At 41.7% G+C, this 72,089-nt stretch overlaps 1 protein-coding gene across 1 annotated transcript; it reads left to right on the top strand.

The window, feature by feature from the left end:
- The first annotated feature begins 26,414 nt into the window (after positions 1–26,414).
- CRISPLD1 (cysteine rich secretory protein LCCL domain containing 1) lies at positions 26,415–62,578 on the top strand. Its single transcript, XM_035125455.1, has 15 exons — positions 26,415–26,513; positions 28,260–28,582; positions 42,935–43,053; positions 43,198–43,330; positions 43,793–43,908; positions 47,243–47,343; positions 48,373–48,525; positions 48,633–48,693; positions 48,797–48,863; positions 52,647–52,777; positions 53,825–53,868; positions 53,962–54,034; positions 54,735–54,810; positions 60,946–61,076; positions 62,527–62,578. The coding sequence occupies exons 1-15, from the start codon at positions 26,483–26,485 to the stop codon at positions 62,576–62,578; spliced, it is 1,611 nt and encodes a 536-aa protein (XP_034981346.1). The 5' UTR covers positions 26,415–26,482.
- The last annotated feature ends 9,511 nt before the right edge of the window (positions 62,579–72,089 follow it).

The raw sequence follows: 72,089 nt of genomic DNA, 5'->3' as shown, positions 1-72,089 counted from the left end.
TATTTGTAACTTCCAATAAGATGCTTAATGGCATGTGACTTAAGGTTTTTCTGTGGTCTAGTGAAAAGTGCATACTTTTTAATTTGGGCTTGTTGGTTTTGTTTTTGCTTTTTACAATGGTACTATTAAAAATAGAAGCATGCTTCAGATAAATCTAAGCTGACATGATAAACCATAATCACACTGTTTAGCACAGCTGATTACATAGATGCTTGCTTTTCCGAATGAGTTTTGACCCCAACAATCTCTTTAAACTGCTACTTATGTTCTTATGCTACAAGATAATGTATTATCTCAAAGAAAACCACAAAACTTTTGCAATAAGAGGCATATAAGAAATCCAAATGGTAAAAGTTAGGGTTTTTTTGGGGGGGGGAGGTGCCATATAGTAGCCAGTTTGTAAATGATTATGTGATTATCTCTGTTTTGTATAATGAACAATATGCTGCACAGTTGCTACTCAATTATTGCAATGCAATAAATATGGTCCTTTTTCTTGGTGGTGGTGGTAGAGATAGCCAGTCAACACTTAGGACTTTGTCAACTGCTTCTCATTTGCTTTATTATTTTTAAATGCTTCTCTTATTCCTGACTATAAAATACAAGCAATAATACTGTAATTCCTGGCATGAATCTATTTGGATCCTAAGATCATCTACTAAGGCTGTTCTCTGGACTTCCCCTCTGAAGAGGCTTGGGCGGCAGCAATATGGAAGAGGGACTTTTTGGTTGTGGGCCCCTGCCTGTGGAATGCTGTCCCCAGTGAGACCTGCCTGGTACCAACACTGACATCTTTGCATTGCCCAGTTAAGCCTTTCCTCTTCTCCCAGGCATTTGATTGAATAGAATCCAGCAGTGTCAAGGCTTTAGGAAAACGTAACTTTGAATTGTTGGTATGTCTTTGTTGTCAGTGGAGGTTGGTGTTTTATAAATTTTGGGGGCAGGTTCAAACAATTTAAGTTTTTTAATCTGCTTGTAGGTTGTCTAGAAGCTGCCTTGTGCTAAGTGATTTGGGGGGGGGGAACAATGACAAGAAGATAACCATAATAATATATATGTAATAGGATTAACAAAACAACTGTAATAGCACAATACTTCAGCTAATAAAATATAAACCCATACTTAAAAATGAAATCAAATTGCATCAAAGAAACCTTTATATGGTGTTGATTTGCATCATCTACATTTTTAAGGGAGTTTATTTCAATTTGAAGCCTTAAAATAATTGTTATTTTCTCTCTCAAAAAAACCCCCACACCTCTCTATGGTAGTGGTACCCAGTCTTTTTGGAACATGCACTACAAACCATGTACTGTACTAAGTATGTAGTTGAAGCCTTAAAAAAACACTCCAAATCATCTTTGGCCCACGGGGATGCTTACTCCAAAGTAAGCATGCATAGGATTGCAGCTCTAAAGAAACTTGGCAGCATCAGTTTCTGGCACAGCTTCAAAGTCTTGCCTTGTAAGAAACTGCTTTTAAGGAACTGCTTTTAAGGAACAAATCTTAGAAAGACTTCGATCCAATGCAGAGTTAAATGTGTTTTAAGTCCTCTGATTTCAGTGAACTTAGGCATACTTCATTCTTCACGGTATTTGCGGCTGGGAACGTTAAATGACTTAGACCTGAATCTTATAAAAGCCCTGTCCAAATGATAGATAAACTTCCTCTGTGTATCTAAATGCTGAAGCATTTAAAGTTGCTTTGGCCCTAAAGGACAGTAGGAGTGATTTTTCTGTTGCAAAATGCAATAATTACCAAAGACCGCGTCAGGAAAATGATAGTGTTTCACTGCCATCTAATGGATTTATAAGGAAAGGAAGTGGAATGGGGAGACTGACAGACCAGGCCCTTTTGATTGGACTAGGCCTAGAGATTTACCAGTACTCACTGCGGATGTTTAGGTCATTATTCTTCAGGTTAAGAATGGCAAGTCTTGGCAACCTGAAAATCTGCATGTTCTCACCAACAAATATTGATTTTTTTACATTAAAAAACTAACTTTATTTCTCTGTGTTTGCCTTTTATTCAATTCACATGAATTTCTAGGAGATTTCATGGCCTGATAAGAAATATTATTTTCCTAAGCAGATCGAGTGACAGCATATTGGAAGGCTTAGAGGTGACAGCAGTCAAGAAATGAGGCAAGAACTTTATTCAAACAAGAACAGCACAGCAATGGGGAATGCCTGTGTTCATAAAAACTATGTCCAGTGCCTCCTAGTGACTAAAATATATAATGACACTATCCACACAGGCAGAGAGAGAGAGAGAGAGAGAGAGAGAGAGAGAGAGAGAGAGAGAGAGAGAGAGAGAGATTGTTTATAGAGACCTCACTGGTAAAACATTACAGCTCACTCTGTTGTCCATTGCTATTGAAAGGATGTTATTTTTGGCATTCCCCCACCAAGCATAGTAGGTGACTATTAAACTCTGCAATATGAGTTAGGGTAATTGGAGATGTATAAGTGCATGCAGCTTTATCATATATCTCCATCCTTAACACATTAACAGTTCATTCCATCAGTCAACTATACAGAAGTAGTTGGAATGAAGCCAATTAAGTTCTACTTACATTTATTCACTTGGAAATTCAGTGAGCCTGAGATGGGAATAATTATACACATTAGTCTGGGTAAGCATGTATAGAAATGGGTAGTTAATAGGAATTGGATTCATATGGGTGTGGACTGCACCACTTCAGATGGCATCAGGGGCTCTCATAATTTAATGCCCTCCATACTGTGCTCACCTCAGTTCTCATACAGTGGTACCTCAGTTTACAAACACAACTGGTTCAGGAAGTCTGTACTTAACTTGAAGCGTACTTAACCTGAAGCGAACTTTCCCATTGAAAGTAATGGAAAGTGGATTAATCCGTTCCAGACGGGTCCGCAGAGTACTTAAACTGAAAATACTCAAACCGAGGCGTACTTAAACCGAGGTATGACTGTACTGTCAATGAGTGCCCATGCCTTAACTCGCAACTCCTGCCCATTGTTTGAGACTCTACTTCACCTTCAAAATTCATTTGTTCTATAACAGGTTGCTTGTCTTCCATTGATTTAAAAGCTGGCCAGGTTTTTATCCTTTTGTTTAAAGATGTAATAGAAAAATAAAATTGTTATGCAGTATTCATTTGGTTACATAACCCTAGATAACAGTATGCTATCAACTTGTTAGAGCTGCGGTGTGCGATTTGGCAGCAGCGCAGTGCAATGTGTCTTGATGTTAATGCAGTAGCAGGAGGGGCAGTGGCACTTACCTGACCCTCATTGTTGTGTACCCTCCAACATTTCTCTGATGGAAATAGGGACGTCCCATTCCATAATGATAATTTTTAAAATTACCTTGGCCTGACAACTCTGACTGCCAATTCAAAGTGCTGGTTTTGACCTATAAAGCTTTATATGGCTCAGGACTGCAATACCTCAAGGACTGCCTCTCCCTATGTAATCTGACCTAGATTCTGAAATCATCATCTTAGGGCTTGTTTCATGTGCTTCCCCATGAGAGGTGGCAACATGAGAATGGGTCTTTTCTGCAGTGGCTCCCCATTTGTGGAATGCTCTCTCCAGGGAGGCTTGCCCGGCATCATCATTACATATCTTTAGGCAAAAATATTCCTCTATAATCAGGAGTTTGGCTGGTTGAACATTCTATGGCCTTTTAAATGTGTTTGTGGTTTTGTTTTGTTCTTGTTTTATTATGTATTCTATTTCTATCATGGATCACACTGTGATGTTCAGATGAAGGGTGGTATAATTAATTAATTAGTTAATGGATGGATGGATGAGGTGAGGAGGCCATTTAATCAAATTTCTGCAGGGAAAAATAAATGGTTTAACAGTTACTTTTCCCCTGTGGCGTTTTCCTGCTCCTGCCACAGCTGGGCATAGCAGAAACTTTGTTGGTAGCCTAAACACTGTCTCACATCCTCCTTAAAGACCTAAGCCTAGTGATATTTGAGGGTATTGCTGGGAATGGTGGAAATAGCCATGAAAAAGTTGGAGAGTATCCAGCGATAATATTTTTTTCAGCAAGGGATGCAAAAAGAGAAAATATCTTAAATTTTTTCTGAAGGATGTCAACTGAGAAATTTTGGCTCACCAATACATAAAACATTTCAACATGGTGTCTCTTGCAAAGGTCAACCACCACCACCACCACTCAGGGTTAAAATAAAGAAAATCATTTACTAGAGACAAAGAGCAGAAAATAGGGAATATCTCTGGTAAATATGGAATGTTGGTGCATATGAAAGTAGAGATGCCAGAGAGAAAAAGATTCTGTCCTTAGCTTCTTCCTAGAATGGATGAAGCGGCTATTGTTCAGGGAACATTTTGAGCTAGGAAAAGCAATCAATCACGCCGAGGCTTCATCTGCAGTCTGAAGTCGTACAGTTTCGATGCAGGTTTGGTACTTCAATAAGAGTAAGGCCTGCACTATGGATAGATTGGAATGGATACTATGCCACAGATTATAACTTCAGAAACAAAGGGTAGTTGCACACCAACATGTAATGAGTGAGGAAGGACTTATCGCTTTAATCGGTACTGGCCCGAGTCCATTTCAAAATGAAACACCATCACAAAATGTCACTCGTATTGATTCACAGCACATAAAGCCCTTGAGACCACCTTCTTTCTCATATGCCATTGTGATTCATACAATCAGTCATGGCTGTCTCTTGATGATGTGTTCCATGTGGCAAGTCTGAAGGGTTTGGAATTGCAAAGGTTGAGTGTGAATCTCATCTATGAAGGGATGTTGTAAAACCGAGGCAAAAAAATTATGGTTCAGGATGAACAGAAACCTCTGTGAATGACAGGAAATTGTTTGTTTGTTTGTTTGTTTGTTTGTTTAAGAAACTGTGCTAATATTATCTTCCTGGAGCTGTGAGGAACAAGATGAGTTCATCATCCACATAAATATACTGTATACTAGCAGGACTTACTATAACAAAGCTCCTTTCATCTCATTCTCTCTCTGTCTTTGTCTTTGTCTTTGTCTTTGTCTTTGTCTTTGTCTTTGTCTTTGTCTTTGTCTTTGTCTTTGTCTCTCTCCCCACCACTGATCAGCATTATGTGCCCAATGAGCACGTCTGGTCCTCATTAGGCTATTTTAGGACACACACAGCTGATGCTCCTTACATTTCAGATAAATAGAAAGTCCAAATGGCTATTATTTGCCATGGTCCTCCAAATGACCTAAGGGAAGGGCTATTTATCCACTCTGCATAACAGAACAGCTTAATAATTTTAATAATAATAACTTTATTATTTATACCCTGCCCCATCTGGCTGGGTTGACCCAGCCACTCTGGGTGGCTTCCAAAAGTTTTCTCTTCTAAAAGTTGTGTAGTTCTTTATCCCCTTAACATCTGATGGGACGGTCAATTGGACTATATAGTACATACATTGGATGACAGAAAATGTTTTAATGTATGTGTGCTCCATGATTTTTTAGATTCAATTTTTTTAAGGCCATTAAAGCATTCAAAATCTGGGCTTTTACTCAGCACTTGGATTTTCATAGTTTCTGGCCTATGTAAAACACAGAGGCTACTGTCAATAGCAAAAGCAAATGGGGCTTTTTTGGCATAACATTGCCCATATCTTTTGTTAAATGCTAGGCGAAACTTGAAACAAATAAGTGGGCACGGAATAATGTGATACAAGTGCAGGGGATTTTGTAAAACTTAAGTCCAATACCTCTCATAATGTTTTTTTTATACGTGGGAGACATAATGGTTCTGCTTCAGCTCATAAGCTCCTCTAAGTATCATTTCTGGGAAAAGCACTAGATGTAGGCAACTGATTGAGCATTAGAAGTGTAGGTGTCTTTTCCTCTCTTGAACACTGTGCTGTATTTTGATCTCAGTTACAACTATTTAACCTGGCAATATGTTGTGGGCTCAGCACTGGTACTGCTTGTGTTTTGAAATCTCTGCCCAAAATTCCAGAAAAGAGCTTAGGGTCGAAAGGACAGTAAAGAGAGACAACATTCTGAGTACACTAAGAGATTCCCTATCACAATTGTTGTTGTTGTTTAGTCGTTTAGTCGTGTCCGACTCTTCGTGACCCCATGGACCAGAGCACGCCAGGCACTCCTGTCTTGCACTGCCTCCCGCAGTTTGGTCAAACTCATGTTCATAGCTTCGAGAACACTGTCCAACCATCTTGTCCTCTGACGTCCCCTTCTCCTAGTGCCCTCAATCTTTCCCAACATCAGGGTCTTTTCCAAGGATTCTTCTCTTCTCATGAGGTGGCCAAAGTATTGGAGCCTCAGCTTCACGATCTGTCCTTCCAGGGAGCACTCAGGGCTGATTTCCCTATCACAATAGGAGTGATTATTATTCACCCACTTCTCTTTAGTCGTCTGCGTAATGGCAGATTTCATATACAGTAAACTAAGGGCTAAGGGCCCCCAAACATTTGCACTGTTTTGATGCTGTTTTCCGGTGTGCTTCTTCTAGGACACAAATCCCTCTTCTTCTTTTCCTCATTGTCCTTGGACTCATTGGCCCACAGTGCCATTTACACTGAATGATTGTAGCAATCAACACCCTTATGCTCCAGAGTGTCCATCACATGTTTACATTAGACATGGCACTCTGGTGTTACTTTTCAAAATTCAAATTGTGTTTTTCAGCAGGGGGCCAGTCCACTGTCCCTCAGACCTTGTGGGGGGCTGGACTATATTTTGAAAAAAATATATGAACGAATTCCTATGCCCCACAAACAACCCAGAGATGCATTTGAAATAAAAGGACACATTCTACTCATGTAAAAACATGCTGATTCCCTTGACTGTCCACGGGCTGGATTTAGAAGGCGATTGGGCCGCATCCAGCTCCCGGGTCTGATCTAGTCCAAACTCCTACATTGCAGGAATCTTTCACTCAACATGGGGCTCAAACCCATGACCCTGAGATTAGGAGTCTCATTCTCTACCGACTGAGCCAAATGCTTTGATGCATCTGGGGCAGCACAACCAAATGACTTCATCTGCCCCAGCTGCAACAAAACATGTCTCTCCTGTATCGGTCTCTACCGCCACAGCAGGCTCTGCAACTGTCGAACAGTTTGACTTCACCCCCAAAGGCACACTCCTCCATTATCTCCCAAGAAAGGCAGATGCCAACCATTCAGTGCGCCCACGTACCTTTTACTATCCATAATACACACTTGGGTCTGGCTATTTCTGGGTTCTAACATACCAGTTCTAATTAAATTCTAAAATTCATTAAACCCAAGCATTTAGCACACACTGATCTATAACAATAGGATTAAATGGTGGTGTGAGCAAATACAAATGAAGAATGGGGGTACTTCCACACTAAGCATTCGTGTTTAGTAGCCTTTAGTGCTACTCTCTCATCTTTTTAAGAGGGTAGAATTTTGATATGGGCAGATGTGCACTATGAAAGTGAATGTATGACATGTGGTGGACACTGTTTTTTTACTCCAGTTATTTGCTAATCAATCTTATAAATAGAGATAAAATGTTTTTTCTAGCTATGTTTTTAAAAAGAAACAAAAACCTGAAGGATATGTTGGCAGTATTACTTAATGCTAATGTTCTCCCCCCCCCCCTTCTCGGCACACTTTAGTGATAGTTAAAAAGGGGAATGTATACAACATGGCAATGGGGTAGCAATATATATATAGCTGGTTAGCTAGGAAATTAGCTATAACACATTTGGGGTTCAATGAGCATTAAGCAGTAGCTGTAATCTTAGTAAGCAAGCCGAAAGGGAGTGTTCTTGCTGCAGGTAAAAATTATTGACACAGAAATGCAAATTATAATTAGACTTGGCTATTTTGTGTGCTCATATGTTTGTCTGCGTCAGATACTCCAGACACTGGATTCAATATTATCGTTTAGTCTGAATGAGAAGGACAGCAAGCAGTCAACATCTGGGATTTTCCCTCCTCCGCAAACTTGTTCTTCCCCCATTGCTTTCCTTTCTGGCAGGAGGAAATTGATTGCATCTTTTGCTCTCCCAACAGTGAGCTTTTTCAGAAAACCTGTCTTATAGATTCAATGAATAGGCAGCTGTTCCTTGTTTCTTGGAGGGATCTGGATATCTTTCTTCAAAGTAGTGGTTCTGTTGCAGCGATACTGCAGTCTCTTAACACACATATCACTAGACTGAATTACTGGGGAAATGGCTGTCTGTTGTGGCTGTCAGTTTTGGGAAAGCCTAAGTCTTATTCAGGCATTATTAGAATAGGGATTTAATAGCTTATCCGGGGACTGTGCACACCAACCCTGCTTGCCAATGTCGCCACCAGCTCTACTTCTGACCATCATGTGCTCAGAACAAAGACTGGAAGGGAGTTTCTAGCTGTATTGAGCTGAAAGCCCTTATTCACCATGATTGGGAATCCTGCACAGTCTGATTGTGGCGAGGCTACTAACTGCATCGGGACCACTAGGAAGGGGGTAGCATAGTGCATTACTGCTGGCCACAAAAAAAGCAGTACAGTAATTTGATTGCTCTGTCACACGTCACAATCAGTTTTTACCATGTGATGAGGTCAGTAATTTTTCCCACACCTAAAATGGCTACAAGACAAGTGGTCTGTGAGGATATTGCACCCGAGAGCTAAATGAGATGTCCATTGAACTCTGTGTGCATAAAGAACTGATATTTAGGGCCAAACCACATATGATATTAGTGGGGGGTAGGGGAGAAATTCAATTCAGTCCACATTTAAAGGCAAACCTACCTATTGAGCCCATTCCAAAACAATGTGCAAGCCCAAAGCACAGCCATCCATCATTTTTTTTACTTAGCTGAATTTCACAATACAGTTATGCAGCAGAGTAAGGAACAGAGAAATGCACATATGTGCATTAAAATGCATACATGAGCATAAAAAAATTGCTTTGCAAAAAGTGTATATTAGGGGAAATGTGCACTGAGATGATAGTATGGAAATGTGGAGGACTGAGCTGAAGAATTGGAAAAATGAGAAACAGAGAAATAAAAATGGTCAGTTTTGTATACCCTTAGATATTAATCATGTGTTTTAACAAGCATACGTATGCTGGCTGCTTTTATTTAGAACATGCTCCTGATCTGTATTGGGGCTCTGCATCACTTTTCTACATAAAATTGGTCCCTCCTGAGTGCCTTTTGCCCCTTAAAATGCTGTTTACTACAAACAACACCTTTCAGGGCAAATAGCCAGGTTGGGCAAGTTTCAGCAGAAAACCAATGTAGATATCCAATCTGGGCAGTGAGTATGGCCCAGTGACTGTATTTTCTCAAAAATACAAGTAGTCAACTTTAGCTTACTTTTCTGACCTTTAGTCATGTAAAATGTTCCTCAAGGTGCCATTGGACTGAAATTCTTTAAATGGATAATATATTCTCAAACTCAGTTTGTGAACCAAGAAGCAAATGTAACCATCTCTCTCTCTCTCTCTCTCTCTCTCTCTCTCTCTCTCTCTCTCTCTCTCTCTCTCTGTGTGTGTGTGTGTGTGTGTCTGTGTGTCTGTGTGTCTGTGTTTTAGCATTGTATCTGTTTATTGCTGGGAACATTACCCCCCTCCCCCTGCTACTTGAAATCACACGGAGCCCAGAAGAAATACAAATGTATCATATGTACATAGATACATCTACAAAGCCAAACAAATTTAAGCCTGGGAATAAATATTGCCTTTGGATGAGCTACGCTCAAGATATCCAAGGAATACTTCAAAAAATTTATTGCTCACACAACATTTGTGGCTGGGGGAAAAGGACTTTCAACTATTTACATTTTAGATCCAAAACAGAAGCAAGCAGTCTATGATAATAGAGACATGAAATTCACCCCACCTTCCCCATCTAAAATTACCAGTATTGCTACCCAATGAGGAAGAAGCTTTTAACATTCTTTTAACTACAACTTGGCTTGTGTTAAATGGGTTATTCAAAAGGGATTAAACATCACAGTTTGTATTGCCTACATTCTCCCTAGCAGCAAGGCTATGCCTATTTACCTCTTCAGGAACCTGGAATACATTCAACACAGCTCTTTCAAAGGTTACCCTTCTTTCAATTCCTTTTCAGCTGCATTCAGTTTGTTGTGTTGTCAGCCCAGCTTTTCAGCCTCGGATACTCAGGACATGATTCCATCAACGTGAAGCACTTCCAAGTCTCAAAGCTTTCAATGGGAGAAACTGAAGCAGGTATAGGAGCCAACTCCTAAGGGCTAAAGTCCCTTCAGCCCCATAAAGTATTTGAGGGGGCTACCATCCCAAAGTTAATATATATTGCCATTCAAATGGTATATGATTGATTGTGTGGGGTGGGGCTTACGTGGGCCATCCCAATATTTTACTCAAGTTGGCACCCTTGGGAGCAGGTATTTCCCTCTTCTTTTGCAAGCAATGAGACTTGCAAGCACCTCATTTTGACTGGGTTGTTGTGCCATATTATTTTGCAGGGGGAAATCAATCCAAATTTTAGGTGCAGAGCCAAGTCCTGTCCTGTGTTAGCAGCACCGAAGTGACCTCCCCAGGGCACAAGCATGGGCAGTGTGTAAGGAGGTGTTGGGATACCCAGACAACAAGACCCCACTTTCAGCCTCACTAATAAATTATTATTATTATTATTACCCTGCCCATCTGGCTGGGTTTCCCCAGCCGCTCTGGGCGGCTTCCAACAGAAAATGAAATAAAATAATCTATTAAACATTAAAAGCCTCCCTAAACAGGGCTGCCTTCAGATGTCTTCTAAAAATCTGGTAGCTGATTTTCTCTTCGACATCTGATGGGAGGGCGTTCCACAGGGCGGGCGCCACCACCGAGAAGGCCCTCTGCCTGGTTCCCTGCAACTTGGCTTCTCGCAACGAGGGAACCACCAGAAGGCCCTCGGTACTGGACCTCAGTGTCCGGGCAGAACAATGGGGGTGGAGACGCTCCTTCAGGTTTACTGGACCGAGGCCATTTAGGGCTTTAAAGGTCAGCACCAACACTTTGAACTGTGCTCGGAAACGTACTGGGAGCCAATGTAGATGTGGTCTAAAGGAAAGCAGAACAATGCATTTGGCACTATCTTGGCTGCAGGAGTTGCTGGAAAGAGGCATACAAATCACCACCCAACCATCTTAGGGACTCCACTGCAGATTTGTGTAGGGTTTGTTCCTTATCTCCTCCAGAAGATATCCTGCAAGGCTGCAGAGGTTTTGGATCAGAGTTTTCCTTTTCTTAAATGGGCTTCCTTCCCATGTTGATGAGTCCCATCGGCCTCCTACTTCCATCTGCAACACGTGCAGAAACCACCTTCTTGACCATTGGACTCACTATTGGTCTTGTCAGCTGAATCCTCTGGACCCTGTCTTCGCATGCGGGTGAAGTTCCTAACTCACTGGGGGTTTGAGACCCATTGGCTACTTTCATCTGGTTTAACTGGCCAGTTGAAGCTGTTCCCAGAGTGTGGCTGTTGTCTCCTGCTGACAGCTTCTAGGACCCACTGGTAAGAGGTGGGTGCAGGGTGGGGTGAGAACCAAAGGTGGACAAAATACATCAGAAGGCACATATCATCCACCAGAAATACTACCCTCCCCTAATGCCCCATACACCCCACATCATCTACAACCAGGTGTTTTAAGGGGAGATGCTGAGGACTGAACCTGGGTCTTTTTCTGCATGCAAAATAGGAAGTCTTAACTATTGATTATTCCTATGACCAACCTTGCCTGACTGGAAGGCTTTTGTAAATAGAGACCAGGGAGTTCCACCTTTGATACAAAGAGGATTCCAGGCTTTACATAAGGTCTTGCTGCAGCTATTCTGCTTTTCTGGAGCAGGGTGGTGGTGCCCAGACTGAATCTGCATCTGATATCCTCTAGGTTGCCAGTTTATAGCCCACTGTGGGCTGCTTAACTGCTGCGGTACGTTTCTGCGCAGAGTCTGCCTGGATGATTCATTTATAAGAGCATTCATGTCCTGCCTTATTTCAAGGTAAGTAGCATTTTTTTAAAAAAATTGTTTAAAAAATCAGGAAATTTTTAAAACGGAAAAATGAGTTCATGTTCAAAACAGACAGGAACAGCAGACCAAAAAAACACACCACCAGGCATAATCAATCTTTCCTGAGTGCCTGTTGGAACAAAACTATCTTCAAACAGGCCTGGAAATTGTCACATTCTCATGGTTAAGGAACAAGCTGCTGTGAATATTTCAGAAGATGTACAGTAATCACGAACAGGAGCCTGATGTCATAGCAAACCAGTGTTATGCCTTGATTTTCCAGGAGAGGGAGTGAGGCACCAACGGACTACTTTTCTGCCAGTGATGGCTCATAGTCAGTTTCCAATTCTTGCTTTTCACTAGGAAAGAGCAAAGATCCGGCTGTTGATAAAGTATGCCTAAAGTATGCCTAAAGTATGCCTAATGCTTAGATAATATAGTTTAGTCACATCACTGAGATGTATTCTTTTAACATCAGACACTAGAAATAAATGAGAAAGAACTAGGGGAAGTGTGTTAAAAGCAGAAAATTTCCGCAGATTATGTTTGAAGTGACTAAGAAAGGAAACGAATTGTTTGACAATGAGAAGCAGAGGGTGAACAGAACTCCTCACCCGACCTATGTTTAAGGATATATTTTTTAGTGCATATAGATTGCTCAAAAGTCAGGATCAGCTGATGTACAAAGTAATCCTATGTGTTAAGTGGAATTGACTCTCTATCACATGCCATAATGGCCAGTGAAGGTTGGATCCACTGCAGTTGCCTATGCTGTGCTGAGCTCTTCACTGCCTTGCTGCCATCCCTCTCCCTCTTGATAACTGGAACTGATGTCCATCAAACACATTGCCTTCACTTGAAAGTTTTTGAACTGATGTCATCCCCAGTTGGGACAAGCCACCAGGGGGTGGGGGGGGTGGAGGCCTTAGATTATTGATGGAACATCTTCTTTGCATGCAGAAAGTCCCAGGTTCAATTCACATCATCTGCAGGAAGGGTTGGGAGAGACCCCTGTGTGAAACCCTAAAAGAACCACTGCCAATATCTAGAGGGCTATCACATGGAGGATGTAGCAAGCTCATTTTCTCCTGCTCCAGAGAGTAGGACCTAAACCCAATGGATTCAAGTTACAAGAATGGAGATTCTGACTAATAATTTTCTGACAGTAAGAGCTACAGTGGTACCTCAAGTTACAAACGCTTCAGGGTACAAACTCTGCTAACCTGGAAGAGTTACCTCGAGTAACTTTGCCCCAGAATGAGAATGGAAATTGTGTGCCGGTGGCACAGTGGCAGCAAGAGGCCACATGAGCGAAAGCACGCCTCTAGTTAAGAACAGTTTCAGGTTAAGAATGGACCTCCGGAATGAATTAAATTCGTAACTAGAGGTACCACTGTATTTGACAGTGGAACAGACTGCCTCAGAAGATGGTGGACTCTCCTTCCTTGGAGATTTTAAAGCAGAGGTTGCATGGCCATCTGTCATGGAAGCTTTAGATTCCTGCATTGCTGGGGGATCCTCAAGCTTTGGGGGACCCTCAAGCTCTACAATTCCACCATTCAATCAGCAGATGGACCTATGGTCTGACTTAGAGAGCCAGTGTGGTGTATTGGTTAAGTGCGGTAGACTTGTAATCTGGTGAACCGGGTTCGCGTCTCCGCTTCTCCATATGCAGCTGCTGGGTGACCTTGGGCTAGTCACACTTCTTTGAAGTCTCTCAGCCCCACTCACCTCACAGAGTGTTGTGGGGGAGAAAGGGAAAGGAGAATGTTAGCTGGTTTGAGAAATCCAAACTCTTCTTCTTCTTCTTCTTCTTCTTCTTCTTCTTCTTCTTCTTCTTCTTCTTCTTCTTCGTATATGGAAGCTTCCTACATTCCACTACTGTTGCATGGGGTTCCGATTGCATCCATCCATCAAGCCAAAACCAAGAATTTTCTCCAAACAAGTTACTCAAAAAGACATTAAAAACCAGATACGTATCCTTGTATTTTTACACAGGGACAGATTCAGATAACATGCCAGCACAGATGAAGTCATTCTGGAAAGCTGTGTTCACCACATGTGGCACTGTGTGAAGAAGAACTACTGGACAGGTGCACTGATGCTTCTGGAGGAACATGCACAGATACAATGTCACATCAGAATAAGTGCATGTTCAAATCCACTCATGATATTGTTGGATTCAATGGGTCTCACACATACTTGAGAGCTGGTGTGGTTAGTTAGAGTGCTAGACTTGGGGTTGGAGAGACCTAGATTTGAATCCACACTCACATCTTCAGACTACTGTCTCTCAGCCTGAACTATCTCATGGGGTTGTTGTAAGACATGATTGGGCAACAGCCTCAGCTCCTTAGAGGCTTACACACATAGATGTGAGTAGCAGTGCTTATCAGAGATGCTTTGCAATCCTTGTGGAAACCCTTTGGGAGCAGCTAACTATGATTCCTAGTGTCAGGTGTGGAGAACAACATTTGCCCTCTACTACTCTGGTGACTCCAAGTGCAACATGCGGAAAGAGGGCCTATATATTGCAGGCACCCATAGAGGGACCCCTGTGCATCGTTGCTCTGTCTCATAGAGATTTGCAGTCAAGAGAAGTATGATAAAGAAGGAGGAGATCTGGATTTGGATCTTAAAGACAGAGAGGGGGGTTATTGAAGACATGGAATATTACTATTTCTCTGTCAGGGAACAGGATTTATTTCTTTTCCCTACATTATTTTCCATGAACAGGATGGGAAAAAACTGTTTATGTACGCAACAACAGCTGCATGGACATTGATAGCCCAACACTGCAAAGAAGAACAAGTCCCAACTAAAGACAATTGGCAACTTAATGGATTATGCTGAAATGGCTAAATTAACTGGAAGACTAAGAAATCAAGAAGACAACAAATATAATAAAGAATGGAAAATGTTTATTGCATATATACAAAAGCATTGTAAAGAAGTTAATACAATAACAGGTTTTTTAAAAACAACAACACATGTAATATAAAGGACAATGTTCAAAATTGGAAATAATTAAGGATAAGGAAATTATAGACATGTATGATATAAGATAATATAAAAGAACCAGGGGAGAGAATGGAGGGAAGTGAAGGGATTTGAGTAATCCCAAAATACTGATTTAATAAGGTGTGAAAATGTTTTTATTTCTATTTTCTATTTTTATTTTAATTGTATTTGTTTGTTATGGTGTATATGCTGATAATGTTTAAATGTGAAAATTAATTAAAAATAAAATAAAAAACACAATAGTTTCCATGGAGGGCCATAATTTTCATGTTTGAAGCCATTGCTTTAAAAGGGCAGGCCTGTATATTGCCTTGAGTGGCCTCTATAACAGGTTGATATTCAAACTGTGGAAAAAATTTCCAGCACAAAAGGGCACTCTTTCATCAACTGCACTACTTGGCAGGCTGAATATTAGTCCAATTTTAAAAATAATTTCTTTCGCAATACTTGCCCTCTCTTCACTGTTCATTGTTTTGATGATAAATAAAATAATCCACACACCACTTGGGCTGGCATATCAGCCCAATTCAGGCATTCATTATGCACATCATTACAAATCCATGAGCAGGAGAGCGGGGCCATTTCTGCTGGCCCTCATCCTGCCATCTGTGGCTCACTGTCCCTCTGAAAGTTGGGAGGAAGATTTGAAGTGGGGAGCCTGCTCTGTGTCCCTGTAATTCAGAAGACTGCACATGTGATATAGAACCCTATAGAGCAGGCTCCGTACTTTTGAAGGTCAGGCAGTGGGGATGTTAGAGAATTAGAATGGAAGACACATGCAGGCTGTGGGCAAGAGATGGAAGATATGATCCAGCTCCATTTTCCATGCATACAGTATATGCTTGGAGAACCAGCATGTAAATAGTTTTTAATATTACACTTGTTTTCATCCTCATATCTTAAACCCTACAACCTCATCCTAATTCTGTATAGGAGAGAGAGAACCAGGCTTTCTTTCATCTGGAACTGTCCAGAACTCAGTTCCAGCACCTCTCAGGTAGGCGCAATTGCCATGCTAAGAGAATGAGGGAGGTTTTCATGGTTAGTTCCAGCATCTTTTTCGAGAAAAATAGCACCAGAGAGAACATATCCATCAAGCGGTGTGATGGTAAATTCTCAAGTGCAGACTTCTTTCATTGCAACCCATACAACCACAACCTTCCTAAGATAATGCAACAAAAGCTTCATTGTGTGCTATTTTGTGACATTTTGGCGGTCGTCATAAATACATTTTGCCCCTTTTTTCCAAAATGAAAGCGATAGTTTTTAACCCTTAGCCATGTGTGGTAACTACTTTCTCTCCCCCTCTTGGCAAGATTCTGAGAAAAGCTTATTTATTTGACATACAGAGGATTTGCAAATAGCACCCCAGGAGATGACATCACCACCCCTGCTGTGAAATAAGTAGTGTTGCTTCAGCTCTGCCCATCCTCACCACGGGATGAACCACATCATCTTGTGTATGCTGTTTAGTGAGGTCTGACAAATTTTAAGATGGTTTGGTACAGGCTTCTTGGTATGATAATTTTCTCCTAGTTCTCACATGTATGTTTAATAGGCCACATGTCTGACAAAGGAAAAGTCAAATCACCTTTAAGTGAACAGCCAGCTGTTACTGACTCAAACTTGAAAACTCTCTCTGACACAGTTAAGCACAAGCACTTTCCAAAGTGTAAATTTTTGAAAGAATTTGGATAAATGAATGTGACAAGTACTATCAGGTAGTTAGGGTGAACTGCAATTTGAGAACTTCTTCGTCACTTACTTGAAACCTATTTTTCTAATGTCCAAAGCTGCTTTAAGATAATCTTAAAAGTTTATTCATGAGTCTGATCAGCAAAGTGTTCTCAACTTTCCTTAAATGTAATGCATTTAGTATTTTGGAGTAGCATGTTTTTCAGTGTGGGAGTTCTCATGAGGAAAGCAAATGTTTTATGTACGCTAGTTTTGTGGTTGTGCCACTGTGGGACTGTGGTTTCAGTGGTGATTACTAGTTCTCTTCACTGCCTGGCAAGCCTCCTTTACCACTTAAACAAGCAGGCTGATGTTGTGGTAGGGCTAGCAGCCAAAGGATAATGAGTCAAGTCCAATCAATATACAGAAAGCAATTCTGTGTAATTTCTTCTTACCATATTGAGCTATAATTAGCCAGTACACTGGTGAAAGGGATACCTTGCAACAACAACAACAACAAAAAATTATGACGACAAGGACAGTACATTTACATGAATATCCTCATTTAACAGCAATAACTTCAGCTTTTATTTAACTTTTTCATTTTCTATTGACTCAGGTATTTTATCATTCCAATTTCTTCTTTTTTGTTACACTCTCTTCTTTGTATTTATATTTACAATGGTGGTCACTGATGTATATTTATTTCCCCCCTTGTACTAATTGATTTGTTTCAGCTTTGTTCGGTTGTATAGACATGAATATAACATCGGCTACACAATGAGACCAAAAACTTATGTTCAAGGTACCTGAGGGAGGGCTTGAACCCCTATATTCCAGCTTGATGGACATGGGATGAATAAGTGAACATCAGCAATTTCTGTCTCCGTTTCTGTTTCCATCAGCATTCTCAGACATCCCTACCCTCAGCCTCTTTCAATGATAACCTCAAAACCCTCACCTACCAAAATTCTTAGGGAAAGTGCCCTCAGATCAAGGCAGAAAAATGGAAGCCTCTTTCTCAGGAGAAGAAAACTTGCGACTAATTGAAGGACAGATTTTGACATAGCTCTTTCCAGCTTTAAAACTCTGGAACTTATTTTGACATGATAGTTTAATTTTCCTGGTTCACACACCTTCACCTTTTCTTCTGCTACCTACTCATTGGATTAACATCATTTGCTTCATGCAGTTTTATCATACACCTTTTGACTACGAGCTGGAAGAAACTGCTTTTCTAGCATTTTAAAATGAAATGGGGAAAGTATGAAACATCTGGAATTAATGCATTCTGCTACATTTTAAAAGACCCCCCCTCACAGATTTGGGAAGGGGAGGGGGAAATGTCAGACACTTTCATCCAGATTACTAAAATATATATTATGTCTTGCTGACAGGTCATTTTTTGAGAACGTTATCATCCTAAGTCAGTGGGTGGGTGGTCCCTTCAGGATTTGAAGGGAGGAAGCACATAGCATTCATAGATTTGTACAGTATAAAGTGGGTTACCACACAGTTCCTGTGGGTACATGGCATGCTAGCTTTTACTGTGTGTGTAACATTTAATAATCCACTCAACATGCACTACATGGCAAAACCAAGGAGGCATTAGTTATTCACCAACTATTCCCTCCCCTCCCCATGTTATACTTCTGTATAGCAGGGAGCTTTACCAGGGATGGCGATAATGGTTCAAGTAGAACTGTAGAACAGATAAAAATGCACTACACCCACAGAGCCAATTTTGGTGCTTCTGTCAATGCTTCGCACAACACTAATCTCCCCACCACCTACCACCTCCCCCTGGGAAGCCACAGTAGCCCTCCCCCCCCCCATGAAGTGAGTGTTGCAGCTCCGCCACACTTGATGAACTTCTTCTGACCACAGATGATTCCTTACTAGGTCAACTAGAGGGATGAGCATGCCGGCTTTGTTCTCTGCCACTGTCCCTGTAAGCCCTCAAGGTTATGGAAGCAGAATTTTCTAAAGTGCAGATCCCTTTCTAGCCAGGCAGGCTCCCTATGCAATTTTGAGCTCTAAATTGTTCATGGAGCTGCAGATGTTTGTGTCCACCTCATGAAGGGTGAGAAGAACAGTGTTGGGGGAAGGAGAGCTAGTGTGCTCTTTCCTCCTCTCCCGCAATTGATTCTAACCGTATGGGTGACTAGAATGCCTATGCAGGACTTGTGTTCTACACCTATGGTGGCTTTGTTTAGGATTTCATCATTTCCTTTGAACAAGGCGCTTAAACTAGTGGATTGGAACAGCATCTTGGATTATCAGCAAACAGTGGGCACATGATGGCCAGAGTTAAGCAGTGTGAAATCCATCAGATTTCAATGGGATAAAGTGCACTTTTAATTTCCCCTGCATTGTGCCATGTCATTTTTAATACAGTGCATTTTATTAGCTGACCACATTCTCCTGAGCATGATGTTTGTGTAAATTATGCCAATTTAGCATTTGATCCACTATTGGGTAATGTGGTGCATTACTGAGAAGCCTGGTTCAGCTGCAAACCTGTGTATGCCCCAGGACTAAAGGTGGATGCAACCATTAAAGTCCAGTCTGTCCCATTTCTGAACAGGGAATTTTAAAAATTCATGCTTAAAACCTTCAGGCTCTCACTCTGACCTACAGCAGACCAGCCACTAAAGGAACTCATGCTTAGGCTTTGCTAAAGTCCAGGTATACTCTGCACTCCCAGGCTACTGTGGAACTCAGGGAACCATCTCCTTCATTTCCATTTTCTAAATGTCTTTCTACACATGTATTGTCCAAACCCCAGTCATTGCTACTGCCAGTATCTTAGTGCATGTCCCACTTCAAATATGATGCGTCTGGCAAGCAAAACCTTTTGGCTGATAGAATGATAATACAGTACTGTGATGTTGAAATCCACTCTTTCTCTGCAATTATCTGCATTTAATCTGTATCTGCTTGAAATTTGCTAATTCCCCCAACTGTATATTGGCATTGATGAATTCCAAGTAATACAGTTATACAGCGCAGTGACTGAAAACCATGCTTCTGTGAATACACATATATGTGTTCACTTGTATGTGTAAATAGAAACATAGGCAAGCCTGGTAACATGGTGCAGTATATCAAATGGTATGTTTGGCTTGGAATTGATTGCATGTATTCCACAAGGCCCTGCATAGACAACCATAGCTTATATATGTTATGGAGGTTATTGTGCCGTCACCATCTGCAAAATGTTAGCTATGACATGGTCCTACTGAAAGCAACGGGGTGTAGATGGGCCTGTTCCTCTGCTTTCAGTGGACAATTACTCGTGACTAATTTTTGTTCAATTGTGTCCCAAGCAATGGAAAAGGCGAAAAGGAAATATACTTCATACCATATATCCAGAACATGGTCTATCACAAGTACAGATAAGGTACCCTGCAAAGTAGATACGTTTGCTCTGCCAATGCTACTTGTAACTCAATACTTGTCTTATTATTCACATAATGATTATTCAGAGAATCCGTAAAAAGTCAGAAATGGAGGGGGGAACCTGGCCTAACATTATAAAGCAATTTGCCCAGTACAAGGAAACACTGTTTAGCCAGGTTAGCACTCTTGCCCGTAAGCTGAATTGCAAATGACTAGCAAATAAGCTATTAATTAAAATGGAAATTGAATCCATCTTATGGGATTTATGGGAGAAATCTGATTTTCATGAGGTCTCTTCTGAGTGCTCCTTGAGTATAGCTGGAAACAGTGCTTTAATCTTTATATAATCCAACTCAATAATTAAAATATTTTTTCCCATAAACTTTAAAATATTAATAAAAACTTAACAAGTCTAGCCAAACTGCTGCTGGGCAATACTAAGGAGCTACTAATGATCATACATAATATATGTTTGCATTTTTGGCTCACTGGCCATTGCAAATTTTTATTCAGAAGTGCATACAATTACTGAAATTGAGCAATATTCACATGGCATTTCCCATCATTTTGTTAAATGCAATCTGCTGGTTGTGAGGATTTAAATGAGACTTTGAGGGTCATTCAAAAGGAATGTGAATAGCATGCTACCAAATAGGCAAGGAGCTGGGCAATAGATGTTGAATCTAATAGCCAGTATGGTAAGATGCCTTGGGTGCCAGAGTTCCAGGCACTGGGTGCATGAAATCCTTGAATGGGAGCACAGTCTCCTTGGGGGAAGGGTTCCTGATTATAGCATTTCCCCCCAGAAATCCATGCCAATCAATGGAGCAAAAATCACTTCCTGCCTTTCTTCATGAGTATGGAAAAGAGGCTGCAATATATATGGAAAAATATTTGGGGTGGAATATCCTATTCCTTGTGGCAGAGAACGAGAAGTGTGGATATTACTTTCTCAGAAAGATTGCCTGAATTAGGTCTTGTACTAAGCCTACCCCACTGTCCTAATAGGGCCATGCAGTGTATGGCCTCGAAGAAGCCATGGCTGCTTGAAAGAGGGCAGTTCTATGAATACAAGATTCCAGGTGGGGGAGTAATGAATGGCCTGGTTGCCAAGGATCCTTATCAGAGATTTTTTTGCCCCAGACTTTCAAACTATTCTATGCACTGAGGGTTTCCTAGATTATTGGAAAAGAACTGTGCTACTTATAAAGTGTGCTACTCATAGGCTGCCTTCTCTCCTAGAGGTGTCCAAGTGGGATCCATAAGCTGCTGCCTCCTTCTGCAATACAACCATAGCACCGTCTTCTTGGATGTTGGAAATGGGCAATGGGCCTGACCTGCTATGCAGCGGTGTGAAGCAACCCAGTTCAAAGGGATGGGTTATATGATGGTCGGAAATGATGCCTTAAGGATGCAGCAAGACTTTTAAAAATATTGACGCTAGAAATTATGTGTGGAAGGGAACATTTGGGCTCCTATTCAGGTAGCAAAATGTCTTGGGCCAGCGCCAATAGTTAACAATCCCCATTGTCACACACAAAAGCCAATTGAGTGTTTATAGGTCAAGGAACTGGTGGGGAAGAGGGCCATGGTGTTGTGCCCTGACTCTGACCTACACACATCCAGATTGTGTGCATTTATGCACTTAAGACTGTATGGATCTTAAGATACAGGGGCTGCAATAAATCTGCACAGTCTGCACACATAGAGTTTGCATGCACATAGTCTGTTCACACAATTTACTTAAGATACATTGATTGGAGGCACAGCCTGCCATCAAGATCCTGCTCCGTCCCTCCATGCTCACATGAATCCATCAGGGATGAGGAACCTGTGGCCATCCAGATGTTGTTGGACTCCAGTTCCCCTAGTCTGTGAACAATGGTAAATTCCATAATTTTACTTTGTGTTGTATGAAGAAGTACCGGTACTTATTTTTTAATTTCGTTTTGCTTTTAACTTGTCCCTCCCCCCCCCTTTTATGGTGTTATTGTTTGGTTCTAAGTTTTCACATTAATGTAAACCACTGTGATGTATTTTTTAATGATACATCAGGATATAAATATTTTTATAAATAAATAAAAGTCTTCTGAGATTCAGCTTCTTTGGATGTCTATGAATTTGAGTGTTATGGAGGACAGAGAAAAACTTTTTTCTGTCCATTTTCTCCATGTCATGCATACTGTAATTTTATAAATGCCTATCATGTCACGTATAACTCTGCTTTACTCCAAATGACAAAGTCCCCAATGCTGCAAGTTTTCCTCCACCCACTTTATAATTTTGGTTGTCCTTTTCTGAAGTTGCTAGTGAGCGACGTGCGCTGCCCTTGCATGGGTAAGTGAAAGAACAAATCCATAATCTGTGAGAGAAGTCTTGAGACCTGTATAAAATAGTGTCTTCTTACAATGTTAAGTGACACTGGCTATTATTGGTTGCCTTGCAGAAGGCTAGGCAGATTGTCAGCTCAGTTCACCACAGGGTCTGACTGCATTCTTGTCACCAGTTCAGCTAGGGCATTTCCCCCCGACTGCAGTTCATCTATATGATGTAAACTGATGAAGCAGGAAAGTGGTCTGATTAATCGTTCTTCTGTAGAACCACAGAGCAATGAAGGGCACCTGCCCTTTCTATCTGAACATCCATCCATACAAAATCCCCCTGGAATTCATTTGTGAAAGAGTGTGACAGCAGTGTGGTCCTTCCCAGCCATATAATTATGCTAAACCACGATTGCAGAAAAAATGTGCTGGTTTCCCACAATGCTATATTTCATGTTATTCTCTTAGGTCACCATTGCCACCAGTAGGGGAAAAGAAATCAGCTGAGAATAGCTTAGGAAAAAACAAAATCATTCTGGTGGCACAACCAAATCCTCCGAAGAAGTGGTTGTGAGCTCATCCAGTACATCTCCATCTAAAGTCAAGTGTTTGTCAGAAGGTCTCAGTATTTGGGCTTTGGACAGATCACCAATGTTTCTTAACATCAAGGATGGGTTATCACATATCACATGTCCACTCTGTCTATTTTTGTAATGCAGAGAGATGGAGACCCAATGGCCCTCCAGATGTTGTTGGACTATAACTCGCCTCAACCAGAGCCAGCTTGGCCAATAGTCAGGGACGATGCCCAGCATCATCTAGAGGGCCACAGGTCTCCCCTACTAGATTTAAGAATATGTGTGTGCCCACAAATTTATAGTAAAACATATTCATGGAAACCACAGACTTGTAGCATGTATTTATGAAATACTTTCATATGAATGCTTTTCAAATATTATTCATGGTGCAAATAACCTGCAGTGTAGACAGTAGGCCCCATTTTGTTGTGATCTGTGAAGTGGTCCTAAGCATAACATGTAAATCCGTACAATAACAACTCCCTCTTTGTCGCCTGAAATTTCACAAGAAGGTTTTTACTTTAAACATCTAAAGTCTTAAGCAATACATGTAAGTGGTTTTTTTTGGGGGGGGGATTTTAATATCTGTCAGGATAAGAGTTTCACCCAATAAATAAAGTGTGTGTGTGTGTTCTTAATAAGATCAGTTGCAAACTTACTAGTTAGAGATAATCTAATGCAAAGTAAATTCTTATCTACCTTCCATGTAAGTAATTCACTTTGAATCTAATATCTGTATGGAGACTGATTCTAGCCTCGGTCAAACCCACATTTGTCAAGGTTGCAAAAATGTTATGTTCCCACAAATCAAACAAATGCAGTCAGAGCACAGTCATAAAGTTTAAGTGCTTATTTACTTTCTGATAATTTAACAGCCCAAACTGAAATTGTAATCATCTTAAGATCTATCGTTTCTGTTATATTTTCCTGAACATAAAAACTGCAATAAATTTTTAAGAGCAGATACAAAATCAGTATATCAGATCATAAGAAGAGCCTGGCTGGATCAGACCAGAGTAAAGTGAAATAATCTATTTCATTTAAATTCTGATGGCGTAGGTGTATGCAAGGTTGCATGTCACCCCAAGCAGACACCACTGAAACACAAACACAACACTTTTGGCTACAGGTTACTGTAGCAAAAAAAGATTAAAAACAGTGAACTAGATAATATTGATGGAAGTTGTTATGGAGATTCTGAGGCTTAATCAGAAGTTGAGTTTGCTGGTGGCACTTCTGTTTTTCTTTTATATTGTTGATGTTTGTTATGTTGTTATTATGTTTGTATTAGGTATATTATTATGTGATTGCCATGGCCTTTGGCTAGCACAATAAACTTACCAAATGAGAATAAGGTTACTCATGACCAGGTTATCCTAGTTATTGCTAGACTCTGATTTATATGATATGGCAAAGTGCCACTGGTAAAAGAAATGACCTCAGTTGAAATGATGCTACACTTACACTCTACCACTGCTGTTTCTCTAGTACACCACAACTGGACCACTGAAATATTTCTTTTGTATTCAAGTGCAGGGATGAGTTTTCATTAGCATCAACCTGCCTTCCTATGTCACAACCAAAACACGCTCAGTGGCACCAGCTTACTTAAAAGTGGTGTGACATGATGTAAACATACATCAAATGTTACCTGTGTCACAGCTGGCTGCCACTTCTCTGTGGCCTAATCAGCACCAAGGTGTGAGCCATGTGGGCTGGGTGGTGGCATGTTGGTCCTGACTACCAACTAGGATTTCCTGCCTTCATTTCTGGGTGGATCTCCACTCTGTCCATAGGGTAATCAGTTTATTTATTTCAGGTCAGGGGTGTCAACTTGAATAAAATATTGGGGGTGTGGCAGGGACAGGTAAGCCCCACCCTACATAATATATCACAATGAAAGGCACAAATACAGGATGTGTGACACCTGGCTTGAGAGCAGTACATGTGAAAAGGATCTAGGAGTCTTGGTAGACCACAAACTTGACATGAGTCAGCAGTGTGATGCAGCAGCTAAAAAAGCCAATGCAATTCTGGGCTTCATCAATAGGAGTATAGCATCTAGATCAAGGGAAGTAATAGTACCACTGTATTCTGCTCTGGTCAGACCTCACCTGGAGTACTGTGTCCAGTTCTGGGCACCACAGTTCAAGAAGGATACTGACAAGCTGGAACGTGTCCAGAAGAGGGCAACGAAAATGGTCAAAGGCCTGGAAACGATGCCTTATGAGGAACTGCTTAGGGAGCTGGGTATGTTTAGCCTGGAGAAGAGAAGGTTAAGGGGTGATATGATAGCCATGTCCAAATATATAAAAGGATGTCATATAGAGAAGGGAGAAAGGTTGTTTTCTGCTGCTCCAGAGAAGTGGACACGGAGCAATGGATTCAAACTACAAGAAAGAAGATTCCACCTAAACATTAGGAAGAACTTCCTGACAGTAAGAGCTGTTCAGCAGTGGAATTTGCTACCAAGGAGTGTGGTGGAGTCTCCTTCTTTGGAGGTCTTTAAGCAGAGGCTTGACAGACATATGTCAAGAATGCTTTGATGGTGTTTCCTGCTCGGCAGGGGGTTGGACTGGATGGCCCTTGTGGTCTCTTCCAACTCTATGATTCTATGATTCTAAACATGGCACACTCACTATTTGAATCAACTATGTGACCCATCAGCTGGGGGGGTTCTTAGCCCCCTCGAATATTTTATAGGAGAGGCGAAGGCACCTTGTCCCCCCCCCCCCGCCCAGTTGGCTCCTATGTTTCAGGTGCAAAACTGTCTCTACCTGGCACGGGTGGAGCTGAGCACACTTTTTAACCTTTTGAGTTCACCCTAGGGCTACAATTCTACCTCTTCCGGAAGGCTTCCCCCTCCCTGCATCTCCATGGCAGAAGGTCCCAGTGGGTTCTCTTGAAGAGCAAGACAGGCCTCCTTTGCCTTCCATCCATGGACAGCCCGGCAAATCCGCGCCCCGCCCCTTTCCCACACGAGCTCGGCTAATTGTCCACTGACCCGCCCTCGAGCAGGTCTTTGAGTGACATCATGCGCAGCGTCTCACCGGAGCCCCTGACGTGGGCTGCTGCGGCATCCAGTCACCCAAAACGGGGTCAGGCCGGAGGTGGCTCTGGCCGGCGGGCGCGCGGGCGGGAGCGGTGAACCAGCAGGGCGGGAGCGTCCTGGTGGGTGTGGGCGCCCTCCGAGCTCAGGATAAAGGGCTGGTGGTGGCCAAGGAGGCGAAACAGAGCAGCGCCTCAGCTCCTCGGGCTCACCAGCGGCTGCCACTTGGAGGCGGGAGACCGTGCTCCGTCCGTGCCGCTGAGGGGGGGAAAGGCGGGAGGGAGAAGCAGGGAAGTGGCCGCACTGAGGGGATAAGAAAAAAAAAGGAGGAGGCGAGAAACTTGGACGAGCCAAAGTTTGCAGCGGGCGCCTGCTCGCTTCTCACAGGCCCCGAACCCGCCTTTCACCTCCGTGGGATAGGAGCTGAGGGGAGAAGGCGCGCTCGGCTCTCTCCTGAGCCGCGTATGCACAAGCGAGACCCCAGAGAGGCCCGAGGTAAGAGCTTTGCTTCACTCCGGCGAACTGCCGCGGGCTCTCTCGGCATCCCTGCCGGGAAATGAGCTGCACTTCTGCCGAAACGCAACGGGGGGAGACGTGAAGGAACGAGCCGGCGACGCTTCTGCCTCTCTCTCTCTCCTCTCTCTCTCCCCTCACAGTCCCTCCTCACTCCCGCCCTCCTCGATAGAGATCAAGGTAGCCAGCGGGAAAGTCATGCTCGCAGGCAGGCTGCTTGGCTCTCGGGAGAACAGCACCGACGCGGCAAAGGGAACATTGGGGGCGGGGGGGGGGGCGACGTGCAAAGGGTGGACTTCATCAAAGCTCATGGACCGTTGAACATCTCAAGGATGAAGACCAAACGTGGCGTCTTGCAGGATTCCGAACTGTGATTGTTTAGGGCAACTAAAGTTTTCTTGTTAAAAGTTTCTGAGATAAAGCGCTCTCCCTCCCCACCCCCCTTCATGTGACAGAAACGCAGGAAGACCAGGGAGCCGGTCTGAATGGTTCGTAGTGGGCAAAACCCCACACTGTCTAAGATGGCAATATAGGTGGGAGGTAGCAAATTACAGCCGGTCCTGACATTTTCTTCAATAATAAACGCGCTCTGTTTCTTGCCCGCCTCCCCCCCGCCTCCGATCATTTGGTTCACAGCTTTGAATGCAGGGGATGCTGAAACGTTTATATGGTTGTGGCCCCTTTCCAATCTAAGCAATCCTGTGTTGATATAAATTAAATGATGTGCGCTCCATTCATTTCTGTGAGAACTGCCCTCTCTGTTCAGGACATCTACTAGAATAATTTTTAAGAGTGTCAGCAATACTCCAAGGTGACTATTGATTGTAAAGTAAAGTAAACTTAGGCTGCAGCTTATAGATTTTGAAAACCTTATTATAATTTGTTGTTATGCTGGACGTTGAAAAGATTTTTAAAATGTGTGGCAAAGCCTTTTCACCAGACTTGTGGCATGATTGAGCCAACATTAAGTACTTTTACATTTTGGTGGGAGAGTTAAGCACACTGATTTCAGTGAGAATCAATGGGATATGCAGCACAGCCCTGTGCACATTTACTCACTAGCAAGTACTTCAGTATTTACTGGGGCTTCATCCGGAATAAGTGAATTTAGGACAGGCATCCCCAAACTGTGGCCCTCCAGATGTTTTGGCCTACAACTCCCATGATCCCTAGCTAACAGGACCAGTGGTCAGGGAAGATGGGAATTGTAGTCCAAAACATCTGGAGGGCCGAAGTTTGGGGATGCCTGATTTAGGACATTTGGTTAGATTGTGCCTTTATTTTATTTTATTTTTTAAAAAAATCTGACTCAGAAAGCTAGCTTTCTGCAGGGTCTCTTGGATATCTTCTTATGTTTATTTTAGGCTCATCATACATCTTGAAGTTACAACAATATTTTTAGATGAGTTTATGAGGGCAGAATTAATCTGTTAATTCTATGACTGCCTGTGCTTTCATGGAGAGAATGAGTTTCTTTCATGCAGGCTTGCAACTGTGCCTTCAAATAGATTCGTACAGCATCCTTCAGTTCATGAGAATGAAGATAAATTATCATCTCATACATACAGTATAATTGTTGGGTGTCTGCATTGGTTGGCTTCTTAGACAGTCCCCTAGCTACCACACTAGAACTCTCTTAAAAACACAGTTTCACTTTTGTTGTTCACCAAATTAATTCCTAACTGTACCTTAGCTTCAGAATAACCTCACTCTCTTTTGCTTTTGCAGCAAGTCAACTTGGAAGAAAGCTTTATCTTGGAGTTAACCCAGAGGAGTTTTTGAAATCATTCATCATGAAGGGTGTAGTGGAAGACTGCTTCAGAGTAACTGCTTTGCTATTCATAGCTCAAGCAGTTTCTGCTATGGTACTCCCCAATGCAACACTATTTGAGGAGATGCTAGAAAAATACATGGATGAGGATGGTGAATGGTGGATCGCCAAGCAAAGAGGAAAAAGAGCTATCACTGACAGTGATATGCAGAGTATCTTGGATCTTCATAATAAATTACGGGGTCAGGTGTATCCACAAGCTTCCAATATGGAATATATGGTAAGGATGTATTGCTGCTGGTTTGAGAAAGAAAGAAATAACATAATAGTTTGCATCACTGAACAACAAAGAAATATTAACTATGGTACTTGGCATTTGTATGTTTTTCAAAACTTGCTTCCTATTTAACTGTTTGTTTGTGATGTTATGATATTAATGAAGTAGGGGTTTTTTTTGGTGGACCCAAAACTTTGTTCCAAAAAGATTGAAAGGCTTCATCAATTCCAATTTTTAAAACTATTTCAGTTATTTTTTAAGGAATGTCTTAAACTAAGGGCATAACTCAGCAGTTTTAAGTCATATTGAACTGCACGGAGAAGACGTCTAGTAGGAAGTTAACTCTCCCATTGAAATCACGGGGACTTTGAACTGCTTAATTTTGGCTGACACACATAATGTTGGACAGTTCCTGAAAATTGCTGTGGGAGCCACGTGTGTCATACCTAAGATTACTTTGCAGTCATCTGGAAAAGCAAGGGTTTGCAGTCTTTTCCTTTTCAGAATGGCTTTCCCCTAAGAAGGAAGTACTACTATTTTCAATGGGCTTTACTTCTGTTGTACTGTAGCCCCTAGCAATGAACATGTTTTTCCCAGGTCTTTTATAATGAGTTTATTTTTTCAGAGCCTTTTTCTGTGAAAGCTTTAAAAACTATTCTACCAACATGAACACTTATTTTTCCTCAGGGTGGCTGGAGACAGGAATGAAACCTGATTCTCCCAATCATACCAAAAGACATACTGTTAGGATACATGGAAGTTGTAGTTTCCTATTCCACCCAACTCAGTTTATGGAAGTGGTGAAACCAGTATGTAAGTGGTTACCCAAGTGCACCATTACTTTTCTGGTGAAAAGGTTTGGGTGCATAGGTGTGCTTTAAGGAAGCATCAAGGTCTCATCAGAGCTCCAAGGAGAGTCAATTCCATAGTAAGGGGACTGCCAATGAGAAGGCCCTCCCACAGGTGGCCATTAACTGAGATGGGGCACAACCAAGAGGGCCTCCAAAGCTGAGTTCAAAGCTTGGGCAAGGCAGTAGGGGGAGAGAGGTATCCTGGTTCCAAGTTCTTCAGAGCTCTATGTTAAAACAGTCTGGAACTTGGCCTGGTAGCTGACTGGCTGCCAGTAACCCTCATTCACCTTGGTGGAAAGTGCTGCTAGCCAACATAGCCACTTGGGCTTCCAAGATCAAAGATGAATTACTCCCCAACTGAATACCTGTTCCTTTAGGGGGAGTACAATTCCATCCAGAAGTAGGACATTGCTGAACAACTTCCCTTTTGCCAGGATTCTATTTCAGTTCACTGGCCTTCATCCAACCTGTTACTGCATCTTGATTCTGCTTCAGCACCTACATGGCCTCATCTGATTCAAATGTAACAGAGAAACAAAGTTGAGTGTCATCAGCATATTGTGCACACTGTGCTTCAAACATTTTAATGACCACTCTCAATGGCTTCAGATGATAAATAACATTGGAAACAGGACAGTCCCCAGTGGCACCCTATAACACAAGGGTCAGGGGGCTGAGGTGCAGTCATCTAATGCTTTTAAAATACCAGTTCTTCAGATAGGATTCAAACTACCACACTGTGCCTCAACTCCCATCTCACAGAGTAGGTCCAGGAGGATAACATGGCCAAGGGTATTCAAAGTCACTGATAGGTCCAGCAAGAGTAACAAAGTTGTACTGTCCCATTTCCTGGTAAAGAATAACTATCAAAGTGACCAAGTGTGATTTAAGACCAGGATAAACCTGTGTTGAAATGGGTCTAGATAATCAATTTCTTCCAAGTATTCCTGAAGCTTGCCTGTCACCGCCCTCTCAAGCCTAGGAAGGGAGAATCTGTGACCAGGCAGTAGTTATCAAAAGCCTCAGGGTTCAAGGCATGGGTTTTTTGTTTTTGTTTAAATTCACATTAGCTGATTTATATAGGCTATGATACTGATGTGATATCAATAGTGGTGAGAACAGTTGGCATGGTGAGCTCCCCTGCTGCCAAGCTAAGGCATGAGTGTCGCTGTTCCAATTTTCATATCATTGACATTTGGAAGAGTCGTATGTTACTAGAGTGGCATGGAAGTGGTTTCCTTCTCTCCTAACCTCATGCTGCTCTGGGAAAGTGTGTGGCTTGGCTGAGTGGAAAAAAAGAAATTGCCTTGCCTTGCCAGAGGGTCTTGGGCAGAGGTCTCTCATATCATCTGCTATCTGATACTTTTAAACTGGGCATGCCTGGGATTGAATTTCTTTCCAGTAGAGCAGGCATGTCCAACAGGTAGATTGTGGTGATCTACTGGTAGATCACGGGGTGTTCCTGGTAGATCCTGGTTGATCTCTGGCCCCTCAGCCCCTAAAAAATCTCCACAACTTCAGGTAGATCACTGTCAGTCTTTTTATGACAATGAGTAGATCACTGCCAGTTTTTTTTATACTGTGAGTAGATCACAGTCTATTGAGAGTTGGGCGTCCCTGCAGTGGAGCATCTTTCTTTGATTTCCATGCCAGCTTAAATAAGATTGGCTTGGATGGAGTTGTGAAAGAGGAAGAGGTGGCTGATTGTGTTTAGTCAGGGCTCTTCTGAGGCTCTGTAATAGAATGGGGATTGAGACATTCAGCTAAAAATCCATAGATCAGGCACCAAGTGCTATCATGCAGGGTTTTTTTAGTGGGCATATACTGTATATCAGCCTATGAAACAATTTGAAAGGCACTTTACATGTTTTAGGCATTCAGATTTTAAGGGTATGCACAGGTTTTGTGGTGAATGACTTCACATCATGTTTAAGTTTCAGAAACTGTTATTGCTTTTTTATAGTCAAGTTTAATGTATTGTTAATATATATGTGTTACCATTCCCACACCAAATGGGAAAGCATTATAAATTGAAGAAGACAGAGAGCTTCCAGACAATGTCTATTTTCTTCAGTGATCATAGTGCTCTGCATGTGACTTGAATATCGAAATGCTGGTTTGTTGTGTACTCTTGTTATAGATACTGAAAGTGCTGATTGTTACTACTCAAAATATAATATTAGACAGCATAGGGAACAGCAGTTGTGTGAAGCAATGTCTCTTCCGTAAGGTATTTCCTGATATTGTAAACCACCCTGTGATCCTCAGATTGAAGGGCAGTATATAAATTTAATAAATAATTACAATAATTTGCTTCTTTGTTGGGACTACCTTCATTGAAGAAGCTACCTAACACATGGAAGTACTCTGTTATTCAAGCAGTATGATCAGTCATATTTGCTAATATTTCGTTGGGGTTCTTTTATGCAGCCAAAGGTAGAGATGACACAAGTAGCAGAAAAGGGGAACTTGTAAAAGTGAACTTCCCTTGTTTGATCACTTGCAATGAGTTGTAGATTGAGCAGCTATCAATAGGTCCCCCTTGATTTGCACATTGAGTGTTCACTTCAGTAATTGTCACCTTCTTCTCTTACTTCGCAAAGAGTCATTTCAATGTATTTGAGGCAAAATAAGGGGTGCCAGCTCCCAGCATCCCCAGTGACAATTTCTTCTTACAAAAGGTGATACCAAGAAAGCATGCTCAGCTGGGGAGTTGGAGCTGCCACTCTTTCTTCTGCCCCAGGTTAGATGGAACAGGAGAAGAAGGAGGCGGCAGAGGTGGGAACAATTCATAAGCACCCATGAATGATTTGTGTGCCCTCACTTGGAACATGCACAAAGGATTTAGCACCTTCAGGGTTAAATGAAGGTACACTTATGCACCTATATTCAGTGGGTTAGAGGGTTGCAGGTGCTGTCAAAAGATTCATATAAAGTCTACAAAAACATTTATTTTTGAATGAATGAGAAAATTATTACTGAACACAGAAATTTACACAATCACTTATAACATTGTAACTCACCAGGATTACATTTGTAAACAGGATCACAGTCCCATTGTTTTATGCTGTAAGCAACAAACTTTAATTTGATTCAGATAGAGCCTTTCTAGCTACAGTGTTGCCACGGATGTGGGTGGAACTGCAACTTGTCAAAATGTGACAATATGTCAGTGCTGAATTTATGCGCTTTTTCTCTAAGCTTGCTCCTTTTATGTATCTCTTAATTTGCAGAAAGTGGATGTACTTTCCAAAGGATAAATAGAATAAATAGACTAATTAGAGCCCCCAGTTTATTAGAGTGCCACAATTCTACTTGTTCTCAGTTCTGTTCAACATAAGTGCCATTGCTTTCTTGATGCAACTAAGAATTCCCTGGCTCCTGGCCATGTGCTACTGAGCACAATGTTTTGCACAATGTTTACTGGAGGGTAACAGTAATGCATGGTTTTTACAAATTGCATAGTGATCTGGTTTTCTCTAGGATGAAGGAAGAGAAGCAACTGTAGCATCAAGTTACTTCCTAAAAAATGCAGTGGTGAAGTAACTAAATCAAACAATTAAAAAAACAGAAGTTGGAAACTTTTGACTTCAGTTGAGAATTTATTGCAGCAAGGAAGTAATGGTCAAGTAGAAACATTGAGTCAACATATTAGCATCTAGTAGAGTGGTTGAGACTATCCTTTACCTGCTGCAACATGCTACACACAGGCTGCAACACATCTTTATGGTTGTAGTTTTGTTCACATTTTCATTATTTGAAAATGAAAATAAAGTCCTGTAGCTGGAAAGGATTGAACGGGAAAGGCATCAGGGGCTTAAGGTGAATCTTATAAAATGTAACAGAGAAGGTATGAAAAGGACCTCAGAGAAGGATGAGAAAGGTAACTGACAGAAGAAGTCATTGAAGAAACATGGAAGAAGACAAGAAAGTAACAAAGATCAAGCAAGAAGAAAGTAGGTAGGATCAGCTGTGAGACTAGCAGAAATAAGGAAGAAAGGGAAGGATGTGGGGAAGCCACAGGGGCTTAAGGAAAAGAAACAGATGAAGAAGTGCCTATTGAGAAAGGAGGCAAGGAAAAGTGAAAGAAGGAGGAGAGCTGGAGAAAGCAAGAGGTCATTGGAGATAAGTAGGGTGGTCAAGTGTCCCATGAGACCAGTCTTCCATTTGAAGGGGTGTCAAAGATAGTAATCTGTTTGAAAGTCTTGTCCAGTCCAAGAACTCAGCTACATTTGTAAAGTTAAAACACTTTATATGTGTCCCTTCATGGATCAATGCCTTGTCGTGGTGAAGGGGCTTGAATAACTCAGAGAAGCTATGAGCTATGCCATGCATGGCCACCCAAGATGGACAGGTCATAGTGGAGAGTTTTGACTAAATGTGATCCACCTGGAGAAGGAACTGGCAAGCCACTCCAGTATCCCTGCCAAGAAAACTCCATGGACAAAGACAACAGGCATATAAAAGTTATGACGCTGGAAGATGGGCCCCTCAGGTCGGAAGGCATCCAACATGCTACTGAGGAAGAGCGGAGGATAAGTACAAGTAGATTCAGAGCTGATGAAGCGGCTGGGCCAAAGCCGAAAGGTCGCCCGGTTGCGGATATGCCTGGAAGCGAAAGGAAAGTCCAATGCTGTAAAGAAAAATATTGCATAGGAACCTAGAATGTAAGAACCATGGATGTAGGTAAGTTGGATGTGGTCAAAAATGAGATGGCAAGAATTAATATTGACATCCTGGGCATCAGTGAACTAAAATGGAAGGGAATGGGCGAATTCAGTTCAGATGACTATCATATCTACTACTGTGGGCAAGAATCCCGTAGAAGAAATGGAGTGGCCCTCATAGTCAACAAAAGAGTGGCAAAAGCTGTAATGGGATGCAATCTCAAAAATGACAGAATGATCTCGATACGAATCCAAGGCAGACCTTTTAACATCACAGTAATCCAAGTTTATGCACCAACTACCGAAGTAGTTGAAGAAACTGAAAATAACCAATTCTATGAAGACTTACAACACCTTCTAGAAATGACACCAAAGAAGGATGTTCTTCTCATTACAGGGGATTGAAATGCTAAAGTAGGGAATCAAGAGATAAAAGGAACAACTGGCAAGTTTGGCCTTGGAGTTCAAAACGAAGCAGGGCAAAGGCTAATAGAGTTCTGTCAAGAGAACAAGCTGGTCATCACAAACACTCTTTCCCAACAACTCAAGAGACGACTCTACATATGGATATCACCAAATGGGCAGCATCGAAATCAGATTGATTATATTCTCTGCAGCCAAAGATGGAGAAGCTCTATACAGTCAGCAAAAACAAGACCTGGAGCTGACTGTGGCTCAGATCATCAGCTTCTTATAGCAAAATTCCAGTTTAAACTGAAGAAAGCAGGAAAAACCACTGGGCCAGTAAGATACAATCTAAATCAAATCCCTTATGAATACACAGTGGAAGTGAGGAACAGGTTTAAGGATTTAGATTTGGTGAACAGAGTGCCTGAAGAACTATGGATGGAGGCTCATAACATTATACAGGAGGCAGCAACGAAAACCATCCCAAGGAAAAGGAAATGCAAGAAAGCAAAATGGCTGTCCAACGAGGCCTTACAAATAGCGGGGGAGAGGAGGCAAGCAAAATGCGAGGGAGATAGTGAAAGATACAGGAAACTGAATGCAGATTTCAAAAAAAAAATAGCAAGGAGAGACAAGAGGGTCTTCTTAAATGAGCAATGCAAAGAAATAGAGGAAAACAATAGAACGGGGGAAACCAGAGATCTGTTCAAGAAAATTGGAGATATGAAAGGAACATTTCGTACAAAGATTACCATAATAAAGGACAAAAGTGGTAAGGACCTAACAGAAGCAGAAGACATCAAGAAGAGGTGGCAAGAATACACACAGGAATTATACCAGAAAGATATGGAGGTCTCGTACACCCCAGGTAGTGTGGTTACTGACCTTGAGCCAGACATCTTGGAGAGTGAAGTCAAATGGGCCTTAGAAAGCACTGCTAATAACAAGGCCAGTGGAAGTGATGATATTCCAGTTGAACTATTTAAAATTTTAAAAGATGATGCTGTTAAGGTGCTACACCCAATATGCCAGCAAGTTTGGAAAACTCAGCAATGGCCAGAGGATTGGAAAAGATCAGTCTACATCCCAATCCCAAAAAAGGGCAGTGCCAAAGAATGCTCCAACTACCGCACAATTGTGCTCATTTCACACGCTAGCAAGGTTATGCTTAAAATTCTACAAGGCAGGCTTAAGCAGTATGTGGACCGAGAACTCCCAGAAGTGCAAGCTGGATTTCGAAGGGGCAGAGGAACCAGAGACCAAATAGCAAACATGCGCTGGATTATGGAGAAAGCTAGAGAGTTCCAGAAAAACATCTACTTCTGCTTCATTGACTATGCAAAAGCCTTTGACTGTGTTGACCACAGCAAACTATGGCAAGTTCTTAAAGAAATGGGAGTGCCTGATCACCTCATCTGTCTCCTGAGAAATCTCTATGTGGGACAAGAAGCTACAGTTAGAACTGGATATGGAACAACTGATTGGTTCAAAATTGGGAAAGGGGTACGACAAGGTTGTATATTGTCTCCCTGCTTATTTAACTTATATGCAGAATTCATCATGCGAAAGGCTGGACTAGATGAATCCCAAACCGGAATTAAGATTGCCAGAAGAAATATCAACAACCTCAGATATGCAGATGACACAACCTTGATGACAGAAAGTGAGGAGGAATTAAAGAACCTTTTAATGGGGGTGAAAGAGGAGAGCGCAAAATATGGTCTGAAGCTCAACATCAAAAAAACCAAGATCATGGCCACTGGTCCCATCACCTCCTGGCAAATAGAAGGGGAAGAAATTGAAGCAGTGAGAGATTTTACTTTCTTGGGCTCCTTGATCACTGCAGATGGTGACAGCAGTCACGAAATTAAAAGACGCCTGCTTCTTGGGAGAAAAGCAATGTCAAACCTAGACAGCATCTTAAAAAGCAGAGACATCACCTTGCCGACAAAGGTCCATATAGTTAAAGCTATGGTTTTCCCAGTAGTGACGTATGGAAGTGAGAGCTGGACCATAAAGAACGCTGATCGCCGAAGAATTGATGCTTTTGAATTATGGTGCTGGAGGAGACTCTTGAGATTCCCATGGACTGCAAGAAGATCAAACCTATCCATTCTGAAGGAAATCAGCCCTGAGTGCTCACTGGAAGGACAGATCCTGAAGCTGAGGCTCCAATACTTTGGCTACCTCATGAGAAGAGAAGACTCCCTGGAAAAGACCCTGATATTAGGAAAGATGGTGGGCACTAGGAGAAGGGGATGACAGAGGACAAGATGGTTGGACAGTGTTCTTGAAGCTACGAACATGAGTTTGACCAAACTGCGGAAGGCAGTGGAAGACAGGAGTGCCTGGCGTGCTATGGTCCATGGGGTCACGAAGAGTCGGACACGACTAAACGACTAAACAACAACAACAACAATATGTGTTATAACAATATGTGTGACACCAGATGGAGCTGTGGAATCCCGTCTTTCGCCAACGGAAACTCTCTGTATGGCGTTTACAACACGTTTAACTGAATCACTTCTTTGATGTATCTAGATCCAGCCCAAGACAGTCACTAGTTCAGTTCAGATGGATGCTGATGTGGCCTCACATGTTTCAGTAGGGAGTAATTACTAAATATTATAGTAATTATGGGATGCGGGTGGCGCTGTGGTCTAAACCACTGAGCCTAGGGTTTGCCGATCAGAAGGTCGGCAGTTCGAATCCCTGCGACGGGGTGAGCTCCCGTTGTTTGGTCCCAGCTCCTGCTCACCTAGCAGTTCAAAAGCATGTCAAAGTGCAAGTAGATAAATAGATACCACTCCGGCAGGAAGGTAAACGGCATTTCCGTGTGCTGCTCTGGTTTGCCAGAAGCAGCTTTGTCATGCTGGCCACATGACCCGGAAGCTGTCTGAGGACAAACGCCGGCTCCCTCGGCCTATAAAGTGGGATGAGCACCGCAACCCCTGAGTCATCCGCGACTGGACCTAACGGTCAGGGGTACCTTTACCTTTTATAGTAATGATAAATTAGCATGGTCACACATTATGCAAATTTGTGTCCTTTCACCCTCTTTTTTGCTAACATATTTCCTGTTTTTTGGTGATGTGTTAGTGACAAAAGCTACTGAGTTGGTTCTAGCACTATTTACTTAGTGATGCCTCATCTTTCTATACATACAGTATTTACATTACTTGTCAGATATAAGGTTTATAGCTGAGAGAAGTTGAAGGAAAAAACAAAAAAATGCCTGTTCTAAGGTTAACAATACAGTATTATATGAGTATACTTAGAAGTAAGTCCTATTAATTTGGATTTACTGCCAGGCAAACTGATTTAGGATTGCAGTCTTAGTAATCCTATACTTACTTCTGAGTAGGCTTGTATAGGATTGAACTGGAAAAAATGGTTTCCAATGTGCCTTCTTACTTATTTAAAATACTTTTCATATTTTTCTGCTTTCTTTCCTTTTCTCTGTATATTTATTTCATTTCATTTTTTATTTACAGCATCTGTACCCTGCTGTTCAGCCAGAGCAGCTAACATAAAATCATTAGTTTCAGAGATACCTAATGAACACAATTCCCACTTTCAGGAACAGAGTACTATAGCCTGTGGGGTGTTTTAAGTGGTTGGTTTTCGTAAGTAGAGCACTTAACCAAGTTTTCAAAGTGAAAATGCTTCCTCTCCAGCTTTCCACTTTCCTGCTTTACTTCAAAGCTTGGCGGAAGTGCTCCAGATTCCATGCCTTCACCCAGAGGCTATTGACATGGCATCAAAGGGCTGAGCAATGTCAACTTATCCTCTTATTCTTATCTGGAACTTTTCATCAGTCGATTCTGCCTTGTGATAGTGGTCAAGAGGGCATGTAGGTAAATCTCTGCTGTGATACCCAAGGATGTATACTGGTAGTCTTGATGTAAAGTTTATCAAAGTGACAACAACATTTTTAAAACACAGAACAGAAGCATTCTTTTATTTATCTTTCATTTTGTGCATTTATTTTCTGTTAAATTCATTTTAGCAGTATTGAGGGCTGCAGGCTTTAAGTACATGTAATCAGTACACTAACCGAAATAAAAGATCAAATCAAATCAAATGCACACACATAACATAGTTTAGCGCAATCACCTGATGCATGTATACCAGATCAAATCAATGTTTCACCTCTAAATTTAATTAAATTAATTAAAGTGACATTTTTAAACTGATGGCACTGAGATTGTTTTCTAGCCATTACAGTTACAAAATTAGACTTGAAAGTGTGTGAACCATGCCATGCCTGGTGGGATTGCTGGAGGGGTGGAGTTTCAGTGCCCTTCATAGTTCCTGCCCCCTCCCCATGATTTTAGTGGCATAAATTACACAAAATAGTAAAAAATGGGCATAGTTCCAAAATGTGTATAATTCATGCAGCTTTCAACTTCTTTTTGGCACTCAGTTTGGGTCATCATTATTTTACTTCCATCAGTATAATGCAGATATGTTTTGGACAGTGTGTAATTTACTCAAAGTGGTAATTAGTACTTTGTGTTGGGCCCAGAATTAAGTGCCTAGGATAGTGCTGGTGAAAGCTGACTTCCCTGCCCAGTCCGATGCCATATGTAGCATGGGGGGTTGGGTGGGGTGGGACTGGTGAGAAAGGAGGAATCCCTGCAAAAAGGATGGAGACAACTTCAGCTAGTGGAACCAGGAGCTTTGAATATTTTTTTTAAAAAAAACATCCCAACTATTGGCATTTAGTTTGCAGCATTGTATGAGAAGTTCAGGTAATATATTTTTGAATAAGGAAGCTTCACATTGTTGTTTTTAAATAAAGTGAGAATGCCTCCGTATGTCAGTGGTATGTGCTCATGTGTGTATATATCTTTTCTAGCAAATGCACACAAAATTTAAGCCCATGACTCCAGGTTCAGCAAGAGATGTTCATGGAGACCTGCTTCTCTACCTACATCTCTTTAGCTGGATCTGGGCATCTAATAAAATGTCCTGTTTTGCTATGATATTTCCTATCCAGTTTTTGTATCCTTCTTTCACTTATTCATTGTGATTTGGCTTAAAGAATATAGTGGATTTTATTTTAAAAGTAAAAAGCACCATACTGTACAGTGATATTTACTCTACGAGTCTATTCCTTATATTTAGAATGAATACTGCATTGAGGCTTTCTTTCATGCCACAGTAAATGTTTACTTTTGTTGGTGCCAACTGTATGCATTACTGTCTTTACCAAGTCTGAATCTTAGCTCTTTTTAATTTACTTTACAGGTTTTCACATATTGCTTTGGAAAGGTTTTCTTTGTGTTCTGTATGCCATTCCAAAAGATTCTGTGATTCTTTGGCCCAGTTGAGATTTCACATTAAACCATGGATTAAAATAAACTATGGTTAAATCATGCAAATGCACAGTGTATTGGTGCTCATTGCTCAAATGTTTCTGGGGTGCTCTTTCTCCACAGATGACACAAGCTTGCCATGCCATGTGAACTGGGCTTGTGGTATGTCAGGGTTCATTTTAGTGAAAGAAGCACTGAGCTTGGATTCTGATGATACAAAAAGCTGCATTTTAACTGTTCTGTCTGTGAAGTGAGGGAGGAGTGTAATGGGAACTTTTGAGCAGTGTGCATTACTAGCATGCTGCTTGTTCACATTTAACCATAGTTTGTTTTAAATTATGGTTTAATGTGATGTGCACGCCAAGCCTTTGTCTGAGTCAGGATACTGATTAGAAGTTGCTTGTAGAAGCATTTCAGAGTACAATTATGAAACCAAAATCAGTGACATTTCTGGTAAATTGTTTGAAGATTATTTGATAAGATAGTTGCATGTTTCTCAGGGTGAGGCATCTGTCTTGGGGATTGGTCCGAAGGCAGCTGGACATATCCTTTTTTCACCTTTTAATTCATATTCAAATCTGAGGTACATATTCAAATCCCTGTGTAACTTTGTGTCTGTGTCATACTGATTTTTTTGTGAAAATGAGTGAAAATTCACAAACATGAAGCTGGTTGTATGTGAACTTTAGCAAACTGAACAGAGCTTGGGGGTTTAGTATGGAAACGTGTATCTACTGATAACTATCAGTTATTGTACAATCATACTAATATAATTGCTTTGGATATTTGCCTGAAATTAGGCTATAATGGAGAACATCAATGATATATTAGAAACCTTTGCATGGCAGAATACTGTTTTGCAGCTAGTTCAATCTTTCCTTGCTACATTGGAATCATTTAATCACTGTAAATGGATTACAAATTAATTGTAACTTTGTAACTGTGATTATTTCTACACCAACAACGACCCAGGTCAATATCTTGTGCAGAGATAAAGATTCCCATTCCATATCATTTTAGGTGCTATTTAATTGCATGGTTAATGTTAAGTGGTATTTAACTTCAAAGATTAAGAGGTCTGTATTTCCTTCCTTTTATAGAGACTACAGTCCCATAACATTTGTGCCCACCTTAACCTCCTTAACATTAATTGCAGAGTTAGCTAGTGGAAATGCACTGAGCAACTGTGCATGGATCAGTACTCAGTGAACAAATACAGTGGTACCTCGAGTTAAAAATGCCTCAGATTACAAACTCCGCTAACCTGGAAGAGTTACCTCGAGTTGAGAACTTTGCTCCAGGATGAGAACGGAAATCGTGTGCCGGTGGTGCAGTGGCAGCGAGAGGCCCCATTAGCAAAAGCACGCCTCTAGTTAAGAATGGTTTCAGGTTAAGAACAGACCTCTGGAACGAATTAAGTTTGTAACTAGTACCACTGTACCTTATGTGCACCAAGGTCGCATGCAATGTATACATTTCAACTACAGTAATGTAGTTAAAGAAAATATACATTATTCTGCCTGCATTGAAACATACACATTATTCTGCCTGCATTGAAACATACAAAAGTAAGGTGGATATTTTGCCATGTGGGCAATGTAGAAAACAGAATATTATTTTAATTATTTTAAAAAGTATAAATCTTTCAGGATGATTTTGAATAATCTATCTAACCTCAACAGTTTCTAAGCATGTATGTGTTCATCTTCATGAGTGAACACAATAAATTAAATGCTTCAGCAAAGGCAGCTTTTGCAGTGCTTTGGGCAGTTGTACTTCATCATTCACTGCAGAAAATGGATTCCCGCTAAAAATTCAGTTGATCACAAACATTGCCTTACTTGCTTGAATAACTATAGATAGATTAACAGTGTGATTCTCTCTATATGTCCACTCAGACATACCGTATGCCCCTTTAAGTCCAATGGGGCTTTCTGCCAGGTGGTTGCTATAAGATACCATTAATTATTACCAAAGTAGAAACATCTCCAAAAAAAGTATGTAGAACAGTGAAGGGGGATCTGTAGCTCATCAGATGTTGAAAGACTACAACTCCCATCACTCCTGATAATGAATTGTGCTTGGTGGAACAGAAGGGAGTTGGAGTCCAGCAGTATCTGGAGGGTCACAGATTCCGAATCTCTGCTTTAGAGCAGCATTGTACTATTTGTTGAAGCGTCAAATTTCTTGAATTTGTAAAAATCACTAGTTTAATTACAAAAAAAACCCTTATCATTTCACTGGGTCAAAGTCAGTCTCATTATACAGATGGGAGTTATGAACAGATTTGATTTGACATATGGACTGACTAATTATGAATTCTGGTGATACCACTAATTCCAGTTCAATCTGCTTCTCAGGTTAGCAATGGGCACAAAAGCTAATGGCAACAAATGTGGTATCAACAATTTAGATGCTTGATAGTTGAAATAATCTTTATGATATAAGTAAACTAGCCTCCTTGCAATTTGGAATCTGGCAACCAATTCATGAGTCCAAACACAGATTATTGTGAAAATATAGAATCTTCAGGGGATCCAAGATATATCTGGAAAAATGTATGAAGGATATCTTGTGGCTTTCCATTTAAGTGTCTCAGTTTAGGCCTTGATTACAAGAACGAACTTTTTCACTCCAAAGTCTTGCTTGTAGGGTTGCTAGACTAAATAGAGGACAGGACTTCTGTGACTTTAATTGCCCTGCTCTCTTTTGAGTCTGGAAACCTTAAAGAGAAACTAGCAGACCCTTTGTTTAATTTCCAAGGAAAGGGTCTGCTGGTTTCTCTTTAAAGTTTCCAGACGCAAAAGAGAGCAGGGCAATTAAAGGCACAGAAGTCCTGTCCTCTATTGAATCTGGCAACCCTACTTGCTTGTTTCCTTCTTCTTTGTAGGATGAATACGATTAAGGACTCTTTTGTGTGTGTGCTATTTTTGACACATAATGTTCTAGATTGTGCAACTTTAATTGCCAAATGAAGTCCTATTTCACTGGGATAAGTGGTGTCATAGGTAGTTTGTTCATGTGAATCACAAAATGTCCCCTTTCATGAGCTAAAAACACTTTCAAACAATTGCAATTTTCCTTCCCTCCCCACCTCCTCAAATATAGACATGGGATGTAGAGCTGGAGAGATCAGCACAATCCTGGGCTGAGACATGTCTTTGGGAACATGGTCCTGCAAGCCTTCTTCCATCCATTGGACAGAACTTGGGAGCACACTGGGGAAGGTATAAATAAATATATTTTACGAATGATTTCAAATAGTGTAAAAAAAGGTTCTCCTTAAAAATGTCATATAAACATTGTCTCTGTTGATAACTGCAGTGGCTGTTTGAATTATTATTGAGTTTTGTTTGGTTCCTTTTTTGTAGATATAGACCTCTAACATTTCATGTCCAAGCATGGTATGATGAAGTGAGAGACTTCAGCTATCCTTATCCTCAAGAATGCAACCCTTATTGCCCTTATAGATGTTCTGGTCCTGTATGTACCCATTATACACAGGTGGGTATGCATTATTCTTCCCAATGTCAACACTGATGTAATCAATTTGAGTAGTTTTTGCTTCGGATATAACACTAAGCCAGGGATTGTGTTTCTTTTCTTCCATTCACAACTGGTTTTATATCTATCTATCTATCTATCTATCTATCCACCCATTCTGGTTTTAAGAGCAAAATAATTGCATTTTTATGCATAATCAAAGACCATAACTGTTTTATTTTATTGAGATCAACAGATGATGTAAATAAGTGGAATCCCATCAGAATCCACTCATGTTGGCAAGAGATCTGCAGTATATATACTTTCCTCGACTATTCAGTGTGTTAATTTTTCTTCTCTCTCTATGACTGCAGTACTGCCCGTATGTTTTTTTTAAAAAAGTTTTCTGGATAGTATTATAATACTCATTTGTTTTGATTTGAGTCAGGCATTTAACTGTCTTTCTTTTGTTTTGTCCAATAGGTGGTATGGGCCACAAGTAGCAGAATAGGTTGTGCAGTTAATTTGTGCCATAACATGAATGTCTGGGGACAGATATGGCCAAAAGCCATTTACCTGGTGTGCAATTATTCTCCCAAGTAAGTATATATGACAGATTAAGAAGTTAGCTGTGGTACATTGGTACACAGAGATAGGTATAAAAGAACCCCAGTGCCATTTTTAAAAAAAAAAAAAAAAAAAAACAGAAAAGCTATTGGGAGGGTTACTTTGGGAGCATTGGAACCCATGGCCCACCAGATGTTTTTGGACCAGATGTTCAGCCCCAGATTTGCCCCAGCCAAAGGCCAAATGTTTAGGAATGATGGGTGTTATAATCTAACAACTGCGGGACCAAAGATTAGTACCCGGTAGTCACCCCTGGTCTACAGAAATGGTGAGGGTGTGGGTGCTTTATTATTTTCCCACACAAGCTGCTTTTTAATCTCATAAGGTACACATGGGTTTGTGACAATTTAACACCCTATTCCATATTCCCAATCCCTAAGGTTTCTTTTAGCATTGGGGGGGGGGGGTTCCTGTTACATTTATAAATATATCAGCCATTCCCCATGTGGCTGGGTCATTAAAGTATTACCCCAGCCACATGGAAGCTGGTCACAGAAAATGCGCCTGTTATACATAATTAAACTTTGACACCTGTGTTTATTTTGAAAGGACAAAGAAACTTTTAAAATTTTACATTTTAAAAAAACATTTTACAAACTTTAAAATATCCAGTGACTTCCCTTCTTCTCCTTCCATGGTTCATTTTATGTATCATATATTCCTGCATATTTTGCTATAACCATTCACATCAGTTTTCCACTTTTACATCCATCAAAAATTATTTACTCTGTTGAATTTATCTTAGTGCTGTCAGTGTTTTCAGCTGTATAGAGTTATTTTCAATAAATGTTTTGCACTCTTCTTTAAATATATGTTCTTCGTGCTCTCTTATTCTCTGTGTTAAATGTGCAAGTTCTGCACTTATCAATTTAAGTTGCCAATCCTCTTTAGTTGAGAGCTCATTCACTTTCCAGTTTGGGGCTAACAAAACACAGGCTGCAGTTGTTGCATACATAAATAACCTTTTGCATGCCCAGTCACAGACCCCTCATCCCCGGAATTCAGGCCTGGATAAATAAGAAACAACACAGCATAGTTATGGGATTAAAATTAGGTCACAACTAATCAGATATAGGAAACCTTGGCTTAGGCATTGGACATGTATCCCTCTCAGCCCCCAATTGGGGTCTGAGGCTAAGCAGGGACAGACAGGAATTATGGGGAACACTGCAAAACATGCGTTTACGCAGCTGCCCCCCCTCCAGTTCTGGGAGTTTGACCATACACTGAACACTCATGGTCAGTGACTCCCAGCATAAACCCCTCTAACAGGGCCCTGCTAACAATCATTTTCAAATAATTCTCTTTCAATGAATAACATGCAGTAAATTTCAGGTCGCTTTTCCAAAGCTTCTCCCAGAGGTTAAGTTCTATATTGTGTCCTATATCTATTTCCCAGTGCATCATTGGAGCTTTACGTTGCTCGTCTTTTGTTTCCCATTCTAATAAAAAATTAAGAATTTTAGACAGAAGTTTATTCTTATTTGGTAAGAGTTCTTTTTCAAATTGTGAGCTTTTGTCCAGAAATCCATTCTTTCTATCTAATTTAAACATGTCATATATCTGGTGATATTGCAACCAATCCGTAACTTGACTCCTTAAGTATTCCATTGATTTCAGTTTGGGTTCTCTCTTCCCACCCCCGGTAAAATCCAGCAGTTCCCTGTAAGTCACCAATTGTCTGTCTACGGACAAAGGAACTTTTAATCCATTAGATAACAGAGAAAAATCAGACTGAATTTTCTGTTTTGAGTTTCTGTAAAGTGTTGCTTTGTTTCTAGTGGAGCTTTGACCCAGTGCAATGGTAACACGTTTTGAATTTTGCAAGCTCCAACCTAAATCTGTTTTCGTCCAAAATTACAACATTCCAAGCATTCTCGAAAATCTGCCAGCTCCATTTATATACACAATCTGCTCATTTTACAACAGATGATTAAAGGGGATTTGATTGGCAGCAGTTCACCTGCATTATGGTAATTTTGCATGGTGTTAAATAAGGCTGCACTCGGCTACATTCCTCCTTGGCTTTGAAACAGCATGGGCATAGTGGACCTATACTCCAAATTTTTGAGGTTGGGGAGCGGAGGGAGATATGCCGCTACTGTGCTGGCAGAATGATAGTCACATACTGTACCCAAAGGAGTGGAGGAACAACCATAAAGCTCCCATATGGAGAAAAATAGCAAACACCACTTCTCCCTCCCAGATACCTCCATGGAAACACCACCAAAATATGCTAATGAGGGGTTGTGCCAGACAGGTGCATGCATGACAGACTTGGAGGGAGCCAATGAATTCAGATCCTAGGAGCAGACCCACAGCACACTCCCCTGCATTGCTGCACAACATGGAAAATGATACCCCAATGCCCCCTTTCCACAAGGGCCATTGGCACTCGCATAGGCAGAATCAACCCCACTATTGTGAGTCCCCAAGGATCCTTCCAAGCAAGGGTTTGAGTCCCCCTTGTGTGGCTCATGATCAGCATTTCAGAGCACAGCACACACAAAGAGAAGAAAAAAAAATACAACACCTTCTAGAAATGACACCAAAGAAGGATGTTCTTCTCATTACAGGGGATTGGAATGCTAAAGTAGGGAATCAAGAGATAAAAGGAACAACTGGCAAGTTTAGCATTGGAGTTCAAAACGAAGCAGGGCAAAATCCCATACAACACTGTACCCACATAGCTTTCTGAGCAGGAAGCCTGCATAAAACACATACAAAGAGTATGCACCCCAATGTATCCTGTCTTCTGTTCTCATTAGAAAAAATAAAAATACCCCTCAGTTTGGCCAGTTAGCAACCTCAGCCCTCATTTGTGAAACCAAGCAATTTCTTCTGTACCTTTGGATCTACCAGCAGGAAAGATAATCTTCTGAGTATGTTTCTGGGGATTAGCTATATATGTTGCAACTATAGATTACGTTGTCCTACTTACCAAATGCATTAATTGTGTCTGTAGCGCAATAAAATACTATATCAAAAGCTTATTAAGGCCTGAGAATACATGTCTCTGCCCTCCCTGCCCCCAGAGCATTTTAGGGTAATGCTTTGGAAGCAAATCTACCATTCATGGCATGTCGCCATAGCTACAGCTGTGCCACTCTTAAAGCACCATCTAGGAGGTATGACTTGTGCCCCCTAAAAAGCTGTCCAGGTGAACCAGCCACCCCAGTTGGGTGAGAGGAAGTTTCACAGTCACAAGTGCCTGTGTCCTTATTAGGTCAGTGATAAACCTTTTAAACTGTGCAAAACAAAATATTTATCATGAATATATTTCACTAAATAGCATTTCTCCCCTAGGGGTAATTGGTGGGGGCATGCACCATACAAGCATGGTCGCCCATGTTCTGCATGTCCACCTAGTTTTGGAGGAGGCTGTAGAGAAAATCTTTGTTATAAAGGTGTGTATTTAGCAAATTAAATTGTATCTGCTGCCACTTTTCTTGGTATCCAAGGGAAAGGGAAGGGATCATTTGATTCCATGGGAATTCTATGTGTTGGTCAAAGGCTTATTCGTATTTTTTACTCCACATGAAGTGACTTTGATGGTCAGAAAAACATAATGAATATTTGGCTTTAACAATTGGTACAAAAAAAAAATCTTTTGTAAATTGACACCTATATCATTCCATCTTCTAAGAAAGACCAAAAATCATTCAATGAATTCACTAACAGTGCAATCATTTTGCTTTTGATATGGCTGGGGATAAAATGTAGCATAACTGGAGTGCTGACCAACATGTACTTATTAGAATATGAGTAAAGAACTTCCCTGCATACAACTGTACTTGAATAGGGTTTTCTCTGTGTAATCTGGAATGTTGTCTTTGTACGCTTCCTGAGTGCATAGAGCAGGCATGGGGAAGCTATAGCCCTCCAGATGTATTTGGACAACAATTCCCATCATACCTGGTCATTGGCCGGGGACAATGGAAGCTGGAGTCCAACAACATCTAAAGGGCCATAGGCTCTCCACCCCTCACTACTATAAACTGGCTCTCTACAGACATTATAATGAACCATGTATATTGAGGAAAAGCCTCTAATGCATCTTCATTATCTCCAGATTGAAGAGGATAATCTCTCATTGTGTCAGTAGCTTTGCATCCTAATACATTTACTTTTGTTTATAACCTTCACTAAGTGACATGATAGTAAAAGCAATTATCACAAGCCAGCCAGTATTAAACATTTTCAAGTCCCATTAATTGTAGTGAGAGATATTTACTCCCAGCAGGGCCTGGAGGTACTAAGTACTACATTTGTACCCAAGCTCCATACAGTGGGACTTACTTCCAAGTAGACCTCCATCGGATTGCTTTGGCTTCCTCGTGGATAGTTACAAGACATACTCGCTATTCCATTTCTGATTCACAGGAATTGACTATTGTTTAAAAAATGGCATTTGTTCCATTTGTTTGCTATAACAGAAGGTTCAGAAAGACGTTACTCTCCAGAGATGGAAACCAATGAGATTGAACGGCAGCAGTCACATGTTCAGGATTCATCACAAAATCGATTAAGGTCACATGCAGCATCTGATGATGGTGACAGAAATGAAGTCATAAGCAAACTACAAATGTGTAAGTCAATTTAATTTCATTTTTATCATCGGCTTTATTTTGTTGTTGGGGTTTTTTTTTCTAACGCTGTGGGACACTGCAATAATAATGGGCACTTTCTCCCCCAGCTCAAATTGTTTCCTGTGAAGTACGGCTAAGGGACCAGTGCAAAGGAACAACTTGTAATAGGTAGGGCATCCTTCCAGTTTATCCAGAATCCCTGGGATTACATGCATTTTTAAATTTTATTGTTTTTGCCATTATTCTCAGATCAAACTATTTTCCCTCCTAGGTATGAATGTCCTGCTGGCTGTTTGGACAGCAGTGCCAAAGTAGTTGGAAGTGTACATTATGACATGGTAAAAATATTATGATTAACACTCACTGTTGTTGTTGTTGTTTAGTCGTTTAGTCGTGTCCGACTCTTCGTGACCCCATGGACCATAGCACGCCAGGCACTCCTGTCTTGCACTGCCTCCCGCAGTTTGGTCAAACTCATGGTCGTAGCTTCGAGAACACTGTCCAACCATCTTGTCCTCTGTCGTCCCCTTCTCCTAGTGCCCTCAATCTTTCCCAACATCAGGGTCTTTTCCAAGGATTCTTCTCTTCTCATGAGGTGGCCAAAGTATTGGAGCCTCAGCTTCACGATCTGTCCTTCCAGGGAGCACTCAGGGCTGATTTCCTTAAGAATGGATAGGTTTGATCTTCTAGCAGTCCATGGGACTCTCAAGAGTCTCCTCCAGCACCATAATTCAAAAGCATCAATTCTTCGACGATCAGCCTTCTTTATGGTCCAGCTCTCACTTCCATACATCACTACTGGGAAAACCATAGCTTTAACTATACGGACCTTTGTCGGCAAAGTGATGTCTCTGCTTTTTAAGATGCTGTCTAGGTTTGTCATTGCTTTTCTCCCAAGAAGCAGGCGTCTTTTAATTTCGTGACTGCTGTCACCATCTGCAGTGATCAAGGAGCCCAAGAAAGTAAAATCTCTCACTGCCTCCATTTCTTCCCCTTCTATTTGCCAGGAGGTGATGGGACCAGTGGCCATGATCTTGGTTTTTTTGATGTTGAGCTTCAGACCATATTTTGCGCTCTCCTCTTTCACCCTCATTAAAAGGTTCTTTAATTCCTCCTCGCTTTCTGCCATCAAGGTTGTGTCATCTGCATATCTGAGGTTGTTGATATTTCTTCCGGCAATCTTAATTCCGGCTTGGGATTCATCTAGTCCAGCCTTTCGCATGATGAATTCTGCATATAAGTTAAATAAGCAGGGAGACAATATACAACCTTGTCGTACTCCTTTCCCAATTTTGAACCACTCAGTTGTTCCATATCCAGTTCTAACTGTAGCTTCTTGTCCCACATAGAGATTTCTCAGGAGACAGATGAGGTGATCAGGCACTCCCATTTCTTTAAGAACTTGCCATAGTTTGCTGTGGTCGACACAGTCAAAGGCTTTGGCATAGTCAATGAAGCAGAAGTAGACGTTTTTCTGGAACTCTCTAGCTTTCTCCATAATCCAGCGCATGTTTGCTATTTGGTCTCTGGTTCCTCTGCCCTTTCGAAATCCAGCTTGCACTTCTGGGAGTTCTCGGTCCACATACTGCCTAAGCCTGCCTTGTAGAATTTTAAGCATAACCTTGCTAGCGTGTGAAATGAGCGCAATTGTGCGGTAGTTGGAGCATTCTTTGGCACTGCCCTTCTTTGGAATTGGGATGTAGACTGATCTTCTCCAATCCTCTGGCCATTGCTGAGTTTTCCAAACTTGCTGGCATATTGGGTGTAGCACCTTAACAGCATCATCTTTTAAAATTTTAAATAGTTCAGCTGGAATATCATCACTTCCACTGGCCTTGTTATTAGCAATGCTTTCTAAGGCCCATTTGACTTCACTCTCCAAGATGTCTGGCTCAAGGTCAGCAACCACACTACCTGGGGTGTATGAGACCTCCATATCTTTCTGGTATAATTCCTCTGTGTATTCTTGCCACCTCTTCTTGATGTCTTCTGCTTCTGTTAGGTCCTTACCACTTTTGTCCTTGATTATGGTAATCTTTGTACGAAATGTTCCTTTCATATCTCCAATTTTCTTGAACAGATCTCTGGTTTTCCCCATTCTATTGTTTTCCTCTATTTCTTTGCATTGCTCATTTAAGAAGACCCTCTTGTCTCTCCTTGCTGTTTTTTGGAAATCTGCATTCAGTTTCCTGTATCTTTCCCTATCTCCCTTGCATTTTGCTTGCCTCCTCTCCTCCGCTATTTGTAAGGCCTCGTTGGATAGCCATTTTGCTTTCTTGCATTTCCTTTTCCTTGGGATGGTTTTCGTTGCTGCCTCCTGTATAATGTTACGAGCCTCCATCCATAGTTCTTCAGGCACTCTGTCCACCAAATCTAAATCCTTAAACCTGTTCCTCACTTCCACTGTGTATTCATAAGGGATTTGATTCAGATTGTATCTTACTGGCCCAGTGGTTTTTCCTACTTTCTTCAGTTTAAGCTGGAATTTTGCTATAAGAAGCTGATGATCTGAGTTACAGTCAGCTCCAGGTCTTGTTTTTGCTGACTGTATAGAGCTTCTCCATCTTTGGCTGCAGAGAATATAATCAATCTGATTTCGATGCTGCCCATTTGGTGATATCCATGTGTAGAGTCGTCTCTTGTGTTGTTGGAAGAGAGTGTTTGTGATGACCAGCTTGTTCTCTTGACAGAACTCTATTAGCCTTTGCCCTGCTTCATTTTGAACTCCAAGGCCAAATTTGCCAGTTGTTCCTTTTATCTCTTGATTCCCTACTTTAGCATTCCAATCCCCTGTAATGAGAAGAACATCCTTCTTTGGTGTCATTTCTAGAAGTTGTTGTAGGTCTTCATAGAATTGGTCAATTTCACTTTCTTCAGCACCGGTAGTTGGTGCATAAACTTGGATTACTGTGATGTTAAAAGGTCTGCCTTGGATTCGTATCGAGATCATTCTGTCATTTTTGAGATTGCATCCCATTACAGCTTTTGCCACTCTTTTGTTGACTATGAGGGCCACTCCATTTCTGCTACAGGATTCTTGCCCACAGTAGTAGATATGATAGTCACCTGAACTGAATTCGCCCATTCCCTTCCATTTTAGTTCACTGATGCCCAGGATGTCGATATTTATTCTTGTCATCTCATTTTTGACCACATCCAGCTTACCTCCACTCATTGTTCTTACATTCCAGGTTCCTATGCAATATTTTTCTTTACAGCATCGGACTTTCCTTTCGCTTCCAGGCATATCCGCAACTGAGCGTCCTTTCGGCTTTGGCCCAGCCGCTTCATCAGCTCTGAATCTACTTTTACTTGTCCTCCGCTCTTCCTCAGTAGCATGTTGGACGCCTTCCGACCTGAGGGGCTCATCTTCCAGCGTCATAACTTTTATATGCCTGTTGTCTTTGTCCATGGAGTTTTCTTGGCAGGGATACTGGAGTGGCTTGCCAGTTCCTTCTCCAGGTGGATCACGTTTAGTCAAAACTCTCCACTATGACCTGTCCATCTTGGGTGGCCCTGCATGGCATAGCTCATAGCTTCTCTGAGTTATTCAAGCCCCTTCGCCACGACAAGGCATTGATCCATGAACACTCACTGTAGAACCATTTGATTACATTTTTTTTTTAATCTAGGAGGTTAGCTAATGCACACTATCATTGACAAAACATTATGTAAACAGAACTATCTGAGGATAACTGTTTGGTGAAATTTTACTCATTATCTCATTTTGAGTTGGAGATTTAGTTAGCACCTCCCGTAGAGAATTCACAAGTATAGTCAGACATACTGGGTCATATCCAGTGTCTTTCATATTCAGAATAGACATGTTGAAATTGATGGACCTGATTAACTCGGCTCCATTGATTTCAATAGGGCTATTCTGAGTAGAACTTAGTTGGACACAACCTAATATATCTGGTATCATTTGCTAACTCATCTTTGATAGCATGAAACTGAAAATGACTAATTGATAACTGACTTGCAGTGTGCCAGAATACCGTATAAGAAAAACACAATAGTTTGTTTTGGAATATAGCTGCTCTTCCTTTTGGAAATGTCATGGGGAAAATAATTGTTTGGGTATGGATGTTAATTTCTGTTTCTGTGTTTTTCAATCTTAGCAATCAAGCATTTGCAGAGCTGCAATACATTATGGCATCCTAGATAACGATGGTGGCTGGGTTGATGTTACCAGGCAAGGAAGAAGAAACTATTTCATTAAATCCTATAGAAATGGAGTTCAGTCAATTGGGTGAGTAAAATACAAATATTCAGCCACAAATGTTGTAGGTAGGTCTCAGGTTTTTAATATATGAGCCTATAAGCATATTTATATATCTTTTTTTAAAATAAAAAACCCAATGTAAATTCTGTTTTTCTGCCATATAAAGCTGCTTTTATAATCAAGCAATATATAAATGTTGTGAAATTAAACTATATATCCTGAGCAGAGATTTTGTTTTACCATATACAGTGGTACCTCTGGTTAAGAACTTAATTCGTTCCGGTGAAGCACCCCTTTAGCCAATGGCGCCTCCTGCTGCCGCCGCACCGCCAGAGCACGATTTCTGTTCTCATCCTGAAGCAAAGTTCTTAACCCGAGGTACTACTTCTGGGTTAGCGGAGTTTGTAACCTGAAGCGTTTGTAACCCGAGGTACCACTGTACTTGTCACTGTTTACTGTTATGTTGTAAGATGACATAGTATCTATGAACCTTGAATACTAATCAGAAAATTACTTCAGTAGTCATCTCAGTCTTTCTGAAATCCTCTGGTCTTTTGAAATAACCTGGCTGCCACTACATTCACCTCCCCAAAATTTATCCATTATAATTTTTGCCACCTCTTGTTCAGTAAGTGGAGTTTTAGGCTGCATGAACACAGTTAAGGATCCTTCAGCAGGTTTAAATCAATCACTTTACTTTGTGTTGGATATTCTTAAATGTTTAGCACATGTTTATGCAGCCTCTTTGAAGTTATTTATTTATTTAGAAACCTAAAGCTACATTCTTATTCAAGCTTGGGAATGAGATGCATTGAAGTTAATGAAATCTACTTCAGAGAAGGCATGCATAAGTTAGAAAGATGCTTGCAGAGTGGATTTCTACACAGTTGTAGAAGTATTCAAACAACATATTTTTTGTTTCATTGTCCCATTAATCTGTGCTCCTTTCGCTCGGTTATTAAAAATGTTTGTGGCAATTGTTTAGTGATTTCATTGTACATCACTTTGGTGAGCATACATAAAGCAAATATATGGATATTGGTAATAATAGCTATGTTTCTGTTTTTATTGTAGCAAATACCAGTCTGCGAATTCCTTCACAGTCTCTAAAGTGCCAGGTTAGCATTAATTTATATAATACAGCATTCCTCATTCATTAATGTATATGTCATCTATTAACATTCATTTGAGTATGCTTTTTAAAATTTCAGTGCAAGCTATCACTTGTGAAACAACTGTGGAACAATTATGCCCATTTTACAAGCCAGCCACACATTGCCCAAGGTAAGCTATTTAGTTATGTCTGTTGTTTAATTGCCATTCCTATCACAATGCAGGGGAAAGGCTATTACAAACCATATGGGGATGTTGAACTAGAAATATTAGAGTCATTACACTTCCTTATATATTGAACTTCAGGCTGCTGATATTTTACTGAATCTTATGAATATAAGTTCACACACTGAGGGTGCAGATGGGGGCCACTATGCCAGTCCTGGAACAGGCATATTTATTCTCCTTCCCATTAAAACATTTTAATGGGGAGAAATGAAAAAGGAAAAGGAAAAAACTGAAAAGGAGCATGGCAGGGCTTTGGATTTGGCCATTTGCTAACCACAACCCCTCCCTATGTTGACTAAGTCAGATTGCTCTGTAGTTGATACATACGTGGAACTCTCTGAGCCCCCATTCATAAAAATGTGCTTCTCCATTCACACAGTGAGTTCTGTGTGCACATTGAAGCATGTACAAGTACTAGGAACTGGTGGCAAAGCCAGAATTGTTGGGAAATCTTCAAGCAGTCCATAGTGTAAAAAGCCCATATGACCAAGAGAACAGGAAAAATAATAGAACAAAGCAATGCATGGACATAAAACTGTTCCATTATGCGTGCTTTACATAGGATGAAATGATCAAAAATTTGTACTTTACATGTGAAAAAGTTATAATTGTCTATGTTTTTATTTTATTTTCAATTTTCAAGGCTCTATTGTCCTCACAATTGCATGCAGGCAAATCCACACTATGCTCGAGTGATAGGATCAAGAATTTATTCTGATGTAAGTAAGATAACATATTTCTAAATATGGAATGTAAAATAATTGCATTTATACAAGTATTTATTATTATTTATACTAGCTTAGCAGGTGGGGAATTGAATCATTAAAAATCTGTGGCTTCATTTCCAGTTTAGATCCATTAATATACATTGATTCTCTGATTTAATTTTTTTAGTGCAAACAGACACTATGTTTGCAAAGCTGCTTGTTGTCTGTTTTAGCCACTTGAATGAATTGTGAACCAGTATAGATACATGCAGTTCAGATATATTCAGTTTCTTTCCAGTCACGGGATGCTTTTACACATACCGTATTCATGTGGTAAACCCTAACAATTAAAACCTATTTCAGGATGCCACATGGCCACAATACATATTCTGTGCTAGGAAAGATCTGAAATTGTCAAGAGGAATGTTGAACTGCAAGCAGAAAGTAGACCACACAACACAAGCGGACTAAGAAAAGCCAAACCAAGAAAGATTTCACTGACTAGCTGTTCTCAGCTGACTGTGGCTCCATTTATACACGTACATGTCTCAGTTGCTTTTGGCATCCGTCTCCCTTGGGAGACAATGGGGGAGTGCGCCTTTGGGGGTAGAGCCAAAATGTTGGAAGGTTACACCATCTGCTGTGGCTCTAGAGATTGAAGTGGAAGAGACATGTCTTTTAAAGAATTTTTAATGTTTTTATCTTCTTTGGGGTGGTAGGTGGGAGGGATTTTTAGTTGGGTGTGGGAATCTGTTAAATTTTAGTGTATTTGTAATTTTTATTGTTTTTGGTTTTATTGTTTTATTGTGTTTGGGGTGGTAGGTGGGAGGGATTTTTAGTTGGGGGTGGGAATCTGTTAAATTTTAGTGTATTTGTAATTTTTATTGTTTTTGGTTTTATTGTTTTATTGTCTTTTTTGTGCTCTTCTTTTGTTGAGTTCTTTGCTGTTTTTTAGAGGTTTTATTTTGTTTTTAAGGGGAGGGGTCAGGGCTGCCCGGGAGGGGGTCCCAGCAAGCAAAATGGCTGGGGCAGATTCCACAGGGGTGTGTGCACTGGAACAACCGATCTCAGTGGTCACGGGTAGGAGGAGGAGTTACGCTAAGACCAGACCATGTCATTACCGAGGAGGCAGACTTAGTCGTTGTCTGAGGACTATCCCTGCCTCCAGGTCTGGTCCTGACCGGACGGATATTGGAATCAGCAAGGGATACCCACATGACCTGAAGGTGCTGCTGTGCAATGCCAGGTCGATGATGAATAAGACCACCGCCATTCACGACCTGATTGTGGATGGAGGATTTGACCTGGCATGTGTGACAGAGACCTGGTTGGAGGAAGCCGATGGGCCCGTTCTTGGCGCTGCTTGCCCACCAGGTTTCTCTTATGCACAGCAACCCAGGCCATCTGGGCGGGGAGGGGGGGTTGCAGTGATTTTTAGGAAGTCATTAGTTTGCACCAGGCGTCCTATTGGGAAGACCCAGTTCTCTGAGTGCATGTTCTGGAAGTTGGGCAATAGAGGCAGTACAGGATTCCTTTTGGTGTACCGACCTCCCCGCTGCACCAAGGATTCCCTGCCCGAGCTGCTTCAGGTCGTGTCGGATGTGCTCCTGGAGACACCTAGCTTGGTTGTCTTAGGGGATTTTAACATCCATGCCGACACGACCTTACAAGGAGCCGCTCGGGACTTCGTGGAAAGCATGGCCACCATGGGGCTGTCCCTGAATAAGTCTGGCCCAACTCATAGCCGCGGACATGCCTTGGACTTGGTGTTTACCTCTATGGATGTTGGTGATCTGACATTAAGTAAAAGCGAAACAAAAGAAGTGCCATGGTCAGATCACTTTCTGGTGCAACTGGACTTCTCCGCAACCCTTTCCCTCTGCAGGGAGGTGGGACCGATTCGGATGGTCCGCCCCCGCTACTTAATGGATCCAATTGGCTTCCAAAGAGTGGTAGGGGATGTTTTATCCCATGTCGATGGCCTTTCAGCTGATTCCCTGGTGGCCCGCTGGAATGCGGAGTTAACCAGCGCTATTGACTGTCTGGCTCCGAAGCGCCCTCTCAGATTGCATGGAGCCCGGACAGCCCCGTGGTTTTCCCCGGCGCTGAGGGCAATGAAACAGTCGTTGAGACGGCTAGAGCGCCGGTGGCGGAAAACTCATTTTGAATCAGACCGGACACGGGCTAGAGCTCAACTTCGAGCCTACCAAGTGGCAATGGCGACGGCGAAGAGGACCTTCTTCACCGTCTCCATCGCATCTGCAGAAAACAGCAGCAGGAGACTCTTCCAGGTGGTTCGCAATTTAGCGGAACCACCTGCTCCATCCGGGCCCAGTACGGGCCACATGATCTCCTGCAATGATTTTGCAAAGTTTTTTGCAGATAAAGTCGCTCAGATTCGGGAAGAGGTAGACTCCACCGTGGGAGCAGGGCCGGGGCGGGGGAGTGCTAGAGTCCTGTCTAGTCAAGTTTTGTGGGATCAATTTCAATCTGTTACCTCCGAGGATGTGGACAGGCTGCTTAGACGAATGAAACCAACCACCTGTCTCCTTGATCCTTGCCCATCCTGGCTTATAAAAGCTAGCCAGGAAGGGCTGGGCGATGGGCTTCGCGGGTTGGTAAATGCTTCTCTCCATGAGGGAGCCTTCCCAGACCCGCTGAAAGAGGCGGTTATTAAACCGCTTCTTAAAAAACCATCTTTAGATCCGGCCAATATGGCCAACTATCGCCCAGTCTCAAATCTTCCATTCTTGGGCAAGGTGATTGAGCGAGTGGTTGCGGAACAACTCCAGGCACGCCTGGAAGAAGCGGACCATTTGGATCCCTTCCAGTCAGGATTCAGGCCTCATCATGGGACTGAAACTGCCTTGGTCGCACTGGTCGATGATCTCCGGCGGGCTAGGGACAAAGGTAAGAGCTGTTTCCTTGTTCTGCTGGATCTCTCAGCGGCTTTTGACACCATCGACCATAACATCCTTCTGGACCGTCTAGAGGGCTTGGGAGCTGGGGGCACTGTCATGCAGTGGTTCCGCTCCTTCCTCCTGGGCCGTGTTCAGAAAGTGGTGGTGGGGGATGAGTGTTCAGACCCCTGGGCGCTCACTTGTGGGGTGCCTCAGGGTTCTGTCCTCTCCCCCATGCTTTTTAACATCTATATGCAGCCGCTGGGAGAGATCATCAGGGGGTTTGGGCTGGGTGTCCATCAGTATGCTGATGATACCCAGCTCTACCTCTCTTTTAAATCAGAACCAGTGAAGGCGGTGAAGGTCCTGTGTGAGTGCTTGGAGGCGGTTGGAGGATGGATGGCGGCTAACAGATTGAGATTGAATCCTGACAAGACAGAAGTACTGTTTGTGGGGGACAGGAGGCGGGCGGGTGTGGAGGACTCCCTGGTCCTGAATGGGGTAACTGTGCCCCTGAAAGACCAGGTGCGCAGCCTGGGAGTCATTTTAGACTCACAGCTGTCCATGGAGGCACAGGTCAACTCCGTGTCCAGGGCAGCTGTTTATCAGCTCCATCTGGTACGCAGGCTGAGTCCCTACCTGCCCACTGACTGTCTCTCCAGAGTGGTGCATGCTCTAGTTATCTCTCGCTTGGACTACTGCAATGCGCTCTACGTGGGGCTACCTTTGAAGGTGACCCGGAAACTACAACTAATCCAGAATGCGGCAGCTAGACTGGTGACTGGGAGCGGCCGCCGAGATCACATAACACCGGTCCTAAAAGACCTACATTGGCTCCCAGTACGTTTCCGAGCACAATTCAAAGTGTTGGTGTTGACCTTTAAAGCCCTAAACGGCCTCGGTCCGGTATACCTGAAGGAGCGTCTCCACCCCCATCGTTCTGCCCGGACACTGAGGTCCAGCTCCGAGGGCCTTCTGGCGGTTCCCTCATTACGAGAAGCCAAGTTACAGGGAACCAGGCAGAGGGCCTTCTCGGTAGTGGCACCCACCCTGTGGAATGCCCTCCCACTAGAGGTCAAAGAGAACAATTACCAGACCTTTAGAAGGCATCTCAAGGCAGCCCTGTTTAGGGAAGCTTTTAATGTTTGATGGATTTCTGTATTTTAGAATTTCTGTTTTTTTTGGAAGCCGCCCAGAGTGGCTGGGGGAACCCGGCCAGATGGGCGGGGTATAAATAATAAATTATTATTATTATTATTATTATTATTATGTTTTGTTGCAGCCGGGGCAGATGAAGGTGTCCAGGAATGTGCTCCTCCCAGTGGTCAGGGCCGGCCCTAAGGCAAGGCTGGGTGGTGCAATGCGGCAGGTCGCCAGGGGGCGCCACGCTGCGCCCGCCAGACAGCCCAGCCGCCCTCCCGCTCGCCCTGCTCCTTGCCTCCCTCCCTCCCTCCCTCCCACCGCAGGTTCGAGTCCCGGCATCAGCCTGGTGGGTCGGGGGCATGAGGAGGACAAGAGGCTGGGTGCTGCACAGCACTGCCCCCCCCAGCAGAGGAGGCGCCGCCGGCGCCCCGGAGAACTACCAGGCAGCCCGGCCAACCCGCTGCGGCGCCCCTGAGCCCGGCCCACCCTCAGTGCCCGGCCTGCCCATGCCATGTCCCTCCTCTGCGTCCGCGGTGAGTTGGGGGGGGGCGCCGGCGGAGGGACCTTTGCGTCACGGCGCTCGATGTCATTAAGACGGGCCTGCCAGCGGTCATTTCTACTCTGGTCATTGCTATGGATACATGACTTAACTGCCTGTCTTCAGGCACTGCAGTTGTCTGCAAGGGGTTCCCACATGGGGTGGGGGGTTGATGTTAGCAGACTTCATGTTACGTTTGCAGACATCTTTGTAACACAGAGTTGGTCTGCCAATTGGCCTGGTGCCAGAAGCCAGCTCCCCTTAGAGAACGTCCTTGGGGATCTTGCCATCTTCTATTCTGTGGACATGACCAAGCCAGCGTAGAATGTCACTGGAACAGGAGTCTTAGTAGTGACTGGCTATATAATAATAATTTATTATTTATACCCCGCCCATCTGGCTAGGTTTCCCCAGCCACTCTGGGCAGCTTCCAATAGAAAAATGAAATAAAATAAAATAAACATTAAAAGCCTCCCTAAACATATCACTATGCAGTACCCTCCAGATGTTTTGGCCTACAACTCCCATGATTAGCTAAGATGACCAGTGGTCAGGGATGGTGGGAATTGTAGTCCAAAACATCTGGAGGGCCGAAGTCTGGGGGTGTCTGATGTTGGGGAAGGAATGAGGCAAATTCATGTTTCTGTGGCTCACTTTTATTGCTTTTAGCATCACTTGTTTGTTAGAAAATACTCTGGCAATATTGGTTTATTCAGTACTTGTCAAGTAATGATGAAAGCCAGAAATGTGATCATGCCCTTCTACAATATATATGCTGGTGACTGCAGTCATGTACAACAGTATAGAGCGATTTCAGCTATGCTGACAATCTGATTGCCATTTGAATTATATACACACATCTTTCCTCATATATTTGAGAGCACACTGATAACTTTCTACAGCAGAATAGGTAAAATTCCCACGAATTCTATCTGTCATCAATAATAAATATCTATGCAAATAAAGGCTTGAAAGATCCTTTTATAAGTGTTTAACATCCCTTTGCAGACTGATTCTATGCTGTTGTAGGTATCTGGAATTTTGCTGAGTAGCAAAAGAAGGAAAATGATTAAGCAGCTCAGTATTCAGATTCTGTGACCTGTTAAATGCTGATGAATGCCAAAGGGTTCACAGCACAGCAATAAAGCGAGACCTTGTAATACTATATGAAATGTTCATGCTAACTTTTAAAGTACTCTAGACAGTCTTATTTATGCATGGGGCTCTTACTGCAACCCAGTAAGACTATGGCATATATATATATATATATATATATATATATATATATATATATATACATATGCTTAGTAAAGTGTGTTAAATGCAGACTATGAGTTACCAAGTACCTTTCATAGTTACCAATGCATGGTCATTTCATCTTTATTAAAACTACATTTCCCCCAAAGAAAATGATGGTGCTACATTAACCACAAAGATATATATATATATATATATATATATATATATATATATATATATATATATATACTGTTCCAGTGATAAACGTTCCGCCACCTGATTTGCAATTCTTCATTTAAAAAAATCCTTCTATTTTAATTTTCTTAGGCATCTAGTATCTGCCGGACAGCTCTACATGCTGGAGTGATTCGGAATGAAGGAGGCTTTGTTGACGTTATGCCAGTGGATAAAAGAAGGATGTATTCTGCTTCATTTCAAAATGGGATTTTTTCAGAAAGGTACAGAGCATGACCTTGAAGACCAGTGTTTACTATCTACATGCACACACCTGCCATTCTTTGCAGTCCTACATTAATCCTGGAATAGTTGTGTTCTACTTAGTGCTAATTAACCAGACGTGAGTTGTATAACAATGGCAATTGCCAGGGAGAAGCAGCACCACCAGAACTGCCTGTTTCCCGTAAGCTCAAATCATAACCCTAAAAGCTGCTTATGAATGAAAGCAACTCTTTTGTTGTTGATCCAGTAGCCAATACCATAGTAGCTGATAAGAAAGTTGCATTGAGTTTCTTCAGGATTTTCAGGTTTGTTTCTGCCTAGGTATACACATTTATATCCACAATTTATCAGCAAAATCCTGTCAACAATAAACATGTGAAATCTCATTTAATTCAGTGATAGAGTTGGCATTTGAAAGCAGAAGTGTTTCACCTTGACTGTATTGTGCCCTAATTATTTAGTGTAGGTAGCTAAGTTTTCTTACACAGGAGGATTTCAACCCCCACCTCCCCAAATCAGACAGGCAATAGCTGTGTACTGTAAATAATCATCTTCTTTAGATTTAAAACTCTGACTTTGCACTGAATATATATGAGATGTGTAGAGGTATAGAGAAGATATATTTGGTGGCATGTAGAAATAAACAACAAGATAAGTTTTACTAAATTCGTAAAATTGCAAAAGAACATGATAGAACTATCCCAATTTCCTAGTGTGGATGGCTTGAATGGTGGTGGTGGTTAGGATAGCGTGCAATTGCCTATCCTTTGGATTTCATTGGTGGAGAGGAATCCACTTATGGGGAGGCTCTGTCTCTGTGGGCAGAAGCCAGTAGGAAGCCCCTAAATGAGCTGGACCAGCGCCTTGTGGATTTCCCAAGGGATCCCATCTTTCTTCTCTCTGCTATGCCAGCCTTGTTTGGTAGATAGTAAATATAACAACAAAATCTGTAACCCCACCTTCCGCCCGGGCTGGCATGAGCTAGCTGGGCTCAGGATGTGGCAAGCCTGGTGGCTTCCCAGCCTGAGGACATTAGGCCTACTCTGCCCATGCCATAAAATGTGTGTCAGGATTTCTGATCCTAGTAGTTGTTTTGATAGCGCTAAGCCATTGAATTGTGTCATAATTTTACATGCTGTCAGGCATGGGTCTATAATAACCTTGAACACAAGATTGGCCTGGAGTGTTTTTTTGCTGGGAGGGTTGGACTTATTGAGAACTAGATGTTTTACTTCAGCAGGCAGTCTTGAGCATTTGGAAGTACAGATGGAAATACTGATAGAAATTTCTGAATGTCTATTTGTACATCTGATGGTGGGAGGACGAGGGCCTCTGCAGATGGCTTAAATGTATGGGTAGATTTATCTCTAGAATAAGTGCTTGGTAAGATTGGGATCTTAAAATACAAACTAACCGATATGAAATGTTACAATTTTTTCCCTTCTGTAGTTTACAGAATCCTCCAGGAGGCAAGGCATTCAGAGTGTTTGCTGTGGTTTGAAGGTAACAAGCAAACTGTAAAAACAAAAGCTAAATACAGTGCTTGGAAGAAGAGAAAGAAAATGCCATCTAATTTCCTTCCTCAAGTTTGTATAAAGATGTAATATTGCTGTACAGAATATATTTACTGTTTTCTGACTGAAAGGGGGTTTAACTGCATGTAAATCTTAATGGGGGAAAATCTGTAAAGTTAAACATGGGAAAATGCATATGAAAAACTATGATGATAAATAACTTGTTTTGAATCCTGTGTTAAATATTGCTATATTTTCTTAGCATTTATTCCTATGCAATTCGTTCGAAGCTCATAAATGTTCCACAATTTAAAAACAAAACAAAACTGAATACATTATTATTATTATTATTATTATTATTATTATTATTATTATTATTATTATTGTGTTTTATGTATGCCACTAACATTAACTGTAAAGGTATATCTATGATAGATCTTATATCCACTGTATATATCATTTCTCGTTGCTTAAAATTGGAAAAAAAAATAACTACGGTAATTCCCTAAAGCAAGCAGTGAACATATATTATTGCAGAAACACACAAAGTCAAAAGAATGAGATATTTTGCCATTTTTACACTTTTCTATTTTGATCCAACTTTTTAAAATGCCAGTTAAAATGAATCCTGGTTGAGAGCAGTACATTTTTAAAAATATAATAACTGTCGTGTTTTTGTATCGTGTTGGTAATTCAAATCTTTTTTAAAAAACAGGATCAGATGCCACCAACTTGGTACAAGCAGTTGTTTACATAATGATATGCAACATAGGGTTAAAAGCCAGTAGCAGCCCCTGTGTGTGTGTGTGTGGGGGGGAGACACTGGCTTTCTGGCATCGGTATCACTGCAGCTCACCTGGATGAGGTTTTGGTGTGGCAGGGCAGCAGCAACATCAAGTCTGCATGAGTACGCTGGCAGAGTCAATCTAGCACTCTCACAGGTGCACACAAGGACCTTTCACCTCTCTGTCACCCTGTCCCAGCCCCATAAGCATTGCCCCAGCACTACTGTTAAAAATTAAGGGTTTTTAATCCTACAATCATGTCAAGCATTGCTGAGACTGACATTTGAGTAAACCCTTAGAACTGGGTTTAAGACAGACTATATATACACTGTACTTTTCCGTGTATTAGACACCCCCATGTATAAGACACCCCCTCTTTTTTGGGACTCCAAATAGAGAAAATGGGGGGGAGATTGCCCACAGTTGCTGAGCTTTTTTCGGTGGGGATTGCCCAGATTTGTAGAGCTTTTGTGGGGGGTGGGGTGGTTGCCGAAATTTGCTCACCCGCAGGAACGCAACAGCCAATCGCATGCACATTGACGACGTCACCAATCATCTGCATGCTCGCTGAAAGCAAGCACCAATCGCCCACCCAATTGCCGCAGCAGCCAATAGCCAGCAGACCTTGCAGCACCCACCAATCACCCACAAAAATGCCGTGGACAATATCCTGCTCACAGCAGCCACCAATCACCCGTCCACCTCTCCACTATCCGTATATTAGACGGCCCCAAGTTTTTAGCATAACATTTTAATAAAATAACTACATACAGTAGTTCATTTGGGCTCCAGTAAATCTGCTCAAATCTATGTCATAGACATAGAATCACAGAACCCAAAATTTCTAAGGAAACACAAGTGTCACCCCTCTTGCAACCCCCTGCAATGCAGGAATCTTTTCACCCAACGTGGGCCTTTTCACCTGACCCTGAGATTAAGATGCTCTACCAAACTGAGGTATCACTATGCACAAGATTGTTTGTAAGACTGACACCCCAACTGTCCTGTATAGTACTGGTAAATGGTGAAACTGCAAAATAACGGAATTTGTAACATAGGCCCTAATACCTTTAATTGCTTCATCTGATGCATATTCCTGCAGGGCAGGACATAGTGCCAAAGATTACTATCATATTATTTCACCATTTCATTTGCTCTCATTTATGGTAGATAGCCCTGTGCATTACATCTGCCCTATTGTGGTATACTAGAGAAATTATATAATGGTGACATTATCAAGCTTTCTATGAAAAGTATATTGTGTAAGACTGTAAAACTGATAAATAGTTTTTTCCCTGTTTTTTTTTATCTTTAGAGTTGTGGACTTTCTTTCGAAATGCCATTGGTAGTGATATTCTTCATACATGCAACACAGTATTATTTTGTTCAGCTACATGTACTACCTCATGTAGTTAGGCAATCATTTTTTTGAATAAAAAGTCTACTAAATGAAATGACAGTAAAATTGTGTTTCTTTTTATAATGCTAAAGAAATATGTATTTGGCATATCACATTTGCTCATTGCAGAGATTAAAGCAGACTTAGGGTCTCTTTGAAAGCATCCTCCATTTGAAGATCACCCTGTCAAGAGTCTTCCTCGCTATGCTGAAATTATAGCATTTCCATTTAGTTAAAATATTTCTAAATCTATACATACAAATTAGCACATGCAAATATATATATATATATATATATATATATATATATATATATATATATGTGTGTGTGTGTGTGTGTGTGTGTGTGTGTGTGTGTGTGTGTGTGTGTGTGATGCATTTACCCTTTTTGCATGACACATAGGTGCCCACACCAAACAGTGCATATACTATGTGTCAGAGGGTCGTCATGGCTACTGAAGAGTAAATCCACCTGAGTCCAGTTTGTCTTCAAAGAAGTTTATTGTGCTATCTATTTGCAGTGTAGAGACAGCTTAAAACATGACCTCTCATCCCGAATCAGAATCCGGCAATGGCGTACATCTGTTCCTACGCCAGCAAAGTAGTCTGGGCACCCCAAAACGTCACCCCCTTGACCTGCGTTGCAGTGCTCTCCTTATTTCTGGCACTGGAAGGAGCGATGCCCTTTCAGATTCCTCCCTCAGCAGTCGGTTCCCTGGCTCTGCAGTATCCCCAAGTGTCTGCCTGCATCCCTCCGCCCCAGAGCTTTCCCATTGTTCCTCACTCTGATTTCTCTCCCCTCTGAGTCTCTTCCTCCCCCTCTGGTTGCTTCAGAACCACTGGTGCTCTCTGTACTTGATGAGGTGGACGTTAGGATGATGGGGGCTGGCTCCCTGTAGGGAGTCCCCCTTACACTATGAATGCAGGAAGTCTCAGATTCAGTCTCTAGAATCTCAGAAGATCATGAATAGGAAAGACCTCTGAACCTGAAACTCTGGGGTGCTCCTGCTATTCCATGCAGACATTACCTGGCTGAACACATTCACACTGACTGTAGAAGGTAGCTGTTATTTCTTATTACTTTTAACTTATTTTTAATAGGGAAAAAATAAGCAAATAATTGGATCCAAACACCATCCAGCCAAGAACTCACATGTGAAATTGCAAACATATTGCAGCCACAGTGGTCCTGTAAACACTTTGCTGAGCCATCTGTGAGGAAACATCAAATGCCTTGCCTTCCCAGCAACTCTGGAGATGCATTTGGGAGGGCCTTCCCCATCCTTATGGGGTCCGTGGTTGGGGTGTGGGGAAGATTTTGCCCTCAGCTCAGTTCAACAATGCCACAAAGCACAGCACTTTCCTTTCTCCATAGAACAAATGGTAATAATAATAATAATAATAATAATAATAATAATAATAATAATAATAATAAATATATTCATACCCTGCCCATCTGGTTGGGTTTCCCCAGCCACTCTGGGTAGCTTCCAACAGAAAAATAAAAAAGCCCAAAACAATCTATTAAACATTAAAAGCCTCCCTAAACAGGGCTTCCTTCAGTTGTCTTCTAAAAATCTGGTAGCTGTTTTTCTCTTTGACATCTGATGGGAGGGCGTTCCATAGGGTGGGCACCACTACCGAGAAGGCCCTCTGCCTGGTTCCCTGCAACTTGGCTTCTTGCAACAAGGGAACTGCCAGAAGGCCCTTGGTACTGGACCTCAGTGTCCAGGCAGAACGATGGGGGTGGAGACACTCCTTCAGGTATACTGGACCGAGGCCGTTTAGGCCTTTAAAGGTCAGCACGAACACTTTGAATTGTGCTCAGAAACGTACTGGGAGCCAATGTAGCTCACAGTCACCAGTCTAGCTGCCACATTCTGGATTAGTTGTAATTTCAGGGTCACCTTTAAAGGTAGCCCCACATAGAGTGCATTGCAGTAGTCCAAGCAAGAGATAACTAGAGCATGCACCACTCTGGCGAGACAGTCTGCAGGCAGGTAGGGTCTCAGCCTGCGTACCAGATGGAGCTGATAAACAGCTGTCCTGGACACAGAATTGACCTGCGCCTCCATGGGCAGCTGTGAGTCCAAAATGACTACCAGGCTGCACAGCTGGTCCTTCAGGGGCACAGTTACCCCATTCAGGACCAGGGAGTCCTGCCCGCCTCCTGTCCCCCACAAACAGTACTTCTGTCTTGTCAGGATTCAACCTCAAACTTAAGCACGCACTTACATGAGGAAAAAGTAAAATGATGCACTTAGAAACACATTGGGGTGGAGTTGAAACATGCTTCCTGACTGCTTGTCCCAGCTATTGAAAAATAAGCTTGTTTTGTCATGATGACTCACTCTGCTCTGTTTCCTGATCATAGTAGAGTACATATAACAAGATATTGGCAAGTCACGATAGGAGTGGTCTGAATGCAGCTCCCATTGTCTCTGACCATTGACTATACTGGTAGGACTGGTGGCTGTTGGAGATTCATTCCCTGTGTGCAGTCATAGGTTTATTGTATGTCATATCACTGTATGTGTTTGCATTCCACAGGAATGGGAAGTGACGTAGACAGGATGTTTGTCTTACTGTGTTCCTGAAGTGGAACTGTTGTTCTTTCTTCTCTCTCTTTGCTGTGTGATGCGAGAGAGAGAGAGAGAGCCATGTTGCAGTGCTCCATGTGTTTATATGTAAATAAAGTAGATTAGCCAAGATGCTGTGCTACTGAGTTCTGTTATGCAACTGCGCAACCTCTGCGGATCCGTGAAGTGTGCTGATGTCTTCTGGCATCAGTTGCTGTGATGTTCGGGCTGGAGAATGCTTAAGAAGCTCCCGAATGATCACCCAGGAGTGAGAGAACATGCTAGCCAGGCATGTGTCTCTGCCAAGATTCTACTTGTGAGTAGGACACCTCCTGACAGTGGCAACTGTTAACGACATCTGAAGGCCACCATGTTGGCTACCACTGATCAATAATGATTGACACAGAACAATTCATAGATGAGCAGTGCTTTGAACTCTGGCTTACCAAATTCCATTCTAGCACACTACTAGAGTCCACAGTCTATTATCGTCTCTAAAAAATACAGTCCATCTGAGAATGAGATTGGTCAGTTCCACTAAATAAAACTTGCCTCTTAGACTGCAGAGTCTTTGTTCCTTCTTTGTCAAAATCCATCTGTTTCTTGTTTTATTTTTATTTGTTCTGGAAGCCTTTGCCTTCTGAATAAGCAATTCTATTCTTGTTTCAGGGCAGCTCCAAAACCTTTTGGGCAACAGGCAGTATTAAGTACAGAAACAGAGAGGTGATTTATTTATTTATATGTAATAAAATTTGCATAAAAGCTTAGGGGTTTTTCCTTCTTCTTCCATAAAAGCTTATTTTCCAATTCTGGATTAAAACCATTTGAAGCACACAAAGGACTGCATTGTGAGATCTGATTTAATACTTGCTGCACTGGGGGTGATATGCCTACCCTGGCACAGCTATAACAGATCCAGGAGCTAAAGAAATGGTTTAGTGAAATACTCTGATCCTCTCTCATTCATCTAGAATGAATTATGGGCTAAATTAGATGCTCTGTGTATGTGCGTGTGGTTTAATGGAACACTTATTTTTGCAGTAGCGCTTGGCCTAAATATATCTTTCACCATTAGCATCAAAGAGCAAAGCGTGGCAACACAGGAAACTGTTTTATAGCAGGTGAGATTATTTGTCCATCTAGCCCAGTATTATCTCCTCTTGCAATGTCTCTCCAGAGTTTCAGGGAGAGAGGGTCTTCCCCATCCATTTAATCTGAAATGCCAGGATTGAACATGGGACCTTCTGTGCAACAGCACTTGCCCCAAAATTTAACTACTCCAAACAGAACTGCATACACTGACCTTCAGTGTGGAAGCTATGCAGTTAGAATTAATTCTAAGCATCATTGTTAAATCAATTTTTAAAGTCAAAGTTTCTTAGTTGGTGCATCTGCTAATGCCCAACAGTCAGAATGATAATTTAAGCCTGAAGGGATTTCCATGTCGAGCACAAAAAAGCCCCTGATGATGTAGCATTTAAGAGTCATAAAACAGACAAACATGTTAATTCACGTATGAAGCCAATTTACCTCACATAGTCTTTACCAGACTGAGCCCACGGAGGTCTGAACTCCTTGGAGGAAGAAGAGCACAAACAAAATAATCAAGTAAACCAACCCTTTTGGATGAGGTGTGCCAGTCTTTTTGTGATTGTACGGCATACTGTCATGACTTTCTTTGCTGTTCATGGCAGCCATTCTGTGCTGGCACTCACAGCACTTTTATCAATATATGAATAACAGCAACTCTCTCTCTCTTTCTCTCTCTCTCTCTCTTTCTCTCTCTCTCTCTCTCTCACTCACACACCATAAGTGTATTTTTTACTAGATGACTACTGCCACATGAGTGATGAAAAAGGATTGAAGGGTAAAGAATTTAGCTGAGTGCCAATAAACCACCAGTGGACTGGAAACATTGGGAATGCTGAATTGGGCATAAGATAAACCTAACATAGCATCCTTTTTCTGTAGAAAGGGTGGGTTGTTCCTTGGATTATGGAACAAAGCTGGAAACTCCACCAGCATCAATGAATAAGTCAAAGCACTGCTTCCTTCTTTTCCAGCTGTTTGCAGCCTATTTGGAGAGATCCAATGTGGTGGAATATATAGACATATAAAAACCGTTCTGAAAAAAGCTTTTTTTTTTTTTTTAAAAAAAAAAAAGCTTTTAAAAAAATACATTGAATTTTCCATGTCTCACCATCTAGTGTCACATTGTATACTGCACTTAAAACGCACTTAAAATATTTTATTTGCAGCTGTATAGCTGAGTTCTGTGTCCAGGACTTCAAGCACTTCTATACTTCCTTCTCCTTCTTTCAGTTTCACAATCAACCTGTATTTGAATCCCACTTCAATGGTACCTTGTGTTTTTCTCTGAATTGCAGAACAAATCTAGAATGGAGAACTAACAATATACGCCCCAAATGAGAAAAAAGCAGTTTTTTAAAACAAACAAACCCTGGAAACAGAAATACTTGAACATGCAGATCAAAAGATTATGTTAATGGGAGTCTTAAACGGAGTTCCATCATTAGAAAAGGACAGATCAGCTAGGAAAAAGGATACAAAAGAAGGCAGATTACAAAAAACTTTTTTTTGACTTGGTCCAAACTTTAAATCTGATTGATATTTGGAGAGTAAAACATTTGTTTGATAAACAGTGCACTTTTTATTCCCATGTTCATTTTAGCAGTTCAAGGATAGATGCCTTATGGATTTCCCAGACCTTAAATTACATTACGAGGCTGCATGTTTGGTTTCAGGGACTGGATAAAATTGGAAAAGGAAGAAGCATTAGATTCGGAAGGACATGATAATAGATATGGATGGCATGCATACTTATGGTATGGGAAAGGGAAAGTACATAAAGGATTCTACAATCATATAATTAGGAAATCATTAATGAGAGTGTGGGAAAGATACAAGGATTTATTAGAACAAAAAACACCTTGGTGGTTATCACCAATAGAAACTTCGTTACTCAAACTGTTTGGCAAAAAGGGAAAGTGGCCTACATATAGAGATTTATTGAAAGACCAAGAAGGAAAATGGAAATTAAAAGACTATGAAGAAATTAAAGAGTTGGTTGCATTACAGACAATTAAATGAGATGTTTAAGGAGGATTAAAAAAGGGTTTAGTTATACAATTTCTAGATTTCAAAAGGAGGCTATAGAAGAAGATGTGAAACTACTGAAGAAAGCATACAGCATTCTGCTAGAATTGGAAAAGAAAGACGAGGAGGTCAAATTGGTTATGATTAAATGGGCGCAAGATATAGGATGTTGTTGTTTAGTCGTTTAGTCGTGTCCGACTCTTCGTGACCCCATGGACCATAGCACGCCAGGCACTCCTGTCTTGCACTGCCTCCGCAGTTTGGTCAAACTCATGTTCGTAGCTTCGAGAACACTGTCCAACCATCTTGTCCTCTGACGTCCCCTTCTCCTAGTGCCCTCAAGATATAGGATATAATATACAATTTGAGGACTGGGGAAAATTGTGGAAGGTAGATTTGAAAAAGGGGGAATTGAAATTGGCTATGTATTGGAAACTTTTTTCTCTAATAAAATATTTAAAAAGAAAGAAAAGAAAAGCAATACAAACAACCTTTTGGACTCACGGCTGTCCATGGAGGCGCAGGTCAATTCTGTGTCCAAGGCAGCTGTTTATCAGCTCCATCTGATACACAGGCTGAGACCCTACCTGCCCGCGGACTGTCTCGCCAGAGTGGTGCATGCTCTAGTTATCTCCTGCTTGGACTACTGCAATGCACTCTACATGTGAGCGGCCACCGAGACCACATAACACCGGTCTTGAAAGACCTACATTGGCTCCCAGTACGTTTCCGAGCACAATTCAAAGTGTTGGTGCTGACCTTTAAAGCCCTAAATGGTCTCGGTCCAGTATACCTGAAGGAGCGTCTCCTCCCCCATCGTTCTGCCCGGACACTGAGGTCCAGCACCGAGGGGGCCTTCTGGCGGTTCCCTCACTACGAGAAGCCAAGTTACAGGGAACCAGGCAGAGGGCCTTCTTGGTATTGGCACCCACCCTGTGGAATGCCCTCCCACCAGAGGTCAAAGAGAATAACAATTACCAGACCTTTAGAAGGCATCTCAAGGCAGCCCTGTTTAGGGAAGCTTTTAATGTTTGATGGATTTCTGTATTTTAAGATTTTGTTGGAAGCCGGCCAGATGAGCGGGGTATAAATAATAAAAAGAATGGAGAATGTGACTTAATACAAGAGACCTCCATCATGTTTACCCTCTCAGTTTCGTGTAGTTCGTTTTCCGTCTCCAATCCTTGTTCCTTCCAGCCCATTTCTTAAGGAAGCCTCACCCTCACAAAGGGAACCCAGTGAACACGTTTTAATCAAGGAATTCTGCTTTGCCTTTGAGAATTTCCTCCTTGTGTGTTCTCTCCTCTAGGCTCCATTTTTCACTAGCAAAATACTGTGTCCTTAATCTTTGCCATCTCTCCTGTTGCTTCTGTATCCTTAATGGATGGCTGCCAAAAATCACAAAGCATCAATGGCCTGACATCCAAAGAAGTAAATTCATCAGGATGCAGAGAATTTTGCATAACTTCAGAAACAAAATGCTGCTTCTCTATAAAAAGCAAACAAAAGTACCCTACTGAAAAGAGTAGAAGCCTTTGGGAGAGAGAAGAGTCATGGTTATTGTTTTTCATGGAAAGGTCTGTTGATGCCCTTGATCAAAAAGAGCTTTCATTCCCTCT

The sequence above is a fragment of the Zootoca vivipara genome, chromosome 8 (genome assembly GCF_963506605.1).
Source record: "Zootoca vivipara chromosome 8, rZooViv1.1, whole genome shotgun sequence".
NCBI lineage: Eukaryota > Metazoa > Chordata > Lepidosauria > Squamata > Lacertidae > Zootoca > Zootoca vivipara.
The sequence above is the reverse complement of the archived record's forward strand: the minus strand, read 5'-3'. Positions and strand labels throughout refer to the sequence as shown.

Bases quoted from the DNA above. Each gene is read 5' to 3' on its own strand.
- CRISPLD1 (XM_035125455.1), top strand. From the start codon at position 26,483: ATGCACAAGCGAGACCCCAGAGAGGCCCGAG. The intron at 28,583-42,934 runs GTAAGGATGTAT...CCTCAAATATAG, and splicing joins CTTCCAATATGGAATATATG to ACATGGGATGTAGAGCTGGA. The intron at 54,811-60,945 runs GTAAGTAAGATA...TAATTTTCTTAG, and splicing joins GATCAAGAATTTATTCTGAT to GCATCTAGTATCTGCCGGAC.